This window comes from Bufo gargarizans, chromosome 9 (assembly GCF_014858855.1).
Source record: "Bufo gargarizans isolate SCDJY-AF-19 chromosome 9, ASM1485885v1, whole genome shotgun sequence".
Lineage (NCBI taxonomy): Eukaryota > Metazoa > Chordata > Amphibia > Anura > Bufonidae > Bufo > Bufo gargarizans.
In genome coordinates, this window is record NC_058088.1 from 189,517,765 (window position 1) to 189,589,853 (window position 72,089).

Consider the following 72,089-nt stretch of genomic DNA (forward strand, 5'->3'; position numbering starts at 1 on the left):
CAAGGAGAGATTCATGCTGCCGATGGGCTCAGCTCACAGAGGATCATCTATGGACTGGATACAACTGTATCAAACCCTCAGCTGTGAGAACTGTTAGGACTATAAGGCACACGAACGTGTACGCCCCGTGGCTGTGCAGCCGCCTGCAATTTGCCAGCCGCAATGCACGAACACCGACCGCGACAAATTACTACAATTTTTTTTGTAAAATTTGTTGAATCAGCCGAATCAAACTTTTCAATTATTCGCTTATCTCTAATCAAAATTATTACATTTAATACAAATTAATGTAGATATAAATATAAACACGCACATTATTGGGGTGGTGGATATTTTGGGGGCCCCTCTACGATTAATTGTAATTTGTCCGGCTGCTACTTGGTGAATACTGTGGACAATTATTTATTCTGAAGGACACCCTGATGGAATAATGTTGGGGACTGTCCCTTTAAAGGTTGATACAATGTAACAGTTGGGTTTCCCATAGAATATAGTTGCCATTTGATGTCTGTGTAATAAATACATTGATGTTTGCTTTGTAACCAGTATATCTATGGAAGCGGATGAATGTGAAGGTATTTGCATACATAATGTGTGTGGATAATGGGGGTTTTGTGTGTTGGCATCGCCCGTGTATACACAGCGGTGTTTTCCTTCCATAATGCTGCATATATATTTATGTAAGTCCGGGTATAAATGCATCTGAAATCCCAGATATCATTGTCCTTGTGTCAATATTTTTCCGGAATCCTTTCACTGAGGCCTGATTTATAGCCAACTGCAAAATTTGTTCTTAAAAACTAATTTCCTTTGACATAATCAAAGCCAGCTGCTCGCTCTCTGCCTCTCTGCCAAAACAAACCTCTGTCTTTGTGACAGGCGATCCTCCGCTGCTTTATTGGGGCTCCATTTTTAACACCCCTCAGTCTCCCCCTCTTCCGGCTTTAGCATAGACAAACATACAAAAGTTTAACCCGCAGCATCCATGTCTGACCAGAACAGGCCCCCTGATATCAGGACCCCCCCCCCCCACCAGCATCAGGAAAGGGGGCTGAACCCGCAGGACTTTATTAAAATCTACAGTTAATCTGAATTCTCTGGTTCTGTACAGTGAAGATAAATAACGAAGGCTTATCTGCATGACGGGAGAGACTGCTCACTATATTAAATGTGGGCCCTGGGGTTCTCACAGGACGCAATCATGCCAATAAATCAGCTTAGACTGTGTGCTATGGACAAGATTATAACTACTATAATACTGCCCCTATGTACAATAATATAACTACTATAATACTGCCTCCTATGTACAAGAATATAACTACTATAATACTGCTCCTATGTACAAGAATATAACTACTATAATACTGCCTCCTATGTACAAGAATATAACTACTATAATACTGCCTCCTATGTACAAGAATATAACTACTATAATACTGCTCCTATGTACAAGAATATAACTACTATAATACTGCCTCCTATGTACAAGAATATAACTACTATAATACTGCTCCTATGTACAAGAATATAACTACTATAATACTGCCTCCTATGTACAAGAATATAACTACTATAATACTGCTCCTATGTACAAGAATATAACTGCTATAATACTGCTCCTATGTACAAGAATATAACTGCTATAATACTGCTCCTATGTACAAGAATATAACTGCTATAATACTGCTCCTATGTACAAGAATATAACTGCTATAATACTGCTCCTATGTACAAGAATATAACTACTATGATACTGCTCCTATATACAAGAATATAACTACTATAATACTGCTCCTATGTACAAGAATATAACTGCTATAATACTGCCTCCTATGTACAAGAATATAACTACTATAATACTGCTCCTATGTACAAGAATATAACTACTATAATACTGCTCCTATGTACAAGAATATAACTACTATAATACTGCCTCCTATGTACAAGAATATAACTACTATAATACTGCTCCTATGTACAAGAATATAACTACTATAATACTGCTCCTATGTACAGGAATATAACTACTATAATACTGCCTCCTATGTACAAGAATATAACTACTATAATACTGCTCCTATGTACAAGAATATAACTACTATAATACTGCTCCTATGTACAAGAATATAACTACTATAATACTGCTCCTATGTACAAGAATATAAACTGCTATAATACTGCTCCTATGTACAAGAATATAACTGCTATAATACTGCTCCTATGTACAAGAATATAACTACTATAATACTGCTCCTATGTACAAGAATATAACTACTATAATACTGCTCCTATGTACAAGAATATAACTACTATAATACTGCTCCTATGTACAAGAATATAACTACTATAATACTGCTCCTATGTACAAGAATATAACTATAATACTGCTCCTATGTACAAGAATATAACTACTATAATACTGCTCCTATGTACAAGAATATAACTACTATAATACTGCCTCCTATGTACAAGAATATAACTACTATAATACTGCCTCCTATGTACAAGAATATAACTACTATAATACTGCTCCTATGTACAAGAATATAACTACTATAATACTGCCTCCTATGTACAAGAATATAACTACTATAATACTGCTCCTATGTACAAGAATATAACTACTATGATACTGCTCCTATATACAAGAATATAACTACTATAATACTGCTCCTATGTACAAGAATATAACTGCTATAATACTGCCTCCTATGTACAAGAATATAACTACTATAATACTGCTCCTGTGTACAAGAATATAACTACTATAATACTGCCTCCTATGTACAAGAATATAACTACTATAATACTGCTCCTATGTACAAGAATATAACTACTATAATACTGCTCCTATGTACAAGAATATAACTACTATAATACTGCTCCTATGTACAAGAATATAACTACTATAATACTGCTCCTATGTACAGGAATATAACTACTATAATACTGCTCCTATGTACAAGAATATAACTACTATAATACTGCCTCCTATGTACAAGAATATAACTACTATAATACTGCTCCTATGTACAAGAATATAACTACTATAATACTGCTCCTATGTACAAGAATATATCTACTATAATACTGCTCCTATGTACAAGAATATAACTACTATAATACTGCTCCTATGTACAAGAATATAACTACTATAATACTGCCTCCTATGTACAAGAATATAACTACTATAATACTGCTCCTATGTACAAGAATATAACTACTATAATACTGCTCCTATGTACAAGAATATAACTACTATAATACTGCTCCTATATACAAGAATATAACTACTATAATACTGCTCCTATGTACAAGAATATAACTACTATAATACTGACTCCTATGTACAAGAATATAACTACTATAATACTGCTCCTATGTACAAGATATACTAATATAACTACTATAATACTGCTCCTATGTACAATAATATAACTACTATAATACTGACTCCTATGTACAAGAATATAACTACTATAATACTGCCTCCTATGTACAAGAATATAACTACTATATTTCTGCCTCCTATGTACAAGAATATAACTGCTATAATACTGCCTCCTATGTACAAGAATATAACTACTATAATACTGCTCCTATGTACAAGAATATAACTACTATAATACTGCTCCTATGTACAGGAATATAACTACTATAATACTGCCTCATATGTACAATAATATAACTACTATAATACTGCCTCCTATGTACAAGAATATAACTGCTATAATACTGCCTCCTATGTACAAGTACATTTCCCCACATCTTTCTCCACAGTAAATATGGAACTAGAAGCAAATTACTTTATGAGAAACCCAGTGGGAAAAAGTTTCCTGAGCAATTGCCAATGACATTTTGCCCGTCCATCTCTTCGGGCCGCTTTGCTCTTTCACCTCTTGTATGTCATTGGCATCAAGCAGAGGTTAAAGGGTAATTTTTCTTATATGCACTAATCCTGATTTTTTTCAGATTTTTTCTGTGTCTACAGCCCTGAGGGGGGCACTTATTTTGTTTCATCCCTCCTCACGCTTTTAAATTGTTATGTTGATAGATTGATGGATAAATTAGGCCCTTGTGGTGACCCCTCATTATCGTTAGCTTTATAGCAACACAAGTAGATTCCTGTCTATTCTGGTGCAGATGATTTTTTGTAACAGGCCCAATATTTTTTAAGGCAATTTAAAGTTATGAAGGAGGTTCTTCAGAGCAGTTGACTCCCCCAACAGGTCTGGATGTGTCCAGAGGAATCCCGAGATTCCTGGTTCAACTATCCTTACAAATAAGAGGGGTAACTAGCCATAGCCTACTAGTCAAGAAGGGTTGACTAGTCTCTATAAAGCGGTTCGCAGAGATTTACATATTGATGACCTGTCTTGGAAATCGGCAGAGTACAACTCCGGTGACCCCCGACATTCATCAGTCGCATGGTCTAGGTGCCATTCAAGTTGATGGAGCTGAACTGCGATACCAAGCACGGCCACTATTCAATGTGTGGTGCTGTGCTTGGTAAGCTGCAAGGAGGCTGCGGCACTCAGGGGAGTGGTGATCGTCTGTGGTCTCACGAGTTGGACCCCCACCAAGCACACGCTGATGATCTATCCGATAGGTCATCAATATGTAAATCCCAGATTCCTAATGATTTGGGGCTTTACTGAGCCTAGATTCTCAAACATCAAAAGCAAGTCTCCAAGAACCACACCAGCCAAGCCATGACTTTAACAATCTGGACTTTTGAGATTGCTGCGAGTCTTTGCCATGGTTAGCCTAGCCTAGATAGCAGAGTGGCCATTTATGGTTTCAAGTAATAGACATGGTGAGTAGGTGGGCTCAATGGACCATCACATGGGGTGACTCATGCTGTGAAGATATGAAGACCGGGCAATCAATAGTATGTATCACTTCATCTGATGGGGCCACAAAGTCCACTTATTTTGCCCTTTCTAATACTTGCCACCATAAATGACACAGAAACAAGACCAGTTTGTCCAGAATCCACCAGGTTGACCCCGATACTGCAGTCGTGCACATGGTTTATCAAACATATAGATTAATATGGGGCAAGAACCCCAAAACTGCTGAATACAGATGGTTCTCTCTTCACTTTGTCTCAACTTAAAGGTTGCTACCTATAGGTGTCACTTCTGGAGGAGCATTGCCTGACTCTTCATGCCACCTGGCAGAAACATTAACCCCCCAGCATGTATTACCAACAATGCTCCGCTCAGTGGTGACATTTACTCAAAAAGAGAACCTGCCTCTGGCAATTTCAACGACTTGTCCCCAAGAATTAGACCACCACCACCAGTTCCCTTTTCAAAAGTTAGATGGTCCCAACCAGAGAGCCTCTTCTACTACTTGCCACTATAATGTCACCACTCCTAACTAGACACCTAGGTGTGAGTCCTAGTGATGGATTGCCAGGGGAGAAACCTATAGGTGGCACTCAAAATGCATTTTCTTACTTTTGGAGGAGAGCTAATTGGCATATCTTTTCCCAGGGAGCGTTTCCTGTAAGACTTCTTGTGCCCGCTGGTGATCTCCTCAAGCAGAAACAGTATCCTTCGATATATAGACCCACCAAGCAGCAGGAATTACCACCAATCTCACCTTTCAATGATGAGATGGCCTCTTTGGCCATTCCTATAGCTCACCACCATAGATGCCCATTGGCCCTGAACCAATAATTTTTTACTGGCATTTCTGGAACCACATAGACCTTCAGGCAGTAAGGAGTTAAGCAGTGAAAGCCACCAGGACTTGGAATAGAGGACAGTCCGATGAGCCAAAAAATTATTTTGTTGAAATGTCAAGAAAATTCTAATAAGTTGCGGAGAGAAGCGGCTCATTGGAGACCCGGGGCTTCTCGGTGGAGAAAGAGCTTCTGAGAAGGGAGGAAGTCTGCAATTTGCCCTTCGATCCCAGGTCTCTCTGCTCCGTGGACATCTGTTTTCCTTATTACACAGATGAATTGGGGGGTACGAGAGTCATGGGTTCACAAACTTCTGGCATATCCTTCTCTTTCCAAAAATATTTCCAATTTTAGAAATGAAATTATCCCTTCGGTCCAACAAATAAAGGCAGAACAGAGGGAAATGTTTAATTTTCTGATGAGCAGAACCCGACCGCTGCAATTACAATTATTCTAATGACATCAGCGATTCTAATAATTGCCTTGAATGTTGTGACTACACCTGGAGTTTCACTTATTACCCAGAATGCCCTGCTGATGGAAATAAGCTGTTTTAATGGATTATTCTTAAAGGAAAATTCCCCATAGAGTTAGTATCTGCCCAGTACAGGCTTGGTTTCCTTGCAGTCACTGTTACAGTATGGTTTCTACACTGACTCGTGGCTCTTTCCTCCCTGACACATCTTCAGACTAGACCCCTCATTGATAAAGACCCAAGATAAGACCTTTATCTATAAAAACCCCAGACTAGATGCCCCATTTAAACAGACCCCTATCTATACAAACCCCAGACCAGACAACCCCATCTATAAAAAAAAGCCTAATCCTCAATCTATACAGACCTCCAACAAGACCTACCATTTGTACAGACCCCGGACCAGACACCCCTATTTATATAAACCCCTGACAGACCCAAGTCTGGATCTCCCATCTATTCAAACCCCCATTCTCAATCTATACAGAGCTCTGACAAAACCTACCATTTGTATAGACCCCAGACCAGACACCCCTATCTATACAAACCCCAGACCAGACTCACTATCTATACAAACCCCAGACTAGACCTCCCATGTATACAAACCCCAGACTAGACCTCCCATGTATACAAACCCCAGACTAGACCTCCCATCTATACAAACCCCAGACTAGACCTCCCATCTATACAAACCCCAGACTAGACCTCCCATCTATACAAACCCCAGACTAGACCTCCCATCTATACAAACCCCAGACCAGACCACACCCCCATCTATACAAACCCTAGACCAGACCCCCCATCTATACAAACCCCAGACCAGACCCCCCATCTATACAAACCCCAGACCAGACCCCCCATCTATAAAAACCCCAGACCAGACCCCCCCATCTATACAAACCCCAGACCAGACCCCCTATCTATACAAACCCCAGACCAGACCCCCTATCTATACAAACCCCAGACCAGACCCTCATCTATACAAACCCCAGACCAGACCCTCATCTATACAAACCCCAGACTAGACCTCCCATCTATACAAACCCCAGACTAGACCTCCCATCTATACAAACCCCAGACCAGACCTCCCATCTATACAAACCCCAGACCAGACCCCCTATCTATACAAACCCCAGACCAGACCCTCATCTATACAAACCCCAGACCAGACTCACTATCTATACAAACCCCAGACTAGACCTCCCATGTATACAAACCCCAGACTAGACCTCCCATCTATACAAACCCCAGACCAGACCCTCATCTATACAAACCCCAGACCAGACTCACTATCTATACAAACCCCAGACTAGACCTCCCATCTATACAAACCCCAGACTAGACCTCCCATCTATACAAACCCCAGACTAGACCTCCCATCTATACAAACCCCAGACTAGACCTCCCATCTATACAAACCCAAGACCAGACCACACCCCCATCTATACAAACCCTAGACCAGACCACACCCCCATCTATACAAACCCTAGACCAGACCCCCCATCTATACAAACCCCAGACCAGACCCCCCATCTATACAAACCCCAGACCAGACCCCCCATCTATACAAACCCCAGACCAGACCCCCTATCTATACAAACCCCAGACCAGACCCACTATCTATACAAACCCCAGACCAGACCTCCCATCTATACAAAACCCAGACCAGACCCTCATCTATACAAACCCCAGACTAGACCTCCCATCTATACAAACCCCAGACCAGACCTCCCATCTATACAAACCCCAGACCAGACCCCCTATCTATACAAACCCCAGACCAGACCCTCATCTATACAAACCCCAGACCAGACCCTCATCTATACAAACCCCAGACCAGACCTTCCATCTATACAAACCCCAGACTAGACCTCCCATCTATACAAACCCCAGACTAGACCTCCCATCTATACAAACCCCAGACTAGACCTCCCATCTATACAAACCCCAGACCAGACCCCATCTATACAGACCCCTAACACTGTGCTCCATCTATTCAGCGCCCAGACTCCCCATCTAAAAAAGACCCCAGATCACACTTTTATTTATACAAACCATAGACCAGGTGGCCCATCTATAAAGACCTAATCTATACACACCCTAGACCAGACCACCCCTAACTCTACCAACTCCTATCTTCCATATAGACTGAACTTCAATTACTATTCCATCTATACAGACACCAGACCAGACCCCATCTATAAAACCCCAGACTAGACCTACCCTTTACACAAACATCCGATCAGACCCCCTATCTATATAGACCACAAGGGTGCGCGGCCATGTAACCTCTCATAGGCCAGATTTTTAAGTCTGCATAAGGAGCCTTAGTCTATATCAGTGATGGCTAACCTCCGGCACTCCAGCTGTGGTGAAACTACAACTCCCAGCATGCTCCATTCATTTCTATGGAGTTCTGAGAACAGCCATGCAAGTGTACATCTTGGGAGTCGTAGTTTTACCACAGCTGGAGTGCCGGAGGATAGCCATCACAAGCCGATATGCACCATCAATCCATATAATGCTTTAAGATACAATCTGGGACTTTTCATATGGCTTTTCATGGACAATTCACACGGGCTGCTCCGAGGACAGCTTGTAATTCATGATTCAGAGCGATGTCGGACTATTTATGACTGTGATTTTCCCTTCCAGTAAATTAGACATTTTGCCAAACCACGGCGGTCAGACTGAAGAATTTATAAGTACAGTGTTATAAAGGACATATTAGATCGGTACTTCATCAGACGACGAGGACAAGCTGAAAATGACAACCGCACCGAACCCAGAACTATCAGCCCCTGAACTATACCGCCAATCGGCCTTATTCTACTGCCAAACCGTAGGGAGGGAATAGCAGTGACTTCAATGCCAGAATAGCTCTTTGGTTTGCTGACATACTGTATAATACAGAAACATTTCATCCTTGTCTTCTAAAATCACAAGAAACAAAGCACAACTTCAGGGTCTTTGGTGAATAGCTGAAATATAAAAAATACCGCAACTCAGTACACACAGATTCTAAAGATCCTGGGGGTTGTCTGAGCTGTACATGGCCATGTGTCACTGCAAATCAGGTTTTCCAAGTATTTCCTGTGCTTTTGTTACTAAAAGGCCAAAACTGTGATTTACTGTATGCATTTTCTGGGTAAAAAGCAGTATGAACAGGACACACCAGCCCCTATGTGGGCATGTAATCTCTCCCCATATGGAGGATAAGCTAGATCAGTATAGAGGCAAACAAAGTCTAGACGGTGAAGCTAGAGGAGCAGACATGTAGCTGAACAGAGATCTGGATTAAATTAGCCAGAGATTAGCCAAAAAGATAGGAAAGTGGATATAAATCCAAATATCTATTTGAGGAGCATGCCAGAAGCAAGGAGGAGGTGCGAGGAGAAGTTCTGTGGAGAAAAGATCTGTGTCTGACAAAAATCTTTGAGATCCTACAGTGCCTGGACACTTCTGAGAAGGAGACTGGCCATCTGCATAGGGAAAATATCCACATTCTGCAGAGGACATTTATGTAAACGTATATTGTGATTACAGAACCATGTCCAAAAGCAGTTGGAGCCCGCCTGATGGTTGCACGGCTGCAGCCATGCAACCTTTAAGAACATATGGAAATTGCACTTGTGGTACATCTGCCAGTCCATGCATGCTGAAGCTGTGACTAATGTACTTGAACTAGACTCTTCAGTAAAGAACCATTTGCTGTTAACCTCGCCTCGTTATTTTCTGCGCCGCTACATTGAACTAACACCTTGAGCTGCTCTAAGGGAGCCTGCCTTTCATCTCACTGCAACCATCAACACCAAAGGCACCCCAACTAACACCAGGCAGGAGAACCCCAAAACCATGGAGTGCATCAAAGGGAGTAGGAGGTGCGCCCTTCCCATCATGAGTGTTTAAAGTATGAATATAACTATTCCCATCCTCCCCATACACGCCCCTGCGGTCTGGTAGCTGCACCACCCTCAGAAAACAGTGCAGCCACAGACCTCCAGTAACAGTGCAGCCACAGACCGCCAGTAACAGTGCAGCCACAGACCTCCAGTAACAGTGCAGCCACAGACCTCCAGTAACAGTGCAGCCACAGACCTCCAGTAACAGTGCAGCCACAGACCTCCAGTAACAGTGCAGCCACAGACCTCCAGTAACAGTGCAGCCACAGACCGCCAGTAACAGTGCAGCCACAGACCGCCAGTAACAGTGCAGCCACAGACCGCCAGTAACAGTGCAGCCACAGACCTCCAGTAACAGTGCAGCCACAGACCTCCAGTAACAGTGCAGCCACAGACCTCCAGTAACAGTGCAGCCACAGAGCACCAGTAACAGTATGTAGTGCCATGGAGCAGGGATACTTTGAAGTCTGGACATTTGTGGACATTTGCCCCCGTTTCCCCTATACAAAAAGTCATCAACTCCTTACTTTATTTCACTTTAAAGGGTTAACCTGCATTAACTTCTACCGTTTAATACTGTGTAACTGCATTTTACATATATATGTTGTGATCTATATCCTGTTCATTTGCACAGCAGTGTGGAAACGGTTAATGAATACTGAGACTTTTGGGACTTTCTAGCTAATAATGAGAAGCTGGCAATTTTGCACACAGTTACAATAAGGTTTGAAGAAGAGCATGTTTTGGAGGTAAAAGGCCAGACTTGATTACCACCAAAACCAGATAGACTGTTTCTTAGAATTCCAGATGCTGCTATAATATTATGTCTGAAAACCTATTTTTGTCTGGAAAAACTGCTGTGTAATTGCCATTAAGCATAATTGAAGCTCTAATGCAAGTCTATGACAGACGGCAGTTGTAACATTGTATTTGTTTGTGCTGAGTTTCTCCACGCCACCCCTCCCACTAGAAGGTTCTAGTTCAGCTAGAAACTGTATATAATGAGAGCAGGCAGAGCCCCTAGTGTTCTGCAGTTAGGGACCAGTGCTTAGTAGAGGAGACTGTTCTAGACTGCATGAGTGACCAGAAGAAGACACTGAGACAGGGATACTCGACCACAGATTGTGGGCCTACAGCCTTTGACCAGGGTACCAGTCTTCTGATAGATAGAGGAACAGCTCGCTCAGGCCTTTCCTCAGCATCAAACCCTTCTTCTGCCCGGGAGGAGACTGGAGAAGCCAGCGCTATGCCTCGCCTGTATTGTTTTGCACCTGAATTCCTCCAGTAAAGAAGCACACTGGTTTACTGAAGACAGAGTCAGCGCTCTGAACTTATTTCTGATTGGGTTGCACCACGTCTTACCATCCTTCCGGAGCGCAGCAACATGTGATGACACCTCGAAGTGTCTGGGGGACCCAGTGTAGCGTTGGGGCCACACTAAACTCGGCCACTGCAAGTGCAGCCACAGCCCTCCAGCAACAGTGCAGCCACAGACCTCCAGTAATAATACAACCACTGTACAGACCTCCAGTAATTCTGCAGCCACGGACCTCCAGTAACTGTGCAGCCACAGACCTCCAGTAATAATACAACCACTGTACAGACCTCCAGTAATTCTGCAGCCACGGACCTCCAGTAACTGTGCAGCCACAGACCTCCAATAGTAATACAACCACAGTACAGAAATCCAGGAAAAGTGCGTCCACGGACCTCCAGTAATTCTGCAGCCACAGACCTCCAATAGTAATACAACCACTGTACAGACCTCCAGGAAAGGTGCGGCCACGGACCTCCAGTAATTCTGCAACTGTGCAGCCACAGACCTCCAGTAGTAATACAACCACTGTACAGACCTCCAGGAAAAGTGCGGCCACGGACCTCCAGTAATTCTGCAGCCACAGACCTCCAATAGTAATACAACCACTGTACAGACCTCCAGGAAAAGTGCGGCCACGGACCTCCAGTAATTCTGCAGTCACGGACCCCCAGTAACTGTTCAGCCACAGACATCCAGTAATAGTGCAGCAACAGACTTCCAGGAATAAGACAACCACATACCTCCAGTAATGGCGCCACCACAGACCCCTAGTGAGTGCCACATTGTGCCCCCGGTAATCATTATTAAAAACTTGGAAAACCCTTTTAAGAACTCCACTGGTGGCAAGGAATTCAAAAGTTTGAGTTGGATGTCATTCTGTGACGCTAGTTCAACCAAACCTCTTACCTGTACATGAAAATAATAAAATTACCATTCACTGACAGCAAGCAGACATTACAAATAGCAAGTATTTGAAAAACGCCTGAAATCTGCAGTACTTTTTAAGGGCTGAAATGGTTAACCTGTCTCTTCCGTCAGTGAATTTCGCCCCAATGACACGGAACATCACAGAACTTCATCCACTAATGTAATACAATTAATAAATGGCTTCTAATAATTCATTAAGTGCGTGGGCAGCGAGCACTGGAGTCGTCCAGAGGTGACCCCGCAACCACGTTCCTGTCATCTCTATAGTGTGCGCCTAATTGGCAGGTAACCAGGAAATCTCTGAGCAGCTGATATATCCGTCTCCCCCATGTGTAATTAAACCCTAATTAGCTTTATTTTTATGATGGAGATGATGGCGAGACCTCCAAAAATCTCATTTAATACAAAGGCGGTTTTTATTTTTCCTTTAATTTTCAGTTTGCTTCATATTTTTCATTAGAATTTCCTTTATCCAACATTATTAAAGTATATTTTAGATGGTTTATTTATTTATATGGTTATTTTTAGTTTTTTTGTGTGATTTCCACCATATTGTAAAGATGGCTTTACCTAAGGGTGGCATGCCAAGATCAAAATAGAGACCTACCTCGGTAAATGCCCTTGTCTCCCCCCCCCCCTCCATCGACATAGAGTATTGAGTTGGGGTCAGTTCGACGGTGGGGCCCCAAACTCTATAGGTGTAACTGTAAGGCTGTATCCCCAGAAGGGACGTTTCCCTCCTGAATTCTCACAGAGGAATTTAACCCATTGCAAAACTTTTAACACCCCTGACTAATTCTACTTTCTATTGTTAGCTGGGAAGGGGACCAGCATTTCCACCACCGGGAGGCCACTGGTCCCTTCTAATGGGGAAGCACTGTGGCTCAGTGGTTAGCACTGGTGCCTTGCGGTCCTGGGTTTGAATCTGACCATGGACAACATCTGCATGGAGTTTGTATGTTCTCCCCGTGTTTGCGTGGGTTTTCTCCGGGTTCTCCGGTTTCCTCCCACACTCCAAAGACAGACTGGACTGATAGGGACCTTAGATGGTGAGCCCCATTGGGGACAGGATATGTCAGCGCTATATAAGTACGTAAAAATAAATAAAGCAGAGATTAACGCATTTGTATATGTGAGACCCTATATAAGGGTAAATGGGGGACGTGGCAGGGGAGGAAATGTGTCCCTGCTGGAGGTTTTCTTCATATTTTCGTAAGAAAAGAGAGTTTTGCATAAATGTTAACACTCTTGATCAATTTAAATTTCTATACAGACCCCAGACCAGAACCCTGTCTATACACATCTCAGGCCCCAATCTATAAAGACCCCAAATCAGGGCTCCATTTATACAGACCCCCATCTTACAAACCTCCATCCTCCATTTATACAGACCCCTCATCTATACAGACCCCCACCTATAGAAACCCCCGACCAGTGGCCTATTTATACAGACCCCCATTTTACAAACCTCCATCCTACATTTATATAGCCCTTAGGCAGACCCCTCATGTATACAGATCCCAGACCCCCACCTATAGAAACCCCTGACCAGTGTCCCATTTATATAGACCCTCATTTTTAAAAAACCCATCCTTCATCTATACAGCCCTTCAACCAAAGCCCCCATCAATACAGATACCATACCAGACACCTCCATCTATACAAACCCACAACAGACCTCAGACCACCCATCTATAAAGACCCCAGACCCTAATCTATAGAAACCCCAGAACAGTGTCCCATTTAAACAGACCCCAATCTTTCAAAACTCCATCTACACAGCCCTCCTACCAGACCCCTAATCTATACAGATCTCATAAAGCCCTGACAGACTTCAAACCACCCCTCCATACAGACCCCAGACCAGACCCCCCCCCCATCTATACAAACCGCTGACAGACCTCGAACCATCCATCTATATAGACCTCAGACCAGATATCTCCATGTATACAAAACCCCTGACAGACCCCAGACCACCCATCTGTAAACACCCCTGACCAGACACTCCATCTATACAAACCCCTGATAGACCCCAAACAACCCATCCATAAAGATGCCAGACCAGACTGTCCATCTATACAGACCCCAGACCAGACACCTCCATTTATACAGACCCCAGACCAGACACCTCCATCTATACAGACCTCTGACAGAATCCAGACCACCCATCCATAAAGATGCTAGACCAGACTGTCCATCTATACAGACCCCAGACCAGACTGTCCATCTTTACAGACCCCAGACCAGACACCCCCATCTATACAGACCCCAGACCAGACACCCCCATCTATACAGACCTCTTACAGAATCCAGACCACCCATCCATAAAAGACCCCAGACCAGACCCTTCATCTATATAGACCCCAGACCACCCATCTGTAAATACCCCAGACCAGACCCCCTATCTATACAACCTCTTTTGAGACCTGTCTAGTAATGTGTTTTACGGCACTGCATACATTTTAACACCCTTGACCAATTCCAATTTCCGTAACAAGTTCCCATGGTTGAAGGCCTCGTTTGTGAAAAGTAGAGAAGATTGTTGAGTACAGCGGTGACCATATTGTTTGTTGTGTTCCAGCGATGCCACTGTTTTCACCTCGAAACAAACCAAAAGGAAAAAGTGGTGCAACGGAATTTGCACAAGTTGCACGACTGCCTTGGATCCCCATTCACCTCTATGAATGTGCATTTATTGTGAAAGTGCTGCGCCCACCTGCAACTTTGACACAAGTCGCTTTATACAAGTTTCTACTTTGCAGTTTTAGGAGCAATCGTGCGCTTTAGCTGCGATATCCTGTGGTGGAAATCCGAGACGCATAATTTGCGTCTCTGGCTCAATGTGCTTTATTCTCACCCGAGGCCTGCGTGTTACATCTAATGGCATCCCCACCACATGGCTCAGGCCTGCATGTTACCTCTAATGGCATCCCCACCACATGGCTCAGGTCTGTGTGTTATCTCTAATGGCATCCCCACCACATGGCTCACGCCTGTGTGTTACATCTAATGGCATCCCCACCACATGGCTCACTCCTGCGTGTTACCTCTAATGGCGTCCCCACCACATGGCTCACGCCTGCGTGTTACCTCTAATGGCGTCCCCACCACATGGCTCTCTCAGTGGGGGACTCTTCACATAACGAGGAGAAGAGAAATCTCCTACGTGTAGAAATTAGAACTAATTAAAGGAAACTTACACACAGTGCGATCCCTAGGGCCTGAGGGGGTGGAGCATGACATAAAGAACACCAGAGTGTCATGCTCCGCCTCCTAGACATAACACATTGAGACCCATCACATCCAATCACAGCGCAGCTTTCATCTCTCAAAAGAGAGTAAGAAATGAAAGCTGTACTATGATTGGTTGCTATTGGTAATAATAAAGCCCCAGTCATAATTCTCCCCCAGGGACTCAGTTTGGCCCCGAGGGTTCCTTAAAGCTGGGACATCTCTGGTTTTGGGGTATCGCCTCTGTGCTCCACGCTCATCACATGCCAGCCTAACCCCTTCAGGGATGGTTATCATGGGACAGAAGGGATGCTGTACAGCTGTGTTATAAGCCGTCACGTGACACAAGGCCCCATGTTTGTACATGTGTCACTCCCATTAGTGTACACAGCCCTAAGACGATGGGAGTAGTAGTGCCAGCGATGTACTAGGAGAATGGTGCTCATCGGCTATGTGTCCCGGACTCGCCAAAAAGACACTGCGCCTGGGCAGGAGCATAGACACTGCGCCTGGGCAGGAGCATAGACACTGCGCCTGGGCAGGAGCATAGACACTGCGCCTGGGCAGGAGCATAGACACTGCGCCTGGGCAGGAGCATAGACACTGCGCCTGGGCAGGAGCATAGACACTGCGCCTGGGCAGGAGCATAGACACTGCGCCTGGGCAGGAGCATAGCTCCAACATTGCAGCTGGTAACACCCCCACACAGAGTGGGACCACCCGTTTATGGGCAGGGCTTACATGAGCCCCACCCATTTTCAGCCCGGGACAGCCTGAATTTTTAAATTTGGGACTGTGGCAACCATGACGCTGGGGCCAGGCGGTGCATTTGCCCTACCTGCAGGCCTCTGGGCCAGGGCAGCAAACTGAAGCAAAATAGTAGATGTAGCATGATGGCAGCCTCTCTGCCAGGTACGCCTCTATTCCATGGGCGCCATGGACTGTGAGAGGTTGGAAACAATCCGAGCAAAGCTGGCGTCATCATTAGTGAGGGGTCTCATGTTTCCCAGTCCTGCTGAAGAATGCAGCTTGGGGTCTGCAGCGTTCACATCTCTGGGGTCCGGGCACAATGCTCTGCTGAGGTCTAGTTAGTTGTAATTGGGTAATTAAAGCTATTTTAACAAGGCCACAACTCCATATGTCTAACCCATAACAGGCAGAGCAATGGGACGTGTGTTCTTTACTGGTTACATGGTGGTAGATTAGGGGCCCCCCGGTGCCATAAATCTCCAGGTCTCTGGTGAGATCAATGATCAATGGCTGTTTTCTTTTCTCACGCTACTGATAGATGAGCCCGGGGCTAACGAAGGAAAGTTACAAGCATGGCGGCATACAGTATGGATAGCCTGGGCAGAGGGATAGCCATAGTCATGCTTACAGTGAGATCTGTTCATATTACTAAATATTATTTTGGCAATTTTAATATATTTTTATTATTTTATGCCTATTATTTTTTGTAACCCCAAGACCCAAATTGTCGTATATTTATAGTTATGCTTAGCGTGTGCTCACATCACGTTTTTTTACACAGATTTCGGCAAATATTACGCACCATAATCTGCATCTAATGCATGGGGATGAGGTTTCCGCAATGAGGAAAATCGTGGAGATCCACAGCAAATTGCAAATATGTGAAGCATCAGCCTTGGATTTCTGCACTTAAAAAAATTTTACTTTTATTTTACATTTTTCTTTTATTTATTTTTCCCTTTAATTTTTAATATTATTACATGTATTATTGTCACGTACATTTTTATTGTATTAAATGGATATTAATATGATGATTATGATTATTATTATTATTACTACTACATATCTATTCTATATTTATTTTATGTATTATTTTATATTTTTTCTTTTTTTTAATTATCATTATTTATTATTATTACAGTTTTTGTTACATGGTGTGGGGATTTGCTCTGGTAGTTAGGATAAGCGGGCGCAGTACAGAAGCAAAATACAAGTTCGTAATTCAAACTTCAGTGTCTATTCACACATGATGCCAAAAACAAAACATCGCTTTTGCAGTGACTCACACCCAATGGCAGGTTAATAAAACAATAGTCACCTCGGTGGCAGTTCTGCCTCAGAAAGTTCAAATACAGGCTTTAGGCGGCCTGTTCCCCTGACACACGGGTCTCCGCTCTCCACCCCAGCACAGGCCTCAGATCCCAGCACACAGACCTCCTGAGCTCCACTGTCAGACGGCGGTAATCCTCTCTACCTGGCAGTGCTGGCACGTACACCCGGCCTGGAACGTGGGGAGTAGTCACCCACCAAGCACTTTGACTACTCCCAGTAAGAGCCGTCCCGGATCAGCTAATTACAGCCATGCTAAGTACCAAGGTGTCAAACAGCAACTGCTGCTGACACATAAAAACCGGCTTTTACTCCACCAAGGCCAGGAACCTCGGTGACACAGTACCTATCATCCACGATGATTCCTTGTACCTTCTTACAATGGATATTAATATTATAATTATAATATTATTATTACATATCTACTGTATATTTATTCTATGCATTATTTTTTATTACATTAAATTATTAGATTTTTGTTATTATTACATTTTTTATTTTATATTATTTTTTTCCTTTTTGTGAGGCTTCCATCACACATACTTTCTGCAGTTTTTTGTAGCAAAAACACACTTTTCCCCATTTTTTCCCCATTTTTTTAAAGCCTTTTTTCTTCTTCATTGTATCACTTTAAACAAGTACGGTATTTTTTGTTGTTGGCATGTTTCCTACATGAGTCCTATATTCCTCCTGTTTTACCTTTTTACTACTACTATTATTTGTTAATAATTTTACTATTATTGTTTATTAGTAATAATAACTGTCTTTTATTATTCATTGTTTATTATTATTTCAGTTTTATAAAAAAAATCTTGTATATTTTAAATTTTTTTTGCAAACATTTTTCTTTTCTTTTTTTCCTGTACCCCCCACACACACTCACTCAGAACCCAAAATGTATACTCATCTTAGGGTACTTTCACACTAGCGTTATTCTTTTCCGTCCTAGGGGCTCAATACCGGAAACGAACTGATCAGTTTTATCCCCATGCATTTTGAATGGAGAGCGATCCGTTCAGGATGCATCAGGACGTCTTCAGTTCAGTCTTTTTGACTTTTCAGGACGCAGATAATACCGCAGCATGCTACGGTTTTATCTCCGTCCAAAATTCCGAAACACTTGCCGGAATGCCGGATCCAGCATTTTTTCCCATTGCCGGATCAGTCTCTCCAGTGTCATCCGGAAAAACGGATGCAGCATTTATTTATTTTTGCACATTTTTTGCAGTCTGAGCATGCGCAGACCGCAATGCCGGATCCGTTTTGCCAGAACACTCGGGGCCGGATCCGTCAAATTACATGCAAACTGATGGCATTTGTCAGAGGGATCAGGATCCTGATCCGTATAACGGATCCGTCTCTCCAGTGTCATCCGGAAAAACGGATTCGGCATTTATTTTTATTTTTTGCACATTCTCTGCCGCAAGCGTGAAAGTAGCCCAACAGTAATATGTCATTCATGTCATTATTTTTATTTACATTTTTTTTTCTTCCTTTTTTTTCATTTTATCTTCTTGTAATTGAAACCAAATGAAAATTCACTTCTTGGTTGAAATGCACAAGAAAAATGACTTCTACGCGATGATCGGTCCTGTCCTTCCATGCAATTAATAATCCGCCTTTCGTTTTGGCTTTTCATCGCCGATCCGCCAGGAATGCAAAAAGAAAAACGTAAGAAAACATTTCCCTGAGAGTTTCACAAGTCTGATCTGTCCAGGACAGGCCCATTATATATCTACTAACTAACGTCCTGCAGAGGGCCGTGCACGGGGAGAGGGTCCGTCATCAATCAGAACCTATAGGGAAGGGGTCTGTTCCCCCCAATGTTTTTCTTTAATTTGTATCAGGTTTTAAAGGCCTGACCTCTGACCCTTCCCCCCTTAATTCTGCACTGTATCCAGCCCGGGGTCTTTGTGCAGCTGAGAGTCATTTGTCAGGTCTGGTCATGGGGCTTTTGTCGAGTGATGGCTACTGTTATCGTCCTGGGGTCTCCAAGCAATGGCCAGCTGAAAACACAGAAGTCAATGGCCGTCTGCAGGAATGTGGGCTCCTTGTTTATTTTCAGGACATTAAAGGACTCTTTATCATGCAGCTTGATGGGTACATTGGTGACCCCAACCTACATGGTGGCCTATGTTTGGTCAGAGGGGACAAATCCCAAATCTCGCGCAGCCCGAGGCTCTGCTCCCTCGCACACGTGGTCAGGGACAGAGAAGAACGTCTTCATAGTGGTCATTTTGTGAAAGAATCTGGTTCTGTGATTCTTTATATTGTGCTCAAAGGCATCCCGTACAATGGCGTTCCTTCCCAGCCCGGCATCCCGTACAATGGCGTTCCTTCCCAGCCCCTAGGAGAGGTTGTGTCCACTACTTCTATGTGCCCATAACAAATGCCATCCACCAGAGTGTGCCACGGCAGAGGATTCTCATACACCTTTAGTAGTAGTGCCCCATATTAGTCGTAGGTCATAGGCGCCAACCACATTACCTCCATAGGCGCCAACCACATTACCTCCATAGGCGCCAACCACATTACCTCCATAGACGCCAACCACATTACCTCCATAGACGCCAACCACATTACCTCCATAGACGCCAACCACATTACCTCCATAGACGCCAACCACATTACCTCCATAGACGCCATCCACATTACCTCCATAGGTGCCATCCACATTACCTCCATAGGTGCCAACCACATTACCTCCATAGCTGCCAACCACATTACCTCCACAGGTGCCATCCAGATTTCCTCCATACGTGCCAACCACATTACCTCCATAGTCGCCAACCACATTACCTCCATAGGCGCCAACCATATTACCTCCATAGGTGCCATCCAGATTTCCTCCATAGGTGCCATCCAGATTTCCTCCATACGTGCCAACCATATTACCTCCATAGGTGCCATCCATATTACCTCCATAGGTGCCAACCACATTACCTCCATAGACACGACACATTACCTCCATAGATGCCAAACATACTGTCTCCATAGTTACCAGTCACATTATATCTATAGGTGCCAGCCATTTTACTCCTTAGCTGCCAAGCACTATATATCCATGTCAACCACATTATCTCCATAGGTACCAGGTACAAGGTGCCAACAAGATTATATCTATAGGTGCCAGCCACTTTATTCCATACCTGTCAGCCACAATATATCCATAGATGCCAGCTACATTATCTCTATAGGTGCCAACCATATTACCTCCATAGGTGGCAGCCACATTATCTTCATGGGGTTTTTAAACCCCATTATCTCCAATACATGGGATGGCACGCCTTGAACACTGGGACCTTAGAGCAGCATAAAACTTTATCACTTTTGATATGAGTGGTAGTAACCAAATGATATTGGCACAATACTGCCCAAATTGGTACACTTTGAGGCAGGGGCCTAGCTAGGGATTGGAGCTGGTGGGGCATGTGGTCAAGGTGCCGAGTGGTGTTGGTGGTACCACTGAAAAGCCAGTAATGGCAGTAGACAGACAGCCCTGCGTTGCCCCTGCTCAGAGGACCTTCTTCAGGTAAGGTCCACTATGAGGCACCGACTACTGCCCCATCACTCAGTTTACCTCTGAAGCATCTGATCCATTACCTTGTTGGGTAGTTGTAGAAGACGATGCCCATAAATATTGACCTTGCCCTTGCTATATTTTACAGTGTAATGAGTCGGGGAACTCTATTTCCCCCCCAAATCTCTCCTATTATTTGTAGACTTTGTCAACTCTCTATGAATATTCCTAATATATATGAACAGCAGCAACCAACACACAAATAATGACCTGGAGAAATCTGACTAATTAAGATCTGGGAGGAACGACTATGTTAATGGATCTCTCTCTCTTTTGAACTGTGACATTTTAATGAGGATGTTTTAAAGAGTGGCAGATGAGTGAAAATGGTGTTTCTGAAACATTCGGGTGTTTGGCCTTATTCCAGGGCTCTAATTATGTTCGAAAATCACTTTATGCAGCTCCCACCCCACCCCCCTCCTCCGATAAGCCGCTATCACGCTGGTGAATAAGAGAACCTCTGATGGTCTGGAGATGTGGATATTTAAAGTTCTCGTGAACAGAGACGTCAGACCCACCCAATTCAGCAATTTTCCCCATTGGCAGATTTGCCACCAAATCAATTACAGTGGACTGGTCAACCAAATTAACAAGTTCTCAATTATTTTTTTAGAAAATCAGTGGGCCAGTGTTTGACCAGATATATGGGAAATGAACCCATCAAAGCCCATACCCAACTTAATTCTCCCACCTAAAAATCAAGGACATTATGTCATATAAAAATCTAAAAAATATTTAGTGACATCACTACTGTTTGGGGACCTGCATAGGGGCACCGACACCTTAGGTGTTGGACTTGCTCATGGGTGGGTCCTAATTAGCATATGCCTGCCTCTTTAATATGCTCCACAGAGTAGGGGCAGGGAACCCAATGACATCCTAAATGTTGGACTTGCTCCTGGGAGGGTCCTTATTAACACAACCCCTCCTTTTCCACCATGTAAGGGCAGATATCTTACGTGTTGGACTTGCTCCTGGGAGGGTCCTTATTAACATAACCCCTCCTTTTCCACCATGTAAGGGCAGATATCTTACGTGTTGGACTTGCTCCTGGGAGGGTCCTTATTAACATAACCCCTCCTTTTCCACTATGTAAGGGCAGATATCTTACGTGTGCAGATATCTTACGTGTTGGACTTGCTCCTGGGAGGGTCCTTATTAACATAACCCCTCCTTTTTCACCATCTAAGGGCAGATATCTTACTTGTTGGACTTGCTCCTGGGAGGGTCCTTATTAACATAACCCCTCCTTTTTCACCATCTAAGGGCAGATATATCTTACTTGTTGGACTTGCTCCTGGGAGGGTCCTTATTAACACAACCCCTCCTTTTCCACCATGTAAGGGCAGATATCTTACGTGTTGGACTTGCTCCTGGGAGGGTCCTTATTAACATAACCCCTCCTTTCCGCCATGTAAGGGCAGATATCTTACGTGTTGGACTTGCTCCTGGGAGGGTCCTTATTAACACAACCCCTCCTTTTCCACCATGTAAGGGCAGATATCTTACGTGTTGAACTTGCTCATGGGAGGATCCTGTTTAGCCAAAGCCTGTCTCTTCCAAAGTGTAAGGGCAATTAAGACCAATGATACAATATATTAAATGTTGGCCTTGCTCATGGGTGGATCCTAATTAACATGAACATGCCTCTTTAGTATACTCCACAGTGTAATACGAATACAGTGACAATTGATTGAACCAGCATCTCACAATCCAGAAATACTAGTAATCTGGAAATAAAGGCCCTAGAAGCCAGCTGTGGAACATCTCAAGGACTAGGACACTGGCCTTGTAGTGAGGTCTTGCGAATATACACTTTTGGGAGGTTATGTGGCCTACGTGGCTAGATTGGGATCATCAGGTCTAATGTAAATACAAGAGGATGTGAATATCATCCATGGTAGTTGTAGCTAAGGTGCCTCTTGAAACAGGATGACTAAAATGTTATGACCATGTGTAACTTTTCCTTCTCACCCAACTTCTTAAAATGCCTTGAAAATCAGATTACCCCCGACCCATTTGCAGTAGTGAGCAAGAGTTAAACAATAGTGCATAGTACTCCTCTTGGCAGCAATATATCATACTAAGTTGGGCAACCATTCATTCTTGGTCCCCTTCTCAATTCACCCTTCTTCAGGCTCATCCTACGTGGTCTCCATTCTACAATAGTAATTAATGATTAATTATGCGGCTGTCAAGACAGAAGATAAAAGGATCTCTTGCAGCTCTCAGTGACAAATGATGGCTGAGCTGTCCATCACATGGCTAATCTTCCATAACCTCAGTAATACGGGGCCTTCCTTTTCCTACTGAGCAATAACAATGCAGAAGCACCTTCTGCCATGGGTGGAGAGGGAAAACAATGCTGTACCTGGCAGTGGCCACTTTATTGGTTCATTATTCAGTGGAATTATATCAGAATTTCAGGAAAAATTTGATTTGCCATGAATCCGAATTTCCCAGCGCTTCATGGTAACGAATGCGATTTTTTTCTAAAATAGCTGCTGCACATGTTACAAAGTAAAAGTAAGAAGCCCGGGAACCAGGGATCACCCATAATGCCGTGCAGCCAGCCAATCAGCAGATGCCCCTGTGATGTGACAGCCCTATGAAAAGCCTCATCCTGCCCGGTCTCCGCCATTTTACAGTGAACTGGGACAGATGTGACAAGTGGGAAAGTGGCAGCCCTGCGCAGAGTGACGCATATACGCGTCATCTCGCGAGGGCCGAGATTTCCTGTGAACGCGCGCACACAGGCGCGCGCGCTCACAGGCGCGCGCGCTCACAGGAACAGAAGGTAAGCGAGTGGATCTCCAGCCTGCCAGCGGCGATCGCTCGCTGGCAGGCTGGAGATGTGATTTTTTTTAACCCCTAACAGGTATATTAGACGCTGTTTTGATAACAGCGTCTAATATACCTGCTACCTGGTCCTCTGGTGGTCCCTTTTGTTAGGATCGACCACCAGAGGACTCAGGCAGCTCACTAAAGTTGCACCAAACACCACACTACACTACACTACACTACACCCCCGCCACTTATTAACCCCTTATGAACCCCTGATCACCCCATATAAACTCCCTGATCACCCCCCTGTCAGGCTCCGTTCAGACGTCCGTATGATTTTTACGGATCCACGGATACATGGATCGGATCCGCAAAACACATACGGACGTCTGAATGGAGCCTTACAGGGGGGTGATCAATGACAGGGGGGTGATCAGGGAATCTATATGGGTGATCACCCGCCTGTCATTGATCACCCCCCTGTAAGGCTCCATTCAGACATCCGCATGTGTTTTGCGGATCCGATCCATGTATCCATGGATCCGTAAAAATCATTCGAACGTCTGAATGGAGCCTTACAGGGGGGTGATCAATGACAGGGGGTGATCAGGGAGTGTATATGGGTGATCACGCCCCTGTCATTGGTCACCCCCCTGTAAGGCTCCATTCAGACGTTCGAATGATTTTTACGGATCCATGGATACATGGATCGGATCCGCAAAACACATGCGGACGTCTGAATGGAGCCTTACAGGGGGGTGATCAATGACAGGGGGGTGATCAGGGAATCTATATGGGTGATCACCCGCCTGTCATTGATCACCCCCCTGTAAGGCTCCATTCAGACATCCGCATGTGTTTTGCGGATCCGATCCATGTATCCATGGATCCGTAAAAATCATTCGAACGTCTGAATGGAGCCTTACAGGGGGGTGATCAATGACAGGGGCGTGATCACCCATATACACTCCCTGATCACCCCCTGTCATTGATCACCCCCCTGTAAGGCTCCATTCAGACGTCCGCATGTGTTTTGCGGATCCGATCCATGTATCCATGTATCCGTAAAAATCATACGGACGTCTGAATGGAGCCTTACCAGGGGGGTGATCAATGACAGGGGGTGATCAGGGAGTGTATATGGGTGATCACGCCCCTGTCATTGATCACCCCCCTGTAAGGCTCCATTCAGACATTTTTTGGGCCCAAGTTAGCGGAAATATATATATTTTTTTGTTTGTTTTTTCTTACAAAGTCTCATATTCCACTAACTTGTGTCAAAAAATAAAATCTCACATGAACGCACCATACCCCTCACGGAATCCAAATGCGTAAACATTTTTAGACATTTATATTCCAGACTTCTTCTCACGCTTTAGGGCCCCTAAAAAGCCAGGGCAGTATAAATACCCCACATGTGACCCCATTTCGGAAAGAAGACACCCCAAGGTATTCCGTGAGGGGCATATTGAGTCCATGAAAGATTGAAATTTTTGTCCTAAGTTAGCGGAAAGTGAGACTTTGTGAGAAAAAAAAAAAAAAAAAAAAAATCAATTTCCGCTAACTTATGGAAAAAAAAAAATTCTATGAACTCGCCATGCCCCTCATTGAATACCTTGGGGTGTCTTCTTTCCAAAGTGGGGTCGCATGTGGGGTATTTATACTGCGCTGGCTTTTTAGGGGCCCGAAAGTGTGAGAAGAAGTCTGGGATCCAAATGTCTAAAAATGCCCTCCTAAAAGGAATTTGGGCACCTTTGCCCATCTAGGCTGCAAAAAAAGTGTCACACATCTGGTATCGCCGTACTCAGGAGAAGTTGGGGAATGTGTTTTGGGGTGTCATTTTACATATACCCATGCTGGGTGAGAAAAATATCTTGGCAAAAGACAACTTTTCCAATTTTTTTATACAAAGTTGGCATTTGACCAAGATATTTCTCTCACCCAGCATGGGTATATGTAAAATGACAACCCAAAACACATTCCCCAACTTCTCCTGAGTAAGGCGTCTCCTGTGTGACACTTTTTTGCTGCCAAGGTGGGCAAAGGGGCACATATTCCAAAGTGCACCTTTCGGATTTCGCAGGCCATTTTTTACACATTTTGATTGCAAGGTACTTCTCACACATTTGGGCCCCTAAATTGCCAGGGCAGTATAACTACGCCACAAGTGACCCCATTTTGGAAAGAAGACACCCCAAGGTATTCTGTGAGGGGCACGGCGAGTTCCTAGAATTTTTTATTTTTTGTCACAAGTTAGCGGAAAATGATAATTTTTCTTTTTTTTTCTTTTTTCCTTGCAAAGTCTCATATTCCACTAACTTGCGACAAAAAATAAAAAATTCTAGGAACTCGCCATGCCCCTCACGGAATACCTTGGGGTGTCTTCTTTCCAAAATGGGGTCACTTGTGGGGTAGTTATACTGCCCTGGCAATTTAGGGGCCCAAATGTGTGAGAAGAACTTTGCAATCAAAATGTGTAAAAAATGGCCTGCGAAATCCAAAAGGTGCACTTTGGAATATGTGCCCCTTTGCCCACCTTGGCAGCAAAAAAGTGTGACACATCTGGTATCGCCGTACTCAGGAGAATTCGGGGAATGTGTTTTGGGGTGTCATTTTACATATACCCATGCTGGGTGAGAAAAATATCTTGGTCAAATGCCAACTTTGTATAAAAAAATTGGAAAAGTTGTCTTTTGCCAAGATATTTATCTCACCCAGCATGGTTATATGTAAAATGACACCCCAAAACACATTCCCCAGCTTCTCCTGAGTACGGCGATACCAGATGTGTCACACTTTTTTGCAGCCAAGGTGGGCAAAGGGGCATATATTCCAAAGTGCACCTTTTGGATTTCGCAGGCCATTTTTTACACATTTTGATTGCAAAGTTCTTCTCACACATTTGGGCCCCTAAATTGCCAGGGCAGTATAACTACCCCACAAGTGACCCCATTTTGGAAAGAAGACACCCCAAGGTATTCCGTGAGGGGCATGGCGAGTTCCTAGAATTTTTTGTCGCAAGTTAGTGGAATATGAGACTTTGTAAGAAAAAAAATATTAAAATAAAAATCATCATTTTCCGCTAACTTGTGACAAAAAATAAAAAGTTCTATGAACTCACTATGCCCATCAGCGAATACCTTAGGGTGTCTACTTTCCGAAATGGGGTCATTTGTGGGGTTTTTCTACTGTCTGGGCATTGTAGAACCTCAGGAACATGACAGGTGCTCAGAAAGTCAGAGCTGTTTCAAAAAAGCGGAAATTCACATTTTTGTACCATAGTTTGTAAACGCTATAACTTTTAACCAAACCATTTATTTTTTGCCCAAACATTTTTTTTTTATCAAAGACATGTAGAAAAATAAATTTAGCGAAAAATTTATATATGGATGTCGTTTTTTTTGCAAAATTTTACAGCTGACAGTGAAAAATGTCATTTTTTTGCAAAAAAATCGTTAAATTTCGATTAACAACAAAAAAAGTTAAAATGTCAGCAGCAATGAAATACCACCAAATGAAAGCTCCATTAGTGAGAAGAAAAGGAGGTAAAATTCATTTGGGTGGTAAGTTGCATGACCGAGCGATAAACGGTGAAAGTAGTGTAGTGCAGAAGTGTAAAAAGTGGCCTGGTCATGAAGGGGGTTTCAGCTAGCGGGGCTGAAGTGGTTAATAGTATAATCTGTGATAGGGACTTTGCAGGGACAGTGTAGGGAGATCGTAGGGAGACTGCAGCGCACTGCAGGCTCTGTAAGCTGAAGGAATCCATAGGAGACAGTGCAGTTTGCATCAATCCCCTGTGTAGGGCACGGAGCTATCTAACTGAACGATGCCCACCTTGTTTAAAGGGGTTCTCTCACTTCAGCAAGTGGCATTTATCACATAGAGAAAGTTAATACAAGGCACTTACTAATGTATTGTGATTCTCCATATTGCCTCCTTTGCTGGCTTAATTCGTTTTTCCATCACATTATACACTGTTCGTTTCCATGGTTACGACCACCCTACAATCTATCAGAGGTGGCACATGACAGCTGCCCCAGCACACTCAGCTTTGCTATATCGCTATATATGATAGTTGCCCCAGCACACCCAGCTCTGCTACATCTATACACATAACAGCTTCCCTAGCACACTCAGCACTGCTATATCTCTATCTACTGTATAGTAATACTTAGAGATATATAGATATAGCAGATCTGAGTGTGCTGGGGCAGCTGTCATGTGTATGGATGTAGCAGAGCTGAGTGTGCTGGGGCAGCTGATATATAGATAGAGAGAGAGATAGCAGTGCTGAGTGTGCTGGGGCAGCCGTCATGTGTATAGATGTACACTGGCTATCAAAGCTATAAACGAGTCTACAGTAGAAGTCTCATATTTTTTCAGTCAGTAGCTATGCAGCTCTTATAGCTGTGTGGGTAAGTGCTTTGCCTCTCCTGCTGCAGCACAGGCAAGGCAAAGGCATCTGTATCGCGGCGATACAGATGACTATGCCCGGGATTTGAATCTTGTAAATGAGTCCACGAATCCTTTGAATCCACCAAGATTCGTTGTAACCATGGAAATACATTAGTAAGTGCCTTGTATCCACTTTCTCTACATGATAAATGCCATTTTCTGAAGTGACACAACCCCTTTAATGGATAAGCAATTCCATTAGGTCTTGATTCTCATATTGGGGTGAACAAGCTGTCTTATTCTACCGTTATTGGGGTGTCCACATTGACACTAAATAGCTTATTTTACATATACAGTCACTGTTACCGTACAGTATGTCCAACAAAGAGGTGACAGGGCCCGCCGAAGGAACAGACAGCAAGCGGAAGACCGTGGCAGTAAGCAGCGGAGATGCAGGCACGGAGTCCCTCCGATTCCCTTGTGCAAATGGCCAGATGCATGCCGAGTTGCTTAAGTAGTGACGGCCGCAATATCACCACTCTGCAGTGGTCAAGTTCAAGAACATTTTATTTACTATAGATTATTAAAGGGAGGTTAATGGTGAGATAACAGGGGAAAATACAGGCAAAACATTCAGAATAATGTAAACAATTCAAGTCAAATGGTATAACAATTTTCACAGTTTCTACGTCAGTACTTGCAGCGCGAACACTCAATAAGCAGTAGTCCCACAAACTGTCCCTAACTGACCCTAATCTTCACAATGGGGTGCGCACCCCCCTACAGTTTGTAGAAGTGCACGGTGGGGCCCGATGTCATCCTTTTCTTCCAGTGAATGCAGGATCTGTAACGCGGCAGGCAAGAGGAGCGCCGGGGCAGCAGCGCAGAGCACATCGGTCACTGGGCTTTTCAGTTTGCAGCCGTGAAAATTGAATATATCCGTGTGGCAGAGGATGAGAAAGGGGAGCCTATGGGAATTCCATCCGAGGAGGATGGCACCGTTCTGCTGTCCACTGTAAGTGCCCAGCCTCCGATACAGGATTCCAGTGAATTGGTGTATGCACGGCGTCCGACTGGTAGAAGAAACTGATGCTTCTTCTGCTGTAAAAAAATCAAGCGAGCTGTGACAAAAACCTCTGATCTCATTGTGCTTGGCTTACCATTGAAAACAACAGAGCAGGATCTGAAGGACTACTTCAGCGCCTATAGAGAAGTCATTATGGTCCAGGTTAAAAAATAAAAAGATGCCAAAACTGGCCATTCTAAAGGTTTTGGCTTTGTAAGGTTTACTGAATATGAAACCCAAGTGAAGTTGATGTCCCTACTGGAAGATGGTGCCATGGTAAGCTGCCTAATTCCAAGCAAAGCCTGGATGAACCTATGCGAAGCCATAAAGGTATGTGTTGGCCGGTGCACTGATGATATGACAGAGGAGGAGCTTCGCCATTTCTTCACGCAGTACGGGGAGGTTGTGGATGTGTTCATCCCGAAGCCATTCAGAGCGTTTGCCTTTGGGATCTTTGCCGATGACCAGGTTGCCCAGTCTTTGTGTGGAGAAGATCACTGCCCAGTCTTTGTGTGGAGAAGATCACTGCCCAGTCTTTGTGTGGAGAAGATCACTGCCCAGTCTTTGTGTGGAGAAGTTTGTATAGAGAAGGACCAGCACTCGCTCTAGTAGTAGATTCAAATAAATTTAATGGTCACATACATGTAAGTGACGCGTTTCGGCTACTGATAGCCTTTGTCTTCCTCTGGATCTTTTGTGTGTAGAAGATCATTGCCCAGTCTTTGTGCGGAGAAGATCATTGCCCAGTCTTTGTGCGGAGAAGATCATTGCCCAGTCTTTGTGCGGAGAAGATCATTGCCCAGTCTTTGTGCGGAGAAGATCATTGCCCAGTCTTTGTGCGGAGAAGATCATTGCCCAGTCTTTGTGCGGAGAAGATCATTGCCCAGTCTTTGTGCGGAGAAGATCATTGCCCAGTCTTTGTGCGGAGAAGATCACTGCCCAGTCTTTGTGCGGAGAAGATCATTGCCCAGTCTTTGTGCGGAGAAGATCATTGCCCAGTCTTTGTGCGGAGAAGATCATTGCCCAGTCTTTGTGCGGAGAAGATCATTGCCCAGTCTTTGTGCGGAGAAGATCATTGCCCAGTCTTTGTGCGGAGAAGATCATTGCCCAGTCTTTGTGCGGAGAAGATCTGATTAGGAGTCAGTGTTGACGTATCTGCAGCTAAACACAATAATAGAAGGAGCCATTTGGAGAGGGGTGGCAGATTCCCAAGACCCATCTTTGGGAATTGTGGATATCCTAATAACAGGCCAAACAATAGGGGGGTGGTGGTGGCCTAATAACATGGGGGGGGGGGGGGTGGCATGAACTTTGGGGCATTCAGCATTGACCCTACAATGATGGCTGCTGCTCCGGCAGCCTTACAGAGCAGCTGGGGGATTATGGGTATGCTTGCTAGTCAGCAGAATCAACCTGGTCCACGGGGTATCAATCAGTGGCAAGGGAATCAGCCAAGAGACCAGCCACAGAGTTTTGGCTCGGGTAGTAATTCTTATGGCTCCAACTCTGCTATAGGCTGGGGTTCTCCTAATGCTGGCTACTGGTTTCATTGAAGGCTTTGGCTCGAGCATGGAATCAGTCCTCTGGTTAGGGTATGTAGATAGTATGGCTTAGTGTGGGGGGTAGGTAAGTCAACTTTTCCAAATTTTATGGTAATTACAAGTTCATGAACCCTACCTGCTTGTTGAAGAAGCCTGGGGTAAATACAGGCAAAATATTCAGAATAATGTAAACCAGCAATCCCCAACCGCCGGGCCCTGGAAGATGGTTTGCCGGGCCGCAGCAATCAGGGCCGTCTTTAACGCGGTACTAATGAAGCGCTTCCATCATGGAAGCGCTTTATTAGTACAGGAGGACTAGGAAGCGGTGAGGGATCTGTACGCACCACTTCCTGGTCCTCGTCTCAGCTGTCGACTGTGCAGGGCTGCACACAGCGTGAGGGCGCACTGTGACCTCACACGGCGCGATACACAGCCGACAGCAGGATGAAGAGGATCGCGATGGTGAGAAGCGGTGGCGTCCAGGGCTTATGGCTGACACGGGGGGGGGGGCTTATGGCTGACACGGGGGGGGGGGGGCTTATGGCTGACACGGGGGGGGGGGCTTATGGCTGACACGGGGGGGGGGGCTTATGGCTGACACGGGGGGGGGCTTATGGCTGACACGGGGGGGGGCTTATGGCTGACACGGGGGGGGGCTTATGGCTGACACGGGGGGGGCTTATGGCTGACACGGGGGGGCTTATGGCTGACACGGGGGGGCTTATGGCTGACACGGGGGGGGCTTATGGCTGACACGGGGGGGGCTTATGGCTGACACACGGGGGGGGGCTTATGGCTGACACACGGGGGGGGGGGCTTATGGCTGACACACGGGGGGGGGCTTATGGCTGACACACGGGGGGGGCTATGGCTGACACGGGGGGGCTATGGCTGACACGGGGGGGGCTATGGCTGACACGGGGGGCTATGGCTGACACGGGGGGGCTATGGCTGACACGGGGGGGGCTATGGCTGACACGGGGGGGCTATGGCTGACACGGGGGGGCTATGGCTGACACACGGGGGGGCTATGGCTGACACGGGGGGGCTATGGCTGACACGGGGGGGCTATGGCTGACACGGGGGGGCTATGGCTGACACGGGGGGGGGGGTTATGGCTGACACGGGGGGGGGGGGTTATAGCTGACACGGGGGGGGGGTTATGGCTGACACGGGGGGGGGGTTATGGCTGACACGGGGGGGGGGGGTTATGGCTGACACGGGGGGGGGGGGTTATGGCTGACACGGGGGGGGGTTATGGCTGACACGGGGGGGGGTTATGGCTGACACGGGGGGGGTTATGGCTGACACGGGGGGGGCTTATGACTGACACGGGGGGGGCTTATGACTGACACGGGGGGGCTTATGACTGACACGGGGGGGGCTTATGACTGACACGGGGGGGGCTTATGGCTGACACGGGGGGGGCTTATGGCTGACACGGGGGGGGCTTATGGCTGACACGGGGGGGGCTTATGGCTGACACGGGGGGGCTTATGGCTGACACGGGGGGGGCTTATGGCTGACGGGGGGGGCTTATGGCTGACACGGGGGGGGCTTATGGCTGACACGGGGGGGGGGCTTATGGCTGACACGGGGGGGGGCTTATGGCTGACACGGGGGGGGGCTTATGGCTGACACGGGGGGGGGGCTTATGGCTGACACGGGGGGGGGCTTATGGCTGACACGGGGGGGGGGCTTATGGCTGACACGGGGGGGGGCTTATGGCTGACACGGGGGGGGGCTTATGGCTGACACAGGGGGGGCTTATGGCTGACACGGGGGGCTTATGGCTGATACGGGGGGCTTATGGCTGACACGGGGGGCTTATGGCTGACACGGGGGGCTTATGGCTGACACGGGGGGCTTATGGCTGACACGGGGGGCTGATCTGAGGCATTGGGGTCTGATCTGAGGTCTGATTGACATTGGGGTCTGATTGCTGGTCTGACCTGAGGTGTAATGGAAAATATTTTTTCTTATTGTTCTCCTCTAAAACATAGGTGCGTCTTATATGGTGAAAAATACGGTACAGTGCAGCAGAGACCCTAGTCAGTTTATATAGTGTTTTATAATTTAATATGCACCATCCCTAAGCCCTGCCCACCACCCGGTCCCTGGGAAAATTGTCTTGCATGAAACTGGTCCTTGGTGCAAAACTGGTTGGGGACCACTGATGTAAACAATTCAAGTCGAATGGTACAACAATTTTCACAGTTTCTACGTCAGCACTTGCAGCGCGAACACTCACTAAGCAGTAGTCCCACAAACTGTCCCTAACTGACCCTAATCTTCACAATGGGGTGCGCACCCCCCCTTGTCCCAGTGGTCCAACTGGACCTCTTACAGTTTGTAGAAGTGCACGGTGGGGCCCGACGTCGTCCATTTCTTCCAGTGCACGCAGGATCTGTAACAAGGAAGTCCTCAGCAGGCCGGGAAACCGGTTGGATACAATGGAGTTCAGCAGCAGATGTCCTGATCGCCCTGCAGAATGTATATACTGGGGCGCGGTGCAATCCGGGACTTTACAGTTACTGTGCGGTACATGGACAGCACTGGGAGTCTCTCACTGTTGGTGGCAGTTCACACGGCCCAATGTCGGCTCACTGGTTGGTGGCTGCACTAAATGCACAGTTTCTTTGTACTCTGTCCGTCTCTAGGCCGGAGTTCACACAGCCTGGCTGCACAGGGAAGCCCTTGGGTCTCCCCTCACCCCTTTACACAGCACACAATCTGGTCTGTCTCTAGCCAATATGGCCGCAGTTGCTCAAGACTGGTCACAACCTGTTTCTCCCTGCATCTCAGGCAGGCTGACGTCATAGGGGGCGTGTCCTTCAACACTTAGCTGCTGCCTTAAAGGACCAGTATCAGAGTGTTGAATACATAACTTTATTGATACATAAGCCTGGCTGCACTGCACAGAGATGAGTCACAGGCTGGCCACGCCCCCCACTCTGCTCTGCATGAAGCTGCTCCACTCACTACTGCACAGAGACAGGAATCTACCTCTCACCCAGTGTCTAAATCTGTGTGATACAGCCTGCTGAGCCGTGTATCTAATCCTATACTGTGTGATACAGCCTGCTGAGCCGTGTATCTAATCCTATACTGTGTGATACAGCCTGCTGAGCCGTGTATCTAATCCTATACTGTGTGATACAGCCTGCTGAGCCGTGTATCTAATCCTATCCTGTGTGATACTGCCTGCTGAGCCGTGTATCTAATCCTATACTGTGTGATACAGCCTGCTGAGCCGTGTATCTAATCCTATCCTGTGTGATACAGCCTGCTGAGCCGTGTATCTAATCCTATACTGTGTGATACAGCCTGCTGAGCCGTGTATCTAATCCTATACTGTGTGATACAGCCTGCTGAGCCGTGTATCTAATCCTATCCTGTGTGATACTGCCTGCTGAGCCGTGTATCTAATCCTATACTGTGTGATACAGCCTGCTGAGCCGTGTATCTAATCCTATCCTGTGTGATACAGCCTGCTGAGCCGTGTATCTAATCCCATCACTGACCGTCCACAGGCTCTGCCCTCACATGTGTATCTAATCCTATACTGTGTGATACTGCCTGCTGAGCTGTGTATCTAATCCTATACTGTGTGATACAGCCTGCTGAGCTGTGTATCTAATCCCATCACTGACCGTCCACAGGCTCTGCCCTCACATGTGTATCTAATCCTATCCTGTGTGATACAGCCTGCTGAGCCGTGTATCTAATCCCATCACTGACCGTCACATGTGTATCTAATCCTATACTGTGTGATACAGCCTTCTAAACCGTGTATCTAATCCCATCACTGACCGTCCACAGGCTCTGCCCTCACATATGTATCTAATCCTATACTGTGTGATACCGCCTGCTGAGCCGTGTATCTAATCCCATCACTGACCGTCCACAGGCTCTGCCCTCACATGTGTATCTAATCCTATACTGTGTGATACAGCCTGCTGAGCGGTGTATCTAATCCCATCACTGACCGTCCACAGGCTCTGCCCTCACATGTGTATCTAATCCTATACTGTGTGATACAGCCTGCTGAGCCGTGTATCTAATCCCATCACTGACCGTCCACAGGCTCTGCCCTCACATGTGTATCTAATCCTATACTGTGTGATTCAGCCTGCTGAGCCGTGTATCTAATCCCATCACTGACCGTCACATGTGTATCTAATCCTATACTGTGTGATACAGCCTGCTAAGCCGTGTATCTAATCCCATCACTGACCGTCCACAGGCTGTGCCCTCACATGTGTATCTAATCCTATACTGTGTGATACCGCCTGCTGAGCCGTGTATCTAATCCCATCACTGACCCTCACATGTGTATCTAATCCTATACTGTGTGATACAGCCTGCTAAGCCGTGTATCTAATCCCATCACTAACCGTCCACAGGCTCTGCCCTCACATGTGTATCTAATCCTATACTGTGTGATACCGCCTGCTGAGCCGTGTATCTAATCCCACCACTGACCCTCACATGTGTATCTAATCCTATACTGTGTGATACAGCCTGCTGAGCCGTGTATCTAATCCCATCACTGACCGTCCACAGGCTCTGCCCTCACATGTGTATCTAATCCTATACTGTGTGATACCGCCTGCTGAGCCGTGTATCTAATCCCATCACTGACCCTCACATGTGTATCTAATCCTATACTGTGTGATTCAGCCTGCTGAGCGGTGTATCTAATCCCATCACTGACCGTCCACAGGCTCTGCCCTCACATGTGTATCTAATCCTATACTGTGTGATACAGCCTGCTGAGCCGTGTATCTAATCCCATCACTGACCGTCCACAGGCTCTGCCCTCACATGTGTATCTAATCCTATACTGTGTGATTCAGCCTGCTGAGCCGTGTATCTAATCCCATCACTGACCGTCACATGTGTATCTAATCCTATACTGTGTGATACAGCCTGCTAAGCCGTGTATCTAATCCCATCACTGACCGTCCACAGGCTGTGCCCTCACATGTGTATCTAATCCTATACTGTGTGATACCGCCTGCTGAGCCGTGTATCTAATCCCATCACTGACCCTCACATGTGTATCTAATCCTATACTGTGTGATTCAGCCTGCTGAGCCGTGTATCTAATCCCATCACTGACCGTCCACAGGCTCTGCCCTCACATGTGTATCTAATCCTATACTGTGTGATACCGCCTGCTGAGCCGTGTATCTAATCCCATCACTGACCCTCACATGTGTATCTAATCCTATACTGTGTGATTCAGCCTGCTGAGCCGTGTATCTAATCCCATCACTGACCGTCCACAGGCTCTGCCCTCACATGTGTATCTAATCCTATCCTGTGTGATACAGCCTGCTGAGCCGTGTATCTAATCCCATCACTGACCGTCCACAGGCTCTGCCCTCACATGTGTATCTAATCCTATACTGTGTGATACCGCCTGCAGAGCCGTGTATCTAATCCCATCACTGACCCTCACATGTGTATCTAATCCTATACTGTGTGATTCAGCCTGCTGAGCCGTGTATCTAATCCCATCACTGACCGTCACATGTGTATCTAATCCTATCTTGTGTGATACAGCCTGCAGAGCGGTGTATCTAATCCCATCACTGACATTGCTAAAAATGTGTATCTAATCCCATTTTGTATGATCCTGCCTTCTGAGCTATGTATCTAAACCCTTATGCCCACAACCGTATCCATTTTGCGATCCACATTTTTGCAGTCCCATTGAGTTCGATGGATTTGAGGGGCTCATTTTGAGGATCAGAATAGGACATGTTCTGTTTTTACTGGAACTGACATACGGCTGTAATAAGCCCACTGAGGACGTCCCTGCGCTCTCCACATCCGTGTGTCAGTTCTGTGACAGATAGAACATGTCCTGGTCCTCATAATGCAGATCTGAAACCCATAGAACTCAATGTGGCTGCAAAAAATGTGAATCCCAAACTGACAGTAACCACATTTAGTGGATCCGCGACTTGCAGACTGCAAAACAGATACAGTTCTGTGCACGAGCCCCATCATTTATACTGAGCGCCCATAACAGTGACGTCCACAGTGCATCCAGAATAGTGACATCCGCAGATCCCCCATAACAGTGTGTCGTCCGCAGATCCCCCATAACAGTGTGTCATCCACAGATCCCCCATAACAGTGTGTCGTCCGCAGATCCCCCATAACAGTGTGTCATCCACAGATCCCCCATAACAGTGTGTCGTCCGCAGATCCCCTATAACAGTGTGTCATTCACAGATCCCCCATAACAGTGTGTCATCCGCAGATCCCCCATAACAGTGTGTCATCCGCAGATCCCCCATAACAGTGTGCAATCCGCAGATCCCCCATAACAGTGTGTCATACGCAGATCCCCCATAACAGTGTGTCATCCACAGATCCCCCATAAACAGTGTGTCATCCGCAGATCCCCCATAACAGTGTGTCATCCACAGATCCCCCATAACAGTGTGTCATCCGCAGATCCCCCATAACAGTGTGTCATCCACAGATCCCCCATAACAGTGTGTCATCCGCAGATCCCCCATAACAGTGTGCAATCCGCAGATCCCCCATAACAGTGTGTCATACGCAGATCCCCCATAACAGTGTGTCATCCACAGATCCCCCATAACAGTGTGTAATCCGCAGATCCCCCATAACAGTGTGTCATCCGCAGATCCCCCATAACAGTGTGTCATCCGCAGATCCCCCATAACAGTGTGTCATCCGCAGATCCCCCATAACAGTGTGTCATCCGCAGATCCCCCATAACAGTGTGTCATCCGCAGATCCCCCATAACAGTGTGTAATCCACAGATCCCCCATAACAGTGTCATCCACAGATCCCCCATAACAGTGTGTCATCCGCAGATCCCCCATAACAGTGTGTCATCCGCAGATCCCCCATAACAGTGTGTCATCCGCAGATCCCCCATAACAGTGTGTCATCCACAGATCCCCCATAACAGTGTCATCCACAGATCCCCCATAACAGTGTGTCATCCGCAGATCCCCCATAACAGTGTGTCATCCACAGATCCCCATAACAGTGTGTCACCCACAGATCCCCCATAACAGTGTGTCATCCACAGATCCCCCATAACAGTGTGTCACACACAGATCCCCCATAACAGTGTGTCATCCACAGATCCCCCATAACAGTGTGTAATCCGCAGATCCCCATAACAGTGTGTCATCCACAGATCCCCCATAACAGTGTGTCACCCACAAATCCCCCATAACAGTGTGTCATCCACAGATCCCCCATAACAGTGTGTCATCCACAGATCCCGCATAAAAGTGTGTCACCCACAGATCCCCCATAACAGTGTGTCATCCACAGATCCCCATAACAGTGTGTCATCCACAGATCCCCCATAACAGTGTGTCATCCACAGATCCCCCATAACAATGTGTCACCCACAGATCCCCCATAACAGTGTGTCACCCACAGATCCCCCATAACAGTGTGTCATCCACAGATCCCCCATAACAGTGTGTCATCCACAGATCCCGCATAACAGTGTGTCACCCACAGATCCCGCATAACAGTGTGTCATCCACAGATCCCGCATAACAGTGTCATCCACAGATCCCCCATAACAGTGTCATCCACAGATCCCCCATAACAGTGTGTCATCCGCAGATCTCCCATAACAGTGTCATCCACAGATCCCGCATAACAGTGTGTCATCCACAGATCCCCCATAACAGTGTCATCCACAGATCCCGCATAACAGTGTGTCATCCACAGATCCCCCATAACAGTGTGTCATCCACAGATCCCGCATAACAGTGTGTCATCCACAGATCCCCCATAACAGTGTGTCATCCACAGATCCCCCATAACAGTGTGTCATCCACAGATCCCGCATAACAGTGTGTCATCCACAGATCCCCCATAACAGTGTCATCCACAGATCCCCCATAACAGTGTGTCCTCCACAGATCCCCCATAACAGTGTGAAATCCACAGATCCCCCTTAACAGTGTGTCCTCCACAGATCCCCCATAACAGTGTGTCATCCACAGATCCCCCATAACAGTGTGTCACCCACAGATCCGCATAACAGTGTGTCACCCACAGATCCCGCATAACGTGTGTCATCCACAGATCCGCATAACAGTGTCATCCACAGATCCCCCATAACAGTGTCATCCACAGATCCCCCATAACAGTGTGTCATCCGCAGATCTCCCATAACAGTGTGTCATCCGCAGATCTCCCATAACAGTGTGTCATCCACAGATCCCCCATAACAGTGTGTCACCCACAGATCCCCCATAACAGTGTGTCACCCACAGATCCCCCATAACAGTGTGTCACCCACAGATCCCGCATAACAGTGTGTCCTCCACAGATCCCGCATAACAGTGTGTCATCAACAGATCCCCCATAACAGTGTGTCATCCACAGATCCCCCATAACAGTGTCACCCACAGATCCCCCATAACAGTGTGTCACCCACAGATCCCCCATAACAGTGTGTCATCCACAGATCCCCCATAACAGTGTGTCACCCACAGATCCCCCATAACAGTGTGCCGTCCACAGATCCCCCATAACAGTGTGTCACCCACAGATCCCCCATAACAGTGTGTCATCCACAGATCCCCCTATAACAGTGTGTCACCCACAGATCCCCCATAACAGTGTGTCATCCACAGATCCCCCATAACAGTTTGTCACCCACAGATCCCCCATAACAGTGTGTCATCCACAGATCCCCCATAACAGTGTGTCACCCACAGATCCCCCATAACAGTGTGTCATCCACAAATCCCCCATAACAGTGTGTCACCCACAGATCCCCCATAACAGTGTGTCACCCACAGATCCCCCAGAACAGTGACCTCCACAGATGTCCCCAGAACAGTGACCTCCACAGATGTCCCCAGAACAGTGACCTCCACAGATGTCCCCATAATAGTGACATCCACAGTGCCACCATAACAGCGACCTCCACATCGCCCGATAACAGTGACATCCACAGTGCCCCTCTTGTGCCATCCAGCGCCCCTTGTGCCATCCAGCGCCCCTTGTGCCATCCAGGTCCCCCTTGTGCCATCCAGCTCCCCCTTGTGCCATCCTGTGCCCCTCTTGTGCCATCCGGCGCCCCTCTTGTGCCATCCGGCGCCCCTCTTGTGCCATCCTGCGCCCCTCTTGTGCCATCCTGCGCCCCTCTTGTGCCATCCTGTGCCCCCTTGTGGCATCCTGCGCCCCCTTGTGCCATCCAGAGCCCCCTTGTGCCATCCAGCACCCCCTTGTGCCAACCTGCGCCCCCTTGTGCCATCCAGCGCTCCTCTTGTGCCATCCAGAGCCCCCGTTGTGCCATCCTGTAACCCCTTATGCCATCCAGCGCCCACTTGTGCCATTCTGTCCCCCCTTGTGCCACCCTGTGCCCCTCTTGTGCCATTCTGCGCCCCTCTTGTTGCATCCTGTGCCCCCTTGTGCCATCCTGTGCCCCCTTGTGCCATCCAGCTCCCCTCTTGTGCCATCCAGCGCCCCTCTTGTGCCATCCTGTGCCCCCTTGTGCCATCCTGCACCCCCTTGTGCCATCCTAAGCCCCTCTTGTGCCATCCTAAGCCCCTCTTGTTGCCTCCTGTGCCCCCTTGTGCCATCCAGCGCCCTCTTGTGCCCTCCTGTGCCCCTTGTGCCATCCAGCGCCCCTCTTGTGCCATCCAGCACCCCCTTGTTCCATCCTGTGCCCCCTTCTGCCATCTTGCACCCCTTTAGTGCCATCCTGTGCCCCCCTTGTGGCATCCTGCACCCCCCTTGTGGCATCCTGTGCCCCTCTTGTGCCATCCTGCGCCCCTCTTGTGCCATCCTGTGCCCCCTTGTGCCATCCAGCGCCCCCTTGTGCTATCCTGTGCCCCCTTGCGCCATCCAGCGCCCCTCTTGTGCCATCCAGCGCCCCTCTTGTGCCATCCTGTGACCCCTTATGCCATCCAGCACCCACTTGTGCCATTCTGTGCCCCCTTGTGCCCCTTTTGTGCCATCCTGTGCCCCACTTGTGCCATCCTGCGCCCCCTTGTGCCATCCAGTGCCCCCTTGTGCCATCCTGTGACCCCTTATGCCATCCAGCGCCCACTTGTGTCATCCTGTGACCCCCTTGTGCCCCTTTAGTGCCATCCTGTGCCCCCTTGTGCCATCCTGTGCCCCTCTTGTGCCATTCTGCGCCCCTCTTGTGCCATCCTGCGCCCCTCTTGTGCCATCCTGTGACCCCTTGTGCCATCCTGTGCCCCTCTTGTTGCATCCTATGCCCCCTTGTGCCATCTAGTGCCCCCTTGTGCCATCCAGTGCCTCCTGTGACATGCACAGCATAGCGAACAGCCTCAGTGGCTATTCGCTATGCTGTCCCTCCTGCACAGCGCTTACATTGCATTGTGCAGGAGTCAATACAGGTTTCACATAGAAGCCTGTACGATACAGACGGCGGTACTGCGCATGTGCACTAGCATTTAGCCTAGTGCAGTGTGTAGACGGCCGGGCGGAGCTTTCTCCAGTAGGAGGCAGTGACGTCATTAGTGACGAACCGTCTCCTGCTAGAGAAAGGAAGAGAGGACCAGAAGACAGGAAGACGGACTTCGTCCGGAATAAGAGAAAAGATGGCTAGAGGGACCACGTGACCAAGATCCAGATCTCCTACTGCCACCCACCATCTTGTGCTGCTACTGCTGTTGCCAACATCACCACTCTGTGATGGGGCCACTGTGTTGACTCCTCATGCTGTTGCCCCCACACTATTCTGTGATGGGGCCACTGTGTTGACTCCTCATGCTGTTGCCAACCTCACCACTCTGTGAAGGGACAACTGTGTTGACTCCTCATGCTGTTGCCAACCTCACCACTCTGTGATGGGGCCACTGTGTTGACTCCTCATGCTGTGGCCACCTCACAACTCTGTAACAGGGACAATATGTTGACTCCTCATGCTGTTGCCACCCTCACCATTCTGTGACGGGGCCATTCTGTTTGGCCTTGTGGACATCACCGTTTATTTTCTGATCTGTCAGAAATACCAAAAAATTAAAAACGCAATGGATCAAAACACAGAAGACATGCAAAAACTTGCATCACATGTTACCTCTGTTTTGAACCCACTCCGTTTTTTGCCTTACCAATACTGATCAAATACTGATGCAAAAAACTGACCAAATACTGACCATGTGATAGAGGTCATTACAGTACTGCATGCAGGACTTATTTTCCATCTAAATAAAACTGATTTCAGATGCAATTGGCCAAAACTCATGCAAATTGAGCATGAGGCCTCTATCCCACGGTCAGTATTCTGCATCAGGATTTGATACTGATTTGTAGGAGTGGGTCTAAGGCCCCATGCACACGGCCGTTGTTCACGGCCGTGTGCGGGCCGTGGAACCGCGGCCTGGATCCCTTCCTGTGAGCTGGAGCGCACGGCGTCACTGGTTGCTATGACGCCGTGCGCTTCCTGCTGCCGGCACAGTACAGTAATACACTGGTATAGATCATACCAGTGTAGTACTGTATTGCGGCGGCAGCAGGGAGCGCACGGCGTCATAGCAACCAGTGACGCCGTGCGCTCCAGCTCACAGGAAGGGATCCAGGCCGCGGTTCCACGGCCCGCACACGGCCGTGAACAACGGCCGTGTGCATGGGGCCTAAAACCCCAAAGACATGCAAATATTCCAATCGCATGTTATCTCTGTTTTGGACCCACTCCTGTTTTTTTTTCTTTTGCCTTACCAATATTGATCAATTACTGACCAAATACTCACCGTGTGAAGATGGATGCTCAAAAGACAGGATCCGTTTTTTTGGGGGCTGTTCTTCTAAAGGATCAGAAGAAGGAAAAAATAAACAGTGACATCAACATAAACTTACTGCTGACACCCTCTCCACTCTGTCATGGCCCCCCGACTTGTGTCAGCATGTAACAGAACAGGTTCTCTAGCAATCTATGTGGAATCAGAAGACGGTGTAAAGGGAGTGCGCTCTTTCACTCTATAGTAGAATCTTGGGCCACTGCACGGTTCTTTATACCTGACTCTAACATTGACCTGTAAGGCTAGGTTCACAGGCCTTTTTTAGGTTTTGCATCAGTACCCAAGAGCTTACACTTCTGGTTTTAGGGATGGTTTGGGTAACCTGTTGCAGTATTGTGACCCCTCACTACCAGGTGGGTAGATGGATTCAGACAAGGTTACGTTCATTACTGGGCCACTAATATCATCAATTGATATTCGAACCATGGACCACTTTGGAGTCCTCCAGTGCTGAGAACATCACCAGGCACCACTCCGGGCTCAGGGGTTCAGTGGTGAGAACTTAATCAAGCCGAACCATCATGTAAGTAGAATTTTTATGTCTTGCTTGGGAGTTTTCTCCTCCAGTCCAAAATATAGGTCAACTGGCTTTCAAGAAAATTGGTGAGGACATGGAAACTTGACAAGAGGACAATTGAGAAAGTGATGTATGATCCAGGTGGCTTATCTAACGCCCTAGGGCATGGACCACTCAGGAACATCTTGCTCTGGAGGACCACCAACTTCTGTTGATTTGAGTGGTCTCCAGTTTTTGTTTAGTATTGCAAGATGGGGGTCATTGAATGAATTAATTCTGAAGAAAAGCAGAATTTCTAGAATAATAAAAGAGGACATACTGTAACTTCGGTAGGAGATACTTCTCTCTTGTAAAGCTAATTCCCTCTACCACAGATCTCAAAACCCAAAAAAAGTTTGATTAAATCTCTGATACTTCTGCTTTCTTTCTGGCACAATACTCATATCTAAAAACCCCATGTTAACCTCAATGCCAGCAGGAGGCACTGAAGGCATAAGCCTGAAGGACAACCACCTACGAAAAGGCCAGGATGAGATGTTTTCAGAGGTCCCGATGTAATGTAAGTGATACATTTGGCTCTATCAGCTCGTAGGATCATTGCATCACCTCTGTGGTGGGGAGAAAGACAGCCGGCAATGTATGTGGAGATAATCCGGCAGCTGTAAGATGGAGATAACTTGAGATAAATGGTTATCAGGAGATAAGAAGACTCAACGCAAAGTCAAATGTCACTTGATCTTTTACATAGAGGAAAATATATGCAACATATATATGAATATATATATTTACCATGGGTTCTATATAGGAAAGCTGGTAAGATGGTTATGGACAGTCCTTCAACGGAAGACTGAGGTCTAGCAGGTGTTTGGGTGGTCCTCATTTTTATCACATAACCAAAACTGACTTCACACCTCGTTCTCCTGGTTGCTTCTAAGTCCATAGAGCTATGGTGACCCTATGCTGTCCTGAATAAGATGGTACCAGCCTTCGGCAGAGTGGTATAAGTGGTGGTATCTATAGTATGGATAGTTGGTTACAGATGTCTTCAAGTGAGGAGTAGATTAAGGGTCTACTGCTTGAAGAACTCTGTAGCCTCTGTAGACCTGGTATACCATGTATGATACAGCCTGTTGGGCCTGTGTATCTACACGTAATAAGCCTATCATGTATGATACTGTACTAACCAAGGTATTGAAGCGTATCGTGTGTAATACTGTATGTTAAGCCATGTATCTAGGCCTATCATGTGTGATACTGTCTGCTAAGCTACTATATCTAAGCCTATTATGTGTAGTACTGCTTGCTGAGTTGTGTGATACTGTCTGCAGAGTCAGAGTATCTAAGCTTACCATGTATGATAATCTCTGCTGATATGAAGTGTATCTTGTCCGGTAAGGGGATGTGTCTAAGCATATGATGTTTGGTACTGTAACGCCCCAGTGTGGCATTTTCACTTCTTCACCCCGCTACTATTTCTAATGGGCTAATATAATGTCATCTTGTGTATTTATTTCAGGTCCACTACACTGTGCATTCCTATTTTTAATGTTTTACGACTGTTATGTTCAATTGTAATGTGCCTGGTTCACCAGCAGGTGGCAGCAAACACAGACGAGCTACAGTTAGGTAGAATGGAGCTTTCCATTCCATTCTAGCCCCCCCCCCTCCTCTGGGTGGGTCCCAGTTTCTAGTTAGTCTAGCTTGCCGACTGCTAGGGCAAGGAGGGTGTGCTGGGCAAATCTCTGCTGGATGTGCCCAGGCCAAGCCAAGCCAGCCAGAGCACCTTCAGCTTTGCTGGATGTGGAGGCAACAGCCTAGAGCCTCAGGAGCCAGGAGGAGAGTTCCCTGGCCTATTCTAGAGACAGACCATACAGAAAGAAGTTGCAGCATAAAGAAGAAGCTACGTTATACAGCAAGCCTGTCAGCACAGCAGAACCAGAGAGCAACAGATGTAGCAGAGTTGAGTTTGCCTGCCAGAGTTTTAATGCTAAAGCCTGCTGGGACCAAGACAAAGTTGGAAGATTGTGTCTGATGGAAGTTTTAAAAATAAAGATGCTATTCAACTTCATCACAAGGTCTGGACTCAATTATTTCTTAAACTTCCTCAACTATTCCCCCCTATTTGTCTGCTTCAGAGCCAACACCTCGGGTCCAACCGTATCTAGGTAGGAGCACCGTGACACTCACTTACACTAGAAGGGACATTTTAGGCCACCCTATACCCCTCAGCCATTCCTACACCTGGGTACCAATCCTCTAATAGGGCCCCAGGGGGAGGCCCGCAGCAGTACTGTCTGAAAAGTTAGTGTCTAAGTTTTGAACTTTAGTATGTTAAGTTCTAGCTCAGTCTTCGATGCATTTGTGGTCACTTCTGGCTCAATATCGTTGGACCACGTGTCGGTTTATCTTGATGATTGAGTCGCTGGGTTATCAGAGACAAGATGACAAGTAGCTATCTCCCACCACAATACGTGATGTAACAGACCCTTCACAGACAACACACCATGTCTTCCTAGAATGAGATTCTGCTCACCCTCTCCTGGAACATCTTTCCTCTTTATAGCTTATCTCGTAGCACTGGCATCCTGTGGTATCTGATGGATCCGCAGATATGGCCTGGGCTGCTACAACCGGGGCATCGCCTGTGTATAATTATATATGTACAGCTGGTATAACCTGGGTATCTCCTGTATATAATTATATATGTACAGCTGGTATAAGTTATACATCTTCTTGTATATAGTGATATGGACCATGCTGGTATAACCTGGGCATCTCCGGTATATAATTATATATGTGCAGCTGGTATACGTTATACATCTTCTTGTATATAGTGAGATGGACCATGCTGGTATAACCTGGGCATCTCCTGTATATAATTATATATGTACAGCTGGTATAACCTGGGCATCTCCGGTATATAATTATATATGTGCAGCCGGTATAACCTGGGTAACTCCTGTATATAATTATATATGTACAGCTGGTATAACCTGGGTATCTCCTGTATATAATTATATATGTGCAGCCGGTATAACCTGGGCATCTCCTGTATATAATTATATATGTACAGCTGGTATAAGTTATACATCTCCTTGTATATAGTGATATGAAGCATGCTGGTATAACCTGGGTATCTCCTGTATATAATTATATATGTACAGCTGGTATAAGTTATACATCTTCTTGTATATAGTGATATGGAGCATGCTGGTATAACCTGGGTATCTCCTGTATATAATTATATATGTACAGCTGGTATAACCTGGGTATCTCCTGTATATAATTATATATGTACAGCTGGTATATGTTATACATCTCCTTGTATATAGTGATATGAAGCATGCTGGTATAACCTGGGTATCTCCTGTATATAATTATATATGTACAGCTGGTATAACCTGGGCATCTCCTGTATATAATTATATATGTACAGCTGGTATAACCTGGGTATCTCCTGTATACAATTATATATGTGCAGCTGGTATAACCTGGGCATCTCCTGTATATAGTTATATATGTACAGCTGGTATAACCTGGGCATCTCCTGTATATAATTATATATGTACAGCTGGTATAACCTGGGCATCTCCTGTATATAATTATATATGTACAGCTGGTATAACCTGGGTATCTCCTGTATACAATTATATATGTGCAGCTGGTATAACCTGGGCATCTCCTGTATATAGTTATATATGTACAGCTGGTATAACCTGGGTATCTCCTGTATATAATTATATATGTACAGCTGGTATAACCTGGGCATCTCCTGTATATAACTATATATGTACAGCTGGTATAAGTTATACATCTCCTTGTATATAGTGATATGAAGCATGCTGGTATAACCTGGGCATCTCCTGTATATAATTATATATGTACAGCTGGTATAAGTTATACATCTTCCTGTATATAGTGATATGGACCATGCTGGTATAACCTGGGTATCTCCTGTATATAACTATATATGTACAGCTGGTATAACCTGGGTATCTCCTGTATATAATTATATATCTACAGCTGGTATAAGTTATACATCTTCTTGTATATAGTGATATGGAGCATGCTGGTATAACCTGGGTATCTCCTGTATATAATTATACATGTACAGCTGGTATAACCTGGGCATCTCCTGTATATAATTATATATGTACAGCTGGTATAAGTTATACATCTTCCTGTATATAGTGATATGGACCATGCTGGTATAACCTGGGTATCTCCTGTATATAATTATATATGTACAGCTGGTATAAGTTATACATCTTCTTGTATATAGTGATATGAAGCATGCTGGTATAACCTGGGTATCTCCTGTATATAATTATACATGTACAGCTGGTATAACCTGGGCATCTCCTGTATATAATTATATATGTACAGCTGGTATAACCTGGGCATCTCCTGTATATAATTATACATGTACAGCTGGTATAACCTGGGCATCTCCTGTATATAATTATATATGTACAGCTGGTATAACCTTCTATCACTTGCCTCATGAACCATGTTCCAAAGAACCCTAAGAAATACCAGTACCACTGCTGAAGTCCTCTTTGATGCCCATGCATTGGGCCCATCATGTGGTGAAGCCTCGCTGTAGACGGAAAGCGTGAAGCAGACATGTCCCCGTGTCTACAGTATGTCATGGTCGTCAGATCACATGGCAGATGTTCTGCAATCAGAGCTAATGACAAAATATATATTATGGCTGCCCGAGGCTATGATTTAATGAAAGCCTCTGTATGACAGCCGATGCTGAGGTGACGTTCCCGAGATGGCAATTAAATCACGAACAAAAAGGCAAAAATTAAAAAGCTGCAATAAACACCACAATATAAAGAACTAGGTTAAAATATAAATAAAAATCAACAAATGAAGTTATTACTGCAGCGAGGCAATAGTCACAGGGGCAACGCTGATAACAATAACCTAAAATCCCAGCAATGCAGTGTGTTACCATCAACTCCAGGGCCGAAATCCCTCATCATTACCTGCTTGTTCAGTCTCTGCACATAACTTATTTTGGAGATATGCAAAAGACTAACTGCTGTCTTGCACTATAAGAGCTCAGCTTCGTTGTTAGGGGTGTACCTGTTGACAGGCTTGCTCATTTACAACCAGCAGAATACTGAGTGCAGCTCTGGAGTATAATACAGGATGTAACTCAGGATCAGTACAGGATAAGTAATGTATGTACACAGTGACTGCACCAGCAGAATAGTGAGTGCAGCTCTGGAGTATAATACAGGATGTAACTCAGGATCAGTACAGGATAAGTAATGTATGTATACAGTGACTCCACCAGCAGAATAGTGAGTGCAGCTCTGGAGTATAATACAGGATGTAACTCAGGATCAGTACAGGATGAGTAATATATGTACACAGTGACTGCACCAGCAGAATAGTGAATGCAGCTCTGGGGTATAATACAGGATGTAACTCAGGATCAGTACAGGATAAGTAATGTATGTACACAGTGACTGGACCAGCAGAATAGTGAGTGCAGCTCTGGAGAATAATACAGGATGTAACTCAGGGTCAGTACAGGATAAGTAATGTATGTGCACAGTGACTCCACCAGCAGAATAGTGAGTGCAGCTCTGGAGTATAATACAGGATGTAACTCAGGATCAGTACAGGATAAGTAATGTATGTGCACAGTGACTCCACCAGCAGAATAGTGAGTGCAGCTCTGGAGTATAATACAGGATGTAACTCAGGATCAGTACAGGATAAGTAATGTATGTACACAGTGACTGCACCAGCAGAATAGTGAGTGCAGCTCTGGAGTATAATACAGGATGTAACTCAGGATCAGTACAGGATAAGTAATGTATGTACACAGTGACTGCACCAGCAGAATAGTGAGTGCAGCTCTGGAGTATAATACAGGATGTGACTCAGGATCAGTACAGGATAAGTAATGTATGTACACAGTGACTGCACCAGCAGAATAGTGAGTGCAGCTCTGCGGTATAATACAGGATGTGACTCAGGATCAGTACAGGATAAGTAATGTATGTACACAGTGACTGCACCAGCAGAATAGTGAGTGCAGCTCTGGAGTATAATACAGGATGTAACTCAGGATCAGTACAGGATAAGTAATGTATGTACACAGTGACTGCACCAGCAGAATAGTGAGTGCAGCTCTGGAGAATAATACAGGATGTAACTCAGGATCAGTACAGGATAAGTAATGTATGTACACAGTGACTGCACCAGCAGAATAGTGAGTGCAGCTCTGGAGTATAATACAGGATGTAACTCAGGATCAGTACAGGATAAGTAATGTATGTACACATTGACTGCACCAGCAGAATAGTGAGTGCAGCTCTGGAGGATAATACAGGATGTAACTCCTGATCAGTACAGGACTCCACATGTACAGGTCCGAGCGTTTACAGTGCCATGTTCATTACACTGTTAAAAGGTGGAAGCCCTAGAGGGAGGGTACTAAGGGGCATTTGACCATGCTATGAAGCCACCTGCGGCTGTGCTGTAAAGAAAGTGTCTACTCAGTGTGCCTTTCTCAGGAATCTGTTTGTGTTTTCAGCAGAATCTTTGCTGTTTGCCAAGAGATGGCAGTGCCACTATGTATCACTTGTGTCACGTTGTAGGGTGGTGGGGGTAGGAGCTGGTCAAGGGCATCAAGCAAAAAGAAGGAGACACTGAGCGTGAGACGAGCCCACAGCGGGCAGTTCAAGACTATAATGGATGATCAAGAAATGATGGACCTGTCTTGGAGCCAGAGGAGATTCGGCATGGGCCATTGGGATGGAGGAGTGGGTATGTGTGCCACATCTTCACCCGTTCTCTTTGGTGGCAGGGATATCAGTTCTAACATGCTGATATACCCAGATGTGGAGGTCCTGACCCTGGCAACAGAAAGGGCACAGCAATCCGACAACCAGAACACAGAAACCAATGACAGCAGGTATGTGCCAGTCAGCAATGTTTTGTATTTCCAGGCTCTTGGAAAGTTGGGTGAAAGTTGTCATGTAGGTTGTCACCTAGCTTTCTCAAAAAAATGTATCGGATTTGCCGTTATTTGATTTGTGTTTGTTTGTTTTTTTAGCTTTTTACTTGGTTCACAACATACAGTCTATATAATACTGCCATACAGTGCCAACACAACAATGCCATTCACTGTGCCCATGACAGTGTATGCAAAGCCCAAATAATACTGCTATACAATACAGTGAACACATAGCTATACAGTACCTAAATAACAGTTACAACATAGTGCTTATATAATACCACCATACAGTGCCTATATAAATACTACCACACAGTCCCAAATAATACCAATATATCGTTCCTAAATATCTACATGCAGTGCCCCAAATAAACAACCATACAGTCCCAAATAATACCACCATATAGTGCTCAAATAATACCACCATATAGTGCTCAAATAATACCATCATATAGCTCCAAAATAATACCACCATACAGTGCCCACATAAATACTACCATACAGTCCCAAATAATACCAATATTTCGTTCTTAAATATTTACATGCAGTGCCCAAAATAAACAACCATACAGTCCCAAATAATACCACCATATAATGCTCAAATAATACCATCATATAGCTCCCAAATAATACCACCATATAGTTCCCAAATAATACCACCATATAGTGCTCAAATAATACCATCATATAGCTCCCAAATAATACCACCATATAGTGCTCAAATAATACCATCATATAGCTCCCAAATAATACCACCATATAGTGCTCAAATAATACCATCATATAGCTCCCAAATAATACCACCATATAGTTCCCAAATAATACCACTATATAGTGCCAAAATAATGCAACCATACAGTGACCAAATAACACCATCATATAGTACCCAAATAATACCACCCATAGATTTTCCAAATAATACTACCATACAGTACCTAAATACCACCATATAGTGCCAAAGTAATACCACCATATCATGCCTAGATAATACCACTATGCAGTGCTAAATACAGAACCATAATAATGAATATGATACTCCTATATAATACCCACACTTGTGGGTTATGCAATGCCCAACTATCAAGGCAATCTCATGCTTAAAACATAGTACCACCCAGTTCCAAATAGAAATACCATCCGGTAACTGATAATATTGCCATATAGTGCTTTTGTAGCAGCACTCTGCACATGATAGTACCATATAAGGCCTATATAACAGGGTTATGTAGTGCCCTAATGATACCATGCCAAATAATAGCGTTATACAGGGGGGCACATTTTATTGCAATGCAGTTAATACTTAGCAGTATCATACAGTGAACACACGACAGTGCCATATAGTGCCCAAATAACACTGCACTATAGCACCCCTATAACATACTCCTGTAAATGAGATATAAGTGTAACGTGTGTGTTATGATGCATAATACAAGTCACTTTTATTGTTGTGCACTGTGCTCTCTTTGCTCCTCAGATTCTTCTTAAGGTTTGGAGAAGGTTCCTTTGGCCATTGCCATCGGCTGATAGGGACCCTGGTCCTGACCGTGGCTCTGCTGGCTCTAAGCGCGGCCCTGCTGTCCCTCTGTGAGTTGCGCTCTCTCTATGGTTTCCCATAACAACAATGTGTCAGACAATGTATGGGGCACGTGTTGCAGGCAATGTATGGGGCATGTGTCGGAGGCAATGTATGGGGCATGTGTTGCAGGCAATGTATGGGGCATGTGTCGGAGGCAATGCATGGGGCACGTGTTGCAGGCAATGTATGGGGCATGTGTCAGAGGCACGCTATGGGGCATGTGTCGGAGGCACGCTATGGGGCATGTGTCGGAGGCAATGTATGGGGCATGTGTCGGAGGCAATGTATGGGGCACGTGTTGCAGGCAATGTATGGGGCATGTGTCGGAGGCAATGCATGGGGCATGTGTCGGAGGCAATGCATGGGGCATGTGTCGGAGGCAATGCATGGGGCATGTGTCGGAGGCACTGCATGGGGCATGTGTCGGAGGCAATGCATGGGGCATGTGTCGGAGGCAATGCATGGGGCATGTGTCGGAGGCAATGCATGGGGCATGTGTCGGAGGCACGCTATGGGGCATGTGTCGGAGGCAATGTATGGGGCATGTGTCGGAGGCACGCTATGGGGCATGTGTCGGAGGCACGCTATAGGGCATGTGTTGGAGGCACTCTATGGGGCATGTGTCAGAGGCAATGCATGGGGCATGTGTCGGAGGCAATGTATGGGGCATGTGTCGGAGGCAATGTATGGGGCATGTGTCGGAGGCACGCTATGGGGCATGTGTCGGAGGCACGCTATAGGGCATGTGTCAGAGGCAATGCATGGGGCATGTGTCGGAGGCAATGTATGGGGCATGTGTCGGAGGCAATGTATGGGGCATGTGTTGCAGGCAATGTATGGGGCATGTGTCGGAGGCAATGCATGGGGCACGTGTTGCAGGCAATGTATGGGGCATGTGTCAGAGGCACGCTATGGGGCATGTGTCGGAGGCACGCTATGGGGCATGTGTCGGAGGCAATGTATGGGGCACGTGTTGCAGGCAATGTATGGGGCATGTGTCGGAGGCAATGCATGGGGCATGTGTCGGAGGCAATGCATGGGGCATGTGTCAGAGGCAATGCATGGGGCATGTGTCGGAGGCAATGCATGGGGCATGTGTCGGAGGCAATGCATGGGGCATGTGTCGGAGGCAATGCATGGGGCATGTGTCGGAGGCAATGCATGGGGCATGTGTCGGAGGCACGCTATGGGGCATGTGTCGGAGGCAATGTATGGGGCATGTGTAGGAGGCACGCTATGGGGCATGTGTCGGAGGCAAGCTATGGGGCATGTGTTGGAGGCACTCTATGGGGCATGTGTCGGAGGCAATGCATGGGGCATGTGTCGGAGGCAATGTATGGGGCATGTGTCGGAGGCAATGTATGGGGCATGTGTCGGAGGCACGCTATGGGGCATGTGTCGGAGGCACGCTATAGGGCATGTGTCAGAGGCAATGCATGGGGCATGTGTCGGAGGCAATGTATGGGGCATGTGTCGGAGGCAATGTATGGGGCATGTGTCGGAGGCACTCTATGGGGCATGTGTCAGAGGCAATGTATGGGGCATGTGTCGGAGGCACACTATGGGGCATGTGTCGGAGGCACGCTTTGGGGCATGTGTTGGAGGCACTCTATAGGGCATGTGTCAGAGGCAATGTATGGGGCATGTGTTGGAGGCAATGTATGGGGCATTTGTCGGAGGCAATGTATGGGGCATGTGTAAATAGCGACATATGGGGAATGTGTCGGTGGTAAGCTTTGGAGCATGTGTGTCTAACAAGGTATAAGGACTTTTGTGGAGGGCATTTTATGGGGGCATGTGTGGGTCTCAGTTCTTGCGGCCTGTGATGGCACCATATTGGTTTTCACCCAGTTTTCCCTAAGAAACAACTATTGAGAACTGAACAGAAGAAGATGTCTCCAGGACTCTTGCATCAGACATAACATAATTAAGTGGGTCCTCTTCTATAGCCCCCAGTCTTAATCTGTCGGTTTTCTTACAGACCTCCAGGGCAGCTCCCGGCTAGACAACATCTATACAGTAAGAGAAAGCCTGTCTCTGAACCTGAGCCACAACATGGCAGATATGGAGAACCTGAGGGAAGACACCCTGGTTTTGGCCAGGAACCTGTCATCGTTACTGGACAACATCTCCTCCATACAGGAACAAACCCTGTCTGCACTGATGCTGAACCAGACTGAAATCCTACAGGAGATGGAGAAACAAGGACAACTCTTCCAGATGGAGCTCCGGCAATATATCCATCTCCAACAGAGGATGGACCACATCAGCAGAACTTACCTTCCCATTCCCCGGAAGAGCCCACTGCTCAGAAACTGCGAAAGGAGAAACCAAGGTAGGAACCTGCACATGATGTCATCTTAGATATCTACAGAGAAGTATCTTGTGGACTCAAGAACAGGAGGCAGCCATTTTGGAATAACATACATTCTAATGGAGCTTAGAGTGATATAAATACATATGGGATAGATTAGATCAATAGATAGATATTTTTTTACACTTTTTAAGTCCCAGTTATTTTTTGTATCTCTTGCAGGCACCATTTGCCCGTTTTGCTCGGCAGGTTGGCATTTCTTTGGGTTATCATGTTATCTGCTTTCACCACAGACCAGGAATTGGCAGGACAGCTTACACTGGTGCCGTAAGCAAGGGGCGCACCTGGTGGTGATTAACAGCCAGGAGGAGCAGGTAGAGGAATTTGGCTTATTACGATAGCTATGATTGTTGTAGATACACCAGCTTACTGCGCACTCTCCTGGCCACTAACTATTACAATCCACAGGAATTCTTGCAGGCAGCAATGAAGACTTCATCCTGGATTGGCTTATCTGACCGGGACATGGAAGGACAGTGGGAATGGGTGGATGGAACCCCCTATAACTCAACTCCAAAGTAAGGAACCACTCAAACTTGGCTTGGTTGAACTGGTGATTAGGTCCTGTCCATAGTGGTTGATGTCCTATTAAGTTTTGTCTTCATCCAGTTTTTTTCCTTTTCCACAGATTCTGGTTTCAGAAGCAGCCGGATAATTTAGGAAATGAAGATTGTGCAGTTCTTCTCCCAGGGTCTTTGTGGAATGACAACAAATGTCGTAAACTGTACAGCAGTGTGTGCGAGTACAAGGCCGGAGAAATCCAACTTCCCAAGGAAAGTCTTCTCAATGTGTTACTAGGGCCTTAATTGTCCCCAGCCAAAAGAGATCATAGACAGTAAATATGGTGGCACCTGCCATCAATAGTCTATGGCCCATATCTGACAATGGACTGTCTGAAGACCATTATCTATGGTGCAGGGGCATTTAATTACTGGCCCCAAAATTGTTAAGAATTTAATTCCTGTGCCAAGCTATTAAATTAATCTTTGTCTGTCCCAGCTTTGGATTGTCTATGACATATATCTAACCATGTGATATGTCTACAAGAAGTAACCAAGATGGAGGCTATGAGTTAGATCCTCTTGGTTCCTACCAACCTTGTTTTGTTTTTTTACGGTTCTGCGAAGATGACCTCCCCACCAGTTAACCATCCTTTAGGCTAGTGGCTGCAGATGCCAGGGCCCATTGGGGTTGGAGAGCTAATGGTGATCTAGATAATACTCTCTATGCTTGATGACAGAGGGCCAACTGCGGTCCATATATGCCTGCAGATGGTCCATGTATACAATTGAGATTACTCAATTTTTGTTGGATTTCATCCATAATGCCCAGTAAGATGCCCACCATGAACTGTAAGTTGGCTTGTTTTTGTAATGGGGAGCATGGGAGTGGTACATCTTCATAATGACTAATTGGCCATTAGATGGATGACATCCTAAGCTCTAATAAAAAGACCAGCAAAAAAACAAGACTAATGTATCTTCGGGAGGTCAGTGGTTGAATTAGATACCTGCCAGGTGAGGGCACATCTCCGGGATGGCTGGGTGATTGTCATTAGCGGGAACACATCAATTAGCACTCATCAGATCAGCAGGCTCGTCCCCTCTTTCATCTTTCTCTGCTTTAAGTTATTTTTAATGTCAGGACATGGCAAATGCCTTGGGATTGGTGATCGTTGGGCTTTTAATATAAATTAGCAAATTATTTCCATGTTAATAGACACTGAGCCGCCCACTCATCGAGACCCCAGGTGCTGTAATCAGAGTTAAAATGAAACGACGCCCCCGTGCAAAACAGACTCATTTGCATAATTAACGGCTGCCGGCAGCTAATGAGAGAGTGATTATTGGGAAGGAAAGATACAAGATGAGAGGCTCATCACTGGGCCAGCTACATGACGGCTGAGATGTGTATATGGGGGGACATCTATCCATCTGCAATTGTGTGTGTCAACACTGAAGAGCTGAGGATGGTGGGAATAGTAGAAAGAAAGATGGCGTATGTATCTGGGCAAGTAATTAGTGTCAGGTGTCTCTGGTCTCCAACTCTCAGCTCTTTCACTACATCTCCCAGTTTCCAGCTCCACTCTTCAACTATAAGTACTGCATAAAATCTTAGATGCTTTCTGCAACTTGACAGTTTTCGACTACAACTCTATATCCCTCTACCAGCTACTAATATGGCTCAAGAAATTCTCAATCTCCTGGTCTACAAGCGTCATCTAGTGGCTCTAGTCCTGAGATGGCCATATAATACTTACATTTTAGATCTCTGTTCTTCTACTGTCTTACTTTGCCCTTCTCAATTATTTGTTCTTTATTTCTCAACCCCCTACTCCCTCACATGTATTCACTTGCTCTACCACCCTCATCGTCTTGCTCCAACCACCAGTTTTTCAATTATTGAGCTTCTTTACAAACTAAAGCTTTACAACTTTCAATTTAAAGGCCTACAATTTTTTGTCATCTGTCATCTTCTTGATCTACCACTCTTATGTTGGTTATACACATTAGATGAGATGTTATCTTATTGTGTATGACAGGTTCAGTCTTCTTGCCTAGGAGCGTCTTCTTTAACAGTTCTTTACTATTCTTTGTCCTCTGCTCCCTCATCTGTTTAAATGATCTCAGACACATCTTCTACAACACTCAACCTAATGTTATATCACTGTCAAACACTGACCACTTTACAACTTTCAAACAATTAGAGACATCTTCCTCAACCATCAGTTCCAAACTTCTTGACCTTCTTTATGACAGGTCTACAAATCATTGTCCTCTGCTCTACAACTACATCTCCCATACGTTTTCCACCACACTTGGCCTCTTTCTATCTATCTCTCTTTCTTTCAACCAACACATCTAAAATTCTTGAACTTCTATTTTACAACGTTCAACCAACAGGTATACAATTTTTTGTCTTCCACTATACACCTCTCATCCTGTTGCTACATCTCTCTCTATCATCAGTTCCAAAGTTCTTGACCTTCTGTACAACTTTCCAGTCTACAAATCATTGTCTTCTACAACTACATAGTCTCGTATATGTTTTCCACTACTCTTGACCTCTTGCTATTTCTCTGTCTGTCTTTTGACAATCACATCTAAAATTCTTGAACTTCTCTTTTACAACTTTCAACCATCACGCCAACAGTTGTTGAACTTCTATTTTACATCTTTCAACTAATAGGTCTACAACTCTTTGTCTTCTACTCTACACCTCTCATCCTGTTGCTACATCTGCTTGAACTATCAGTTTCAAAGTTCTTGACTTTCTTTACTACTCTCAGGTCAACAAATCATTGCCCTCTGCTCTTTTACTTTTACACATTTCCCACCACTGTTTCTATCTCTCTCTCTCTCTCTTTTAACCAACACATCTACAATTTTTTTACTTCCATTTTACAACTTTCAATCAATAGGTTTCCAATTTTTGGTCTTCCTCTCAATACCTTTTATTCTGTTGTTACATCTCCCTCAACCACCAGGTCCAAAGTTCTTGACCTTCTTTTATAATTTTGAAACCAGCAGGTTTATTACTTTCATCTAGTCCACTGACCATGGAAGCAGTGATCTGCAGAGGGAGAAATATGATCTGAAAATAATATCTGCTAAATTATGAGACTGATATAAATTACCAGTGTGTCCATGGGGTCTCTTTACAGGTCCAATTGCCTCTCATGTTGTGATTGAGGGCCATCAGTCATCTGTGAACTATGTGATTTGGCAATCATATACCATATGAAAGAAATGTTGGTGGAAGTCCTTTCCCTCAAAGGATTTTTAAAATTCATATTTTATGAATCCACTGGGGGGGGGCGCTTCGGCTAATGACTTCATTTACAGAGCTGACACTCCTGACTCTCACTGCAGCCACATGACTATGTTATTCCGTGAGCCTCCAAACAAGAGGGGGAAAGTCAGCCATAATATTACCACCACCCGGGAGACGTAAGATATATTAGTTGGGCTGGGTGACAGCATTCGTAAAAATTATAAAGTACTGGGGGGATGAGCATTGGTTACTTTCTTGTCATCGTTTATGTCTCTGAACTAAAAAATCACAAAAGTAAAGATTTTGTCTAGAAATGTAAAGCCCACTACATTTTCTTTGGTTGAGTCTATTGTCAGGCAGGGAGGAAAGCTAGGAAGATAAGGAAAGAATACAGGAAGGAAGGAATGGACAGATGAAAATAAGGACTGAAGGAAGGAAGAGAGATTAGTGAAAAAAGAAAGGTTTGGAAGGGAGGACTGGAAGAAGGGAAGAAGGAAGTGCAAGAAAAAAATTAGGGGAAGAAAAGAAGGAAACAAAGGAAGCAGAGGTAAGAAAGGATAAGAACAAAGGGGAAGACGACTTGGGGAAAAAAGAGCTGAAGAAGCTTGTCAGAAAGGAGGGGAGAAAGTAAGAGACAACAAAAAATTATGGAAAGAAAATTAAGGAAAAGAAGTATTGGAAGGGGGAAGCAAGGAGTGGAGGGGGGTAAGAAGGGAGAAAGTTGGTAAAAGGGGTAAGAAGAAAGGGAGGAAGAAAGGTGGCAAAAGTGGAAGGAAGTGAGGGAGGGAAAACAGTAGGAATAGTCCAAAGAAGAAATGAAGGAACTAAGGGAGAAAGGTGGTAAACAGCTGAAGAAAGGGAGGACAGAAGGAAGAGTGGGAATTAGTAAAAGGAAGGATAGAAGGAAGACAAATTGGAAGAAATGTATTAAAAGCAGAAGGAATGAAGGGAAAAGGGAAGTAGTAAAAGGGAAAGGAAGGAAATAAAGAACCTGCAGCACTGAAAGTAAGAAAAAGAAGGAAAGGGAGGTAAAGATGTTGGGACAGTAGGACTGGAAGAAGGGAAGGTATGAAAGGGAGTGATGGAGAATAGAAAGGAAAAGAAGGGATAGAGAAAAGAAAAGGATTAGAAGGGAGCATAGGAGGGAAAGACAGAAAGAAAGAACAAATAATGGGAAGGAAGGATCATTTTGGAAGTTAATAGATGATGACAGGACCCTGTGAATCTCCACCTCCTGATGCCCCAATGCTTTACACTGGGTAAAATATTGGACCATTGAGCAATTTCCTGCTAATCCACTGCTGGGATTAGTTCTGATATTCACTACCTGGTTCTGGAATAAAGGAATTTTCCGCGCAGAGGGGTAAAGGCTGCGGACGGGGTTTATTGACTGCCTCCATCAGGGCGGAATATCACTAATAAAAAATAGAATAAAACCCTTCCGCCTCCTCGGCTCTCCTCCCACACGACGAAGGCTGCCAGTTTGCAATCATAACACCAGAGGAAAATAACTGGAAGAGAGGAATCAATGAAATCTATCTCCCTGTTTTGCACCTATCCCGCTGGGCAGGGGGGGGCGACTTGGCATTTCAAAAGTAGACACTTTGCAGCGCTGCAAGCATAGAAAAGCCCGCTGCTCGCCCAGTCTTCCCCTCCTGCCCTTCCATCTTGCAAAGGTTCGTAATTGCCTCTCAATTGTTCAACTCAATTAAAGCCAAATAGGCCCTGCCAGGCGGGGGACTCAGGCGGCACAAAAAGAACTCATTCCCAGGGACCACAGAAGAGGGTAGGAGGGGTAAGCTGGCTGGATGGCATTTTCAATTACCAGTAAATTTAGTGCAATTTGGCCTTTTTTCTGAGGCTGCCCCATGCTGGGAATGAAATAGGAGCCTGAATCTGCAAACTTGTACCGCTGCTAGATTCGGGAGGAGTGGGCGAGGGGGGAAGGCAGGGGTATCACAGACCTAAATGGAAGTAACCCCTTCACTGCTGCCACAGGCGTTACCACCAGGCCAGACTAATAATAGACCTGGGCGTGGGAACATCTCAATGTCATAGGAGGGAGGGAGAGCTGAAAGGGTTTGGGATTAGCACAACATGGCCGATTTCTTCCTAAAACAGCTCCACGCCTGTCTATAGGTTGTGTCTGGTACTGCAGGTCAGCCTCACTGAGGTGAATGAGGTTGAGCTGCATTACCACAACCCACCTGTGGATAGGCATGGCACTGTTTTAGGAAGAAAGTAGCCCCCCCTAATTGGAGCTTTCTGGCGATACGCCGTTTTTTAATTTGCATTTCACTATTTTTTTTACTTTTTAAAGGGTGTCTCCTGCTACCATAAATTAGACACAATCAGGACTCATTTACAAAGCTTGTCAAAATGTACACATTGGCACTGGTGGGCCGAGGGCCAGAATTCGGTGTAAAGGAAGAGCGCGGCCTGGATGTAGAGCGACCAATCACTGTGCAGCTTTCCTATTTCAAACGCACTAGAAGAAATGAAAGCTGCGCTGTGATTGGCTGCTATGGGCAACAACCACTGTTTCTCTTTTAGGCAGTTGCATAAAACATTTGTTCTCCAGACGATAAAACCCTTTCCCAGATGACAATACAGGGGTTAATTAATGCTGGAAACTCTGGCCCTCTTTACACAGTCTCTCGCTAAAGTCTCTCTCTATAGAGTCTCGCTCTGGCGACTAAGTAATAACAAAATGTCTACAATTCGCATGGTAGCGTGCAGATCCAACTGGCCAAGTCGTTCCTGAAGTGTGTAGGGTGTCTTAACATGTTACCCCTCCACAGCAGCAGGGTCTGGAAAGCATTTGCATATATTAAGACATCATTTTTCTCAGCAGTGCGGGCACATATAAACATGGGACCAACACAGACACCTTCAGCTACTAAGTGAACATGCAACAAGTCAGCCAGTGTCATAGGGACAAAGCTGCGTACAGCTGCCCCTTAACCCTTTACACTCTCTCCACCTCCCGGGAGTGTATATGATGTAATGGATGTCACATCTAGTCTTCCACAGGCCAGCAGAGGCGTCTTGCCCCCCAGGCACTAGGAATATCAGCCCACTCTCTCCTCTGACATGATTTTCTTATTATATTCCCAGTGTATATCTGTCCTGGATATCCGACCCCTTCATGGGAGACGGGATCAAAGATGGAGCCTTTACTGGAAAGCAATAATAACATGGGGGTCGGCAGAGTCGCTCCATTCCCTATAATCGGGAGGCGCGGGGGGGGGGGGGGGGGGTGAGATTGGGGGAGAACTATAATATCATCCACCCCACCCAATACTGTATACAGTGAAAATCCTGTAATCTGTATCAGTGGGACCTGAGAGTCGCCGCATAATATGACATTCTGGATTACTGGACAGTCAGAGCAAAATGTATAAAGCTTCTGGAATTGTTTCCATGTTACATTGTGTCAGACTCTCCGCATCTCCACTGTCTGTTCAGGGTCAGTGCTTTCTCTTGTGATTCGCATTCACTAGACCAGGGCTGCACAACCTATATACCGTATATACATACAGTACCTATAAATGTCTGGTTACACCTCCAGGATTCCTGATGGGAGAATACATGAAAAATGCACGTGACCAGCCACAGGACACAGACATACATGGTTGGGGGCCCCACAGAATGGTATCAAGGGCCGCATATGGCACAGGTTGTGAACCCCTGCGCCAGACAATGTACATCACCAGATGTTAGAAAGACAAACTGCTGCCCTGCATTATAGCAACTGTACTGAACTGTTAGAGGGCGTCTGCTTGATGACTGGTTCAAAAATTAACCAGCAGAATAGTGAGTGCAGCTCTGGAGTATAATACTGGATGTAACTCAGGATCAGTACAGGATAAGTAATGTATGTACACAGTGACTGCACCAGCAGAATAGTGAGTGCAGCTCTGGAGTATAATACAGGATGTAACTCGGGATCAGTACAGGATAAGTAATGTATGTACACAGTGACTACACCAGCAGAATAGTGATTGCAGCTCTGGAGTATAATACAGGATGTAACTCAGGATCAGTACAGGATAAGTAATGTATGTACACAGTGACTGCACCAGCAGAATAGTGAGTGCAGCTCTGGAGTATAATACAGGATGTAACTCAGGATCAGTACAGGATAAGTAATGTATGTACACAGTGACTGCACCAGCAGAATAGTGAGTGCAGCTCTGGAGTATAATACAGGATGTAACTCAGGATCAGTACAGGATAAGTAATGTATGTACACAGTGACTGCACCAGCAGAATAGTGAGTGCAGCTCTGGAGTATAATACAGGATGTAACTCAGGATCAGTACAGGATAAGTAATGTATGTACAGTCGTGGCCAGAAGTTTGGAGAATTACATAAATATTGAAAATTGGAAAAGTTGCTGCTTAAGTTTTTATAATAGCACTTTGCATATCCTCCAGAATGTCATGAAGAGCGATCAGATGAATTGCATAGTCCTTCTTTGCCATGAAAATTAACCTAATCCCAAAAAAACCTTTCCACTGCATTTCATTGCTGTCAGTAAAGGACCTGCTGAGATCATTTCAGTAATCGTCTTGGTAACTCAGGTGAGAATGTTGACGAGCACAAGGCTGGAGATCATTATGTCAGGCTGATTGGGGTAAAATGGCAGACTTGACCTGTTAAAAGGAGGGTGATGCTTGAAATCATTGTTCTTCCATTGTTAACCATGGTGACCTGCAGAGAAACGCGTGCAGCCATCATTGCGTTGCATAAAAATGGCTTCACAGGCAAGGATATTGTGGCTACTAAGATTGCACCTCAATCAACAATTTATAGGATCTTCAAGAACTTCAAGGGAAGAGGTTCAATTCTTGTTAAGAAGGCTTCAGGGCGTCCAAGAAAGTCCAGCAAGCGCCAGGATCGTCTCCTAAAGAGGATTCAGCTGCGGGATCGGAGTGCCACCAGTGCAGCGCTTGCTCAGGAATGGCAGCAGGCAGGTGTGAGCGCATCTGCACGCACAGTGAGGCCAAGACTTCTGGAAGATGGCCTGGTGTCAAGAAGGGCAGCAAAGAAGCCACTTCTCTCCAAAAAAACATCAGGGACAGATTGATCTTCTGCAGAAAATATGGTGAATGGACGGCTGAGGACTGGGGCAAAGTCATATTCTCCGATGAAGCCTCTTTCCGATTGTTTGGGGCATCAGGAAAAAGGCTTGTCCGGAGAAGAAAAGGTGAGCGCTACCATCAGTCCTGTGTCATGCCAACAGTAAAGCATCCTGAGACCATTCATGTGTGGGGTTGCTTCTCATCCAAGGGAGTGGGCTCACTCACAATTCTGCCCAAAAACACAGCCATGAATAAAGAATGGCACCAAAACACCCTCCAACAGCAACTTCTTCCAACAATCCAACAACAGTTTGGTGAAGAACAATGCATTTTCCAGCACGATGGAGCACCGTGCCATAAGGCAAAAGTGATAACTAAGTGGCTCGGGGACCAAAACGTTGACATTTTGGGTCCATGGCCTGGAAACTCCCCAGATCTTAATCCCATTGAGAACTTGTGGTCAATCCTCAAGAGGCGGGTGGACAAACAAAAACCCACTAATTCTGACAAACTCCAAGAAGTGATGATGAAAGAATGGGTTGTATCAGTCAGGAATTGGCCCAGAAGTTGATGGAGAGCATGCGCAGTCGGATTGCAGAGGTCCTGAAAAAGAAGGGCCAACACTGCAAATACTGACTCTGCATAAATGTCATGTAATTGTCGATAAAAGCCTCTGAAACGTATGAAGTGCGAGTAATTATATTTCACTGCATCACAGAAACAACTGAGACAAAGATCTAACAGCAGTTTAGCAGCAAACTTTGTGAAAACTAATATTTGTGTCATTCTCAAAACTTTTGGCCAGGACTGTAGACGGTGACTCGGTTTTATATATAGATGAATTCTATATGTTACGTGTAATATTGCGGTCAGAGGTGGCGATATCTGACACTAGACACGCCAGGACTTCATCCCATTGCAACAAATACATTGGGAAATTATACTTTATGAGCAAATGACTTTTCTGCTTCTGGACCTATACAAGATTGTTTCCATTCACTGATAGCAAGCAGAGTAAAGGTGATGATCTGAAGCAGAAAGTATTACACAGTGATTACGCTGTATTGACATAAGATTGAACAGATTTGGAAGGAATCCGGGAGCGATACTGGGGGCACAATTCAGAAAATTGCTTTATAACTAAAAACGTATGGAAAATAAACGTTGGTGAAACCTGACGCTGCGGCTGGCGGTAAACAATGCCTGATCACAGGAGCCGCGCGGGGCTCGGCTGCTCCTATTTCATTGCATTGGTCTTGACGCATTTGAGGCAAACATCCAGTAGTGGTCGTCGCCCCCGGACAGGCCGCCCGGTCACAGGAGTAACTAAACACTGCGTACACCTGCGCCCCTTATACCCAGCCGCCCTCTCCTCTGGCAGGATGTGGGTAGCAGCGTGATAGGGGTTAACTACAGGGACACTAAGCTCTTTATAAGTTCACATGTTGAGCCCTTTCATCCGAACGCTGTATATAAACAGTGTTATGTCAGGGCGGCTCTGACTCAGGGAAACCAGCGCTGTAATTGGATTCAGGGGGACTTAATTAGGAATTAAAGAAAACAGAATGTAAATGGAATCCATTGATGCCGGCTGCCTTCTGCAAGACGGACCCGGGGGCCACTTTGCTGGATTGGTGCTCCATCTAGTGGTCATGGTACGGAATTACTCACAGGTAGAGTGCGAAGACAGCGAAACTGAAATGTAACCCTGTAGCGCAAAAACTACTGACAATTGTCAATAAAGACCAATAGAAAAAAATATTTTTAGCTCAAAATGAGTAGAATACAATCATAAAAAAAATAAAAATCATAGCCGTTAACCCCTTAATGACCGCCAATATGCATGTTTACAGCTTAGCTGGGGTCCTAGGTTCCACTCCGACCAAGGACAACATCTGAGTTTGTATGTTCTCCCGCACTCCAAAGACAGACCGATAGGGACCTTAGATTGTGAGCCCCTTCGGGGACAGCGTGATGATAACAACTGTAAAGCGCTGCGGGATATGCCAGCGCTATATAAGTGCGTAAAATAAATAAATAAAGGGGTTTTCCGGGATATCTTTACTATTCTCTGTGTCATCAGTATCTGATCAGTGGGGGTCCGACACTCAGGGTCCCTATCGTTCCGCTGTCACTGGCGCTCGTACCTTTCCCTTGGCCGGTCACATGGTCGAGGCGCAGCTCAGGTCCCTAGGAGAGAAGGCTGCAGTGCTCACAGGGGCCCAGGTGCCCGATCGGCGAGGGTCCCTAGTGTCGGACCACCATCGATCACATACTGATGACCTACTCAGAGGACAGGTCATCAGTAAAAATACCCCGGAAAACCCTAGTCTCAGCTCTCACATATGAGCCAGGCTACTGCTCTACCGGCACGCATTGGCAGAACCATCCATCTGGGCCGTATACCCCTTAGATGTCGCAGTCAATAGTGACTGTGGCATCTAAGGCTACTTTCACACTTGCGGCAGAGTGATCCGGCAAGCAGTACCGTCGCCGGAACCGGCTGCCTAATCCGGCAATCTGCATGCAAACGGAAAGCATTTATAGACAGATCCGGATGCGGATCCGTCTTACAAATGAATTGCAAGAACGGATCCGTCTCTCCGCATATCATCCAGAGAAACGGATCCGTTATATATGTTTTTCACATTTTTACTGGTCTGCGCATGCGCAGACCAGAAGGACGGATACGGCATTCGAGTATGCCAGGTCCGGCACTAATACATTTCAATGTAAATTAATGCTGGATCCAGCATTCCGGCAACTGATCCGGAATTTTGAACGGAGATAATACCGCAGCATGCTGCGGTATTTCCTCCGTCCAAAACGGCGTTCAGTGACTGAACTGAAGACATCCTGATGCATCCTGAATGGATTGCTCTCCATTTACAATGCATGGGGATAAAGCCCTTAGGATGGAACTCAATGCCGGAAAAGAAAAAACGCTAGTGTGAAAGTACCCTAAGGCCCCTTTCACACGGGCGAGAATTCCGCGCAGGTGCAATGCATGAGGTGAACACATTGCACCCGCACTGAATCCGGACCCATTCACTTCTATGGGGCTGTTCAGATGAGCGGTGATTTTCACGCATCACTTGTGCGTTGTGTGAAAATCGCAGCAAGCTCCATATTCTTCTATCTTCATTCAGCAGGACCTGCGCTGACCTCACCACATTACGTCACCAAAGGTCCTTTTGAAGGTCCTAAAAGGAGAAGCAAGAAGAGGATGCCGGCTGTGCGATCGATTGGATGAGGGGAGTTATTTTTTTAACATCTACATTTTAGTAAGCATTCTGCAAATTGCGGTCCCCAATGCACGGAACGGATGCACAACGTTCGTGTGCAAGAAGCCTAAGGCCCCTTGCAGACGAGCATGTCCCGATTAGGTCCGGATGCGTTGCGTCTGCGATCAGGGAAAATCGTGCAAGTAGGTACGCAATTGCGGTCAGTTTTGACTGCGATTGCGTTCTGATGTTCAGTTTTTATCGCGCGGGTGCAATGCGTTTTACACGCACGTGATAAAAACTAACTGTGGTACCCAGACCCAAACCCTGACTTCTTCACTGAAATTTGGGTTAGGCCTCATGCACACTCATATTTTTTCACGGTCCGCAAAACGGGATTCCGTTGTTCCGTGATCAGTTTTTTCTTCCGTGTGTTTTCCGTGATTTTTGGAGGATCACCAGACATGAAGGAAAGTTTTAAAAAAAGTCGTTTTGGTGTCCGCCTGGCCGTGCGGAGCCAAACGGATCCATCCTGACTTACAATGCAAGTCAATGGGGACGGATCCGTTTGACGTTGACACAATATGGTGCAATTGCAAACGGATCCGTCCCTCATTGACTTTCAATGTAAAGTCAGGAGTCCCTATCTGAGTTTTCTCCAATCCGATGGTATATTTTAACTTGAAGCGTCCCCATCACCATTGGAACGCCTCTATGTTAGAATATACCATTGGATTAGAGTTACATCGTGAAAACTCAGATCCGACAGTATATTCTAACACAGAGGCGTTCCCATGGTGATGGGGACGCTTCAAATTAGAATATACTAAGAACTGTGTACATGTCTGCCCCCTGCTGCCTGGCAGCACCCGATCTCTTACAGGGGGCTGTGATCCGCACAATTAAGGTGCGTCACCTGAGGGGTTAATTGTGTATATCATAGCCCCCTGTAAGAGATCAGGGGCTGCCAGGCAGCAGGGGCCAGACCCCCCTCCCTCCCCAGTTTTGAATTCATTGGTGGCCAGTGCGGCCCCCCTCCCTCCCTCCCCAGTATTAAATTCATTGGTGTCCAGTGCGGCCCCCCTCCCTCCCTCCCCAGTATTAAATTCATTGGTGGCCAGTGCGGCCCCCCTCCCTCCCTCCCCAGTATTAAATTCATTGGTGGCCAGTGCGGCCCCCCTCCCTCCCTCCCCTGTATTAAATTCATTGGTGGCCAGCTCCGATCGGTTACCATGGCAACCAGGACGCTACTGCAGTCCTGGCTGCCATGGTTACTTAGCAATTTTAGAAGCATTATACTTACCAGCGCTGTCTGTGACCGGCCGGGTGCTCCTCCTACTGGTAAGTGACAGGTCTGTGCTAGAAGCAATGCGCCGCACAGACCTTTCACTTACCAGTAGGAGGATTGCCCGGCTGGTCACAGACAGCGCAGGTAAGTATAATGCTTCTAAAATTGCTAAGTAACCATGGCAGCCAGGACTGCAGTAGCGTCCTGGTTGCCATGGTAACCGATCGGGGCCCCAGCGATTAAACTGGGACTCTGATCGGAACTCTCCGCTGCCACCAATGATGGGAGGGGGGGGCGGATTTTAATTAGGAAGGGGGAGGTCGTACTGGCCACCAATGAATTTAATACAGGGGAGGGAGGGAGGGGGGGCCGCACTGGCCACCAATGAATTTAATACAGGGGAGGGAGGGAGGGGGGGCCGCACTGGCCACCAATGAATTTAAAACTGGGAAGGGAGGGGGGTCTGATCTCTTACAGGGGGCTATGATACGCATAATTAACCCCTCAGGTGCAGCACCTGAGGGGTTAATTGTGCGGATCACAGCCCCCTGTAAGAGATCGGGTGGTGCCAGGCAGCAGTCATGTACACAGTTCTTAGTATATTCTAACTTGAAGCGTCCCCATCACTATGGGAACGCCTCTGTGTTAGAATATACTGTTGGATCTGAAAAAGCTGTATGCAGACGGATCTGCGGATCCGTCTGTGCTAAAGTAGCCTACGGACACGGATCACGGATGCGGATGGCAATCTTGTGTGCCTCCGTGTTTTTTCACGGACCCATTGATTTGAATGGGTCCGTGAACCGTTGTCTGTCAAAAAAAATAGGAGAGGTCCTATTTTTTTGACGGACAGGAAACACGGATCACGGACGCGGATGACAAACGGTGCATTTTCCGAGTTTTCAAATGACCCATTGAAAGTCAATGGGTCTGCGGAAAATCACGGAAAACGAAACAACGGACACGGATGCACACAACGGTCGTGTGCATGAGGCCTTAGGTGTCCTGTATATTTTATTATTTTCCCTTATAACATGGTTATGATGGAAAAATAATAGCATTCTTAATACAGAATGCTTACTAAAATGTGGCTTTAGGGGTTAAAAAAATATATATAAAATTAACTCACCTCATCCTGTTGTTTGCCCAGCCGGCATCTTCTTTCTTCTTCTTTCAGGACCGGCCAAAGGAACTTTTGATGACGTAATCGCGCTTATCACGTGGTGAAGATCCTTCTATCTTCATTCAGCAGGACCTGCGCTTACATCACCACGTGGTGAGCGCGATTACATCATCAAAGGTCCTTTAGCAGGTTCTGAAAGAAGAAGAAGATGCCTACTGTGTGGGAGCAGCGTGGGGGACACTAATGTGTGGGGGGGCAGCGTGGGGGACACTACTGTGTGGGGGCATCGTGGGGGACACTACTGTGGGGGGCAGCGTGGGGGACACTACTGTATGGGGGCAGCGTTGGGGACACTACTGTGTGGGGGGGCAGCGTGGGGGACACTACTGTGTGGGGGGGCAGCGTGGGGGACACTACTGTATGGGGGCAGCGTGGGGGACACTACTGTGTGGGGGGGGCGGCGTGGGGGACACTACTGTGTGGGGGGCAGCGTGGGGGACACTACTGTGTGGGGGGCAGCGTGGGGGACACTACTGTGTGGGGGGGCAGCGTGGGGGACACTACTGTGTGGGGGCAGCGTGGGGGACACTACTGTGTGGGGGGGGGCAGCGTGGGGGACACTACTGTGTGGGGGCAGCGTGGGGGACACTACTGTATGGGGGCAGTGTGGGGGACACTACTGTGTGGGGGGGCGGCGTGGGGGACACTACTGTGTGGGGGGGCGGCGTGGGGGACACTACTGTGTGGGGGGCAGCGTGGGGGACACTACTGTGTGGGGGGGCAGCGTGGGGGACACTACTGTGTGGGGGCAGCGTGGGGGACACTACTGTGTGGGGGCAGTGTGGGGGACACTACTGTGTGGGGGACAGCGTGGTGGACACTACTGTGTGGGGGCAGCGTGGGGGACACTACTGTGTGGGGGCAGTGTGGGGGACACTACTGTGTGGGGGACAGCGTGGTGGACACTACTGTGTGGGGGACAGCGTGGGGGACACTACTGTGTGGGGGCAGTGTGGGGGACACTACTGTGTGGGGGACAGTGTGGTGGACACTACTGTGTGGGGGACAGCGTGGGGGACACTACTGTGTGGGGGACACTACTGTGTGGGGGACACTACTGTGTGGGGGCAGTGTGGGGGAAATTACTGTGTGGCGGACACTACTGTGTGGGTGACACTACTGTGTGGGGGCAGCGTGGGGGATACTACTGTGTGGGGGCAGCGTGGGGGACACTACTGTGTGGGGGGCAGCGTGGGGGACACTACTGTATGGGGGCAGTGTGGGGGACACTACTGTGTGGGGGGCAGCGTGGTGGACACTACTGTGTGGGGGACAGCAGGGGGGACACTACTGTGTGGGCAACAGTGTGGGGGACACTACTGTGTGGGGGACACTACTGTGTGGGGGACAGCGTGGGGACACTACTGTGTGGGGGGACTACTGTGTTGTGGGCAGTGTGGGGGAAATTACTGTGTGGGGGACACTACTGTGTGGGGGACACTACTGTGTGGGGGACAGCGTAGGGGACACTACTGTGTGGGGGGACTACTGTGTTGTTGGCAGTGTGGGGGAAATTACTGTGTGGGGGACACTACTGTATGGGGGCAGTGTGGGGGGGACCCACTGTGTGGGGGGCAGCGTGGGGGACACTACTGTGTGGGGGGGCAGCGTGGGGGACACTACTGTGTGGGGGGGCAGCGTGGGGGACACTACTGTGTGGGGGGGCAGCGTGGGGGACACTACTGTGTGGGGGGCAGCCTGGGGGACACTACTGTGTGGGGGGGCAGCGTGGGGGACACTACTGTGTGGGGGGGCAGCGTGGGGGACACTACTGTGTGGGGGGCAGCCTGGGGGACACTACTGTGTGGGGACACTACTGTGTGGGGGAAATTACTGTGTGGTGGACACTACTGTGTGGGGGGCAGCATGGGGGCCTTTCTATTGGGGAGGCACTGTAGGGGCCAGTCTATTATTTTTGGGGACACTATACAGGGATTATTACCTGGAGCACAATAGAGGGTGGTATAATTACTCGGGGGCTCTAGGGGACATTATAGCTGCTGTGGACACTATTGGAACATTTGGGGTTCTTTATCAAACTGGTGTAAAGTAGAACTGGATTAGTTGCCCATAGCAGCCAATCAGATTCCACCTTTAATATTTGACAGCTCTTTTGGAAATCCAGTTCTACTTTACACCAGTTTGATAAAGGACTCCAATTATGTCTATTAGGGTCACTATTTTTTCAGCAGTATAGTACCTGGGGCACAACGGGCACAGTATTGGGGGTGGCAGCAGGATGACACTGTGGGGGCACCAGGGTGGAGAGGTTGATGGAAAAATTTAGAAATCTAACGTGTCTGTGTTACAAACTCTGTAGAGACGAGATGTGGCTGAAAGAATTTCTCATGGCGGTCTAACGGAGGAGAAGAGGAAAGAGAAGGTCTGCATGACAGGAGACGTCCCTGGATGTAAGAGGTAGGTGGTCAAGTATTGGGGGGGTGCCAGAGAAATGACCCGCCCCGGGTGTCAAACACCCTGGGCACTCCACTGGGCATGGACAATCCTCTGATACATTGTAACACACTTTCAGAACAGAAGAAAGATGTTTGCTGCTGCTGATGGACTGGGTACAGTTTTAGCAAACCCTCTGTGAGCTGTGAGAAGTATCAGGTCTGTACAGGTCCTCAGCCTCTGGATGTAAACAAGAAAGTTCCCATTCAATGACTGCAAGCAGAGGTCTTTGTGTATGACGTTGATGCAGAAAGTCTGTGAGAAGGCAGCAGATTGCTTCATTCTGACATGACACATACACTTAATCCGTGGCTATTTCCATGCTGAGTTCAGCGATCTGATTGGCCGCCGCAGCGTGTGACCTTTGCACTGATTTAGCGCTGTATGTTTGCCGTTCCGTGTGGTCTCCAGAACGTGAGATATGCCAGTCCCATCCTGGATTACCTCCAGTGGACAAATCCTTGTAATATCTGCTGAGATCGGGTCAAATTCCTATTGACACTTAATTCACTATAAAATAAACTCTCACTAATTCTGTTTGGATGGAGGAATAAACACTCCGGCAAAATGCAGCTAAAAGCCGAGGATTGTCACCGAATCAAAGAAGCCTCTTCTGTCTGATGCCAGCTGGGGTGTCAGGAGCTTTACTGCACCGCACACAGGAGAAGAGACCCCGAGAGACAGCCCGATGCCTCCCCAAAATACCCAGAGACTGGGAGACAGCTCCTGAGAGAGAGCGAAGAGAGATAGAGAGAAGGAAAGCCAGAGAGAGAGATACGAAGAGAGAAAGAAAGAGCAAGAGAGAGGAGGAAGAATAGAGATAGAGGGGGAAAGA

At 46.4% G+C, this 72,089-nt stretch overlaps 1 protein-coding gene and 1 pseudogene across 1 annotated transcript; both read left to right on the plus strand.

Annotated features, from left to right (window-relative positions):
• Positions 1 to 29,233: 29,233 nt before the first annotated feature.
• On the plus strand, positions 29,234 to 31,481 carry LOC122919879 (annotated as a pseudogene).
• An 18,679-nt stretch (positions 31,482 to 50,160) lies between these two features.
• Positions 50,161 to 55,050, plus strand: LOC122919880 (C-type lectin domain family 10 member A-like). Its single transcript, XM_044269064.1, has 6 exons — positions 50,161 to 50,252; positions 51,769 to 51,878; positions 53,852 to 54,205; positions 54,407 to 54,558; positions 54,653 to 54,762; positions 54,873 to 55,050. Exons 1-6 carry the CDS (start codon positions 50,161 to 50,163, stop codon positions 55,048 to 55,050), a joined length of 996 nt encoding a protein of 331 aa, XP_044124999.1.
• Positions 55,051 to 72,089: the final 17,039 nt, after the last annotated feature.

Excerpts from the sequence above, each read along its gene's own strand:
- LOC122919880 (XM_044269064.1), top strand. The coding sequence starts at position 50,161 with ATGCTGATATACCCAGATGTGGAGGTCCTGACCCTGGCAACAGAAAGG. Across the intron at positions 54,559-54,652 it reads TTAACAGCCAGGAGGAGCAG|GAATTCTTGCAGGCAGCAAT; the intron begins GTAGAGGAATTT and ends TACAATCCACAG. Across the intron at positions 54,763-54,872 it reads CCCTATAACTCAACTCCAAA|ATTCTGGTTTCAGAAGCAGC; the intron begins GTAAGGAACCAC and ends CCTTTTCCACAG.